Genomic DNA, 72,089 nt, shown 5'->3' on the forward strand with positions numbered 1-72,089 from the left:
AACTCATGGCAGACTCCAATGATGCCGGAGTCTCATACATCAGGAGGGCTTGTTTCACCCTCCCTGATACCCCATGAATAAACTGGCTCCGCAGTGCTGGGTCATTCCACTGTGTGTCTACAGCCCAGCGGCGAAATTCCGAACAATAGTCCTCTGCCAAGCGCTCCCCCTGGCGGAGGGCGCGGATTTTAGATTCCGCTAGAGCCAGTCGGTCAGGGTCATCGTAAATGAGCCCGAGAGCAGAAAAAACATTATCGACCGAATGAAATGTAGCAGAGTCAGCTGGTAAGGAAAATGCCCATGCTTGGGGGTCACCACTCAGTAATGACAACACCAGTCCTACTCGCTGGGCCTCATTACCTGAGGAGATTGGCCGCATGCGGAAGTATAATTTGCAGGCCTCCCGAAATACGACAAATTTGCTGCGATCGCCTGAAAATCGTTCTGGCAGCGGAAACTTCGGCTCTGCACCGATACCTGCAGATGCCGTTTGCACCTTTGCTACTACCAGGCCCTGCTGCTGAACTGCCCCTTTCAACTCGGAGACCTGTAAGGACAGCGCCGCCAACTGGCGGGTTATGGAATCCATGGGATCCATGGACTCCTGAAAAAATGTGGGCCGATTATAATGTCACGCGGGGCTTAGGACAACTAAGGCAGAAATACCCGGGGCCCCTGTGGTGTCCCTTTCACTAGGGGAAACCCTGTCTGACCCTCAACCCAGGGTTTTTGCTGAAGGTGCAAATGCCTGAGCCTCCACCCTTTCCTTATCTCCTGCTCAGCCCTGCACTTAACCCTCCACCCTCCACCCAGTGAGGAGACACACCACCAAAGCTCCCACACAAATAAGACAGACAGGGAGAACTTAAACTGCACTGCGCCGCACACACACAGGAATATACAGTAATGTGAACAGGGCACAACTAAACACAAATATGGGAAGGAGAAAGGATAACGACGGATCATACGACACCAGATACGAATCTCTCTCTCTCTGCAACACCTCCACTCCAGACCGGAACCACTTGGTATGAAAACACAAGCTATAATCGGCGACGCCCATATGCCAGTATGACTATTTAAAGACCGTGGGCGTGACTAACCTTCCAACCTGGTCTCCAGAAGGATTAACCCCCGAGAGCCTGAAGATCAAGCCGGCGCCACTGAGGCTATAGTGGCTGGAGGTGGAACTACCTCTGCCTGCCGGACGCTGTAGTGTGAACAGCGTCCGACATGACAGAACAAGAGCCAATGGCACTACCGAGGACCAACTGACGGTGCTGGACCACGGTTACTAAGCAGAAGGTACCTGTGCTAAAAAGCACTACCAAGGACCAGCTGACGGTGCTGGACTTCGGATACCGAGATGGAGGCACCTAGGCCAAAGGCTCTGGCGAGAACCAGCTGACAGTGCTGGCACCCGGATGGGTAGCAGAAGGAACAAGAGTCAATGGCACTACCGAGGACCAACTGACGGTGCTGGACCACGGTTACTAAGCAGAAGGTACCTGTGCTAAAAAGCACTACCAAGGACCAGCTGACGGTGCTGGACCTCGTATACCGAGATGGAGGCACCTAGGCCAAAGGCTCTGGCGAGAACCAGCTGACAGTGCTGGCACCCGGATGGGTAGCAGAAGGAACAAGAGCCAATGGCACTACCGAGGACCAACTGACGGTGCTGGACCACGGTTACTAAGCAAAGTACCTGTGCTAAAAAGCACTACCAAGGACCAGCTGATGGTGCTGGACTTCGGATACCGAGATGGAGGCACCTAGGCCAAAGGCTCTGGCGAGAACCAGCTGACAGTGCTGGCACCCGGATGGGTAGCAGAAGGAACAAGAGCCAATGGCACTACCGAGGACCAACTGACGGTGCTGGACCACGGTTACTAAGCAGAAGGTACCTGTGCTAAAAAGCACTAGCAAGGAGCAGCTGACGTTGCTGGACCTCGGATACCGAGATGGAGGCACCTAGGCCAAAGGCTCTGGCGAGAACCAGCTGACAGTGCTGGCACCTGGATGGGTAGCAGAAGGTACCCATCCAAAGCAAAGTAGCCAGGCCGCAAGCCGGCCGCAGTTACTGAAACCCACAGTCCTACAGGGGGTCCATGTCCCATTGGCACTACGGATCCAGCCTTCAGTGCCAGATCCCGCAGTCCACATGGGAGTCACCTAAACTGCAGGCACCGTAGAGTCGGCTAACCTGGCCGCAAGACGACAGGACAACGGATTGGTGGCAAAGTGACCTTGACACTACCCGGAAACAGCTGGCGTGCTGGAACCAGGCTGGGCAGGAGGGAGTACCCGTGCCAACGAAACTTCTGAGCAGCAACTGGTGATGTTGGAGCCCATGGACAATCATGGTGTAGGCCGAGGCCTACTTGGTGGCAGTATTATATAGGTTGTAGACTACAACAGACTGTCAACGTGCTCCAATTAGGCGTCTGTCTCCACTCTGTTTCCAGGATTTCACCTGACCACCAACACCGCCAGTTTATGCGTACAGTAGCTGTCTGCCCAATCCACACGTGTTCCTGTGTTACTGGGGTTCTGTAATGTCAGCAGATCCCCTGATGTGTGTCTGGCAATGTCTCCTGCTCTGTCCACATTCCCACCACTTGTAATGGGAAGGTGGACAGCGCAGGAGACAGTGCTGGACACACATTGGGGGATCAGCTCACGTAACAGAACACCAGGAACACAGGAACAAGTGTGGAATGCGTGGACGGCAACTGTGAGCAGGAACTGGCAGTGTTGGAGGTCAGGGGAAATACTAGAGACAGAGTGGAGACAGAGTCCAAATCAGAGAATGTTTAAATCAGAAGTAGTTACTATTTGGAGCCAGCAGCAGTTTGCCCTCCACACAACAGGGGATCAGCTGACGTTACTGACCCCCACTTTCACATGAACGAGTGTTTTTTTCTGTGTGGACAGCACTTCCGAGCAACAACTGACGATGTTGGAGCCCAGGGATAGTCATTTTGTAGGCTGAGGCCTACTGGGAGGCAGTTTAAGATAAGATGTTGTTAGAATTTTGAGGCAGCAGGAAAGTTTGCCGTACACACAGCAGGGGATCAGCTGACGTTACCAAACCCCAATTACGCATGAGCGAGTGTTTTGTCTGTGCATACAGCACTTCTGAGCACCAACTGGCGGTGTCGGAGCCCAGGTAAAATCAGGGAGTAGGCCGAGGCTTACTTGTAGCCAGGTGTAAATCTGAGGTACTTTGAGTTTGGAGGGAGCAGGACACTTTCCCATACACACAGCAGGGGATCAGCTGACGTTACCAAACCCAACTTACACATGAACAAGTATTTTGTCTGTGCGTACAGCACTTCTGAGCACCAACTGGCGGTGTTGGATCCCAGGGAAAATCAGGTAGTAGGCTGAGGCCTACTTGGTGGCAGTTTTAGATTGTTTCTACACTACTACTAACTGTCAGCGTACTCCAATTAGGCCTCTGTCTTCACTCTGTTTCGAGTATTTCCTCTGGCTTCCAACCACGCCAGTTTCTGCTCTGAAATGCTGTCTGCACAACCAACACTTGTTCCTGTGTTACTGGGGTTCTGTAACAGCAGCTTCTCCCTAGAGGTGAGTCAGGCAATGTCTCCTGCTCTGTCCACTTTTCCACTACAAGTAGTGGGAATGTAGACAAAGCAGGAGACATTGTCGGACTCACCTCTGGAGATGAGCAGATGTTACAGGACCCAGGTAACACAGGAACAAGTGTTGATTGTGCAGACGGCACTTGAGAGCAGAAACAGGCGGTGTTGTAGGCCGGAGGAAATACTCAAAACAGAGTGGAGACAGAGGGCAAATCAGAGAACATATTAAATCAGAGGTAGTCAGAAGTTGTAGGCAGCAGGAGAGTTTGCCGTACACACAGCAGGGGATCAGTTGACGTTACCAAACCCCACTTACACGTGAGCGAGTGTTTTGTCTGTTCGTACAGCTTCCGAGCACCAACTGGCAGTGTTGGAACCCAGGGAAAATCAGGTAGTAGGCCAGGGCCAACTTGGAGCCAGGTGTAAATCTGAGGTTGTTTGACTGTGGAGGGAGCAGGACACTTTGCCATACACACAGCAGGGGATCAGCTGACGTTACCAAACCCCACTTACACATGAGCGAGTGTTTTGTCTGTGTGGACAGCACTTCTGAGCAACAACAGGAGTTGCTGTAGCCCAGGAAATAAAGTTCAGGTCATAGAAACATGAACACAACAGGAGACCTGGATCCTGTTGCCAGGCAATTATTTATTCTGGAAGAGGACTGGCAAATTCAGGTGAGATCCAGGCCTTGTTCATTTTCACAAAAGTAAGCCGGTCAACATTATCGGCGGATAGTCGCGTGCGACGGTCTGTTACCACACCACCTGCAACACTAAAGACACGTTCCGATAATACACTGGCAGCAGGGCAAGCCAGCACCTCCAATGCATACTGGCTAAGCTCTGGCCATGTATCCAGCTTAGAGACCCAAAACTTGAACGGGGAAGAGCCGTCCGGGAGTACACTAACAGGGCAAGACAAGTAGTCTGTCACCATCTGACGGAAACGTTGTCTCCTGCTGACTGGAGCCGTCTGTGATGGTGTAGCCGTTTGTGGCGGTCCCACAAAACTTTTCCACATTTGGGCCATACTGGCCTTGCCTTGTCCTGCGGCACTGCCTCTGCTACCTCTTTGTGCAGAGCTTCCTCCACTGCCTCTACCCACATGGCTGCTTTGAAAAGCACTACCAGCAACACTTGCGGGGGGAATGGAGAACATGATGGCCTGCACAAGTGTTTTTTGATACTCCCGCATTTTACGCTCCCGGTTCAACTGTGGTATGAGGCTTTGTAAGTTGTCCCGGTAGCGAGGATCTAGGAGGGTGTACACCCAATAATCAGCCGTGTGGAGAATGTTGGAGATGCGGCGGTCATTTAACAAGCACTGCAGCATGAAATCAACCATGTGCTGCAGACTGCCAACTGGACCGGAAACGCTGTCCCCAGCTTGAGGCAGCATCTCAGCCTGCTCAGCATCACCCCACCCTCGCTGTACACACTGACTACTAGAGCCTTGTGTACCTCCCTCCTCTGGAGAGATGTGTTCCTCCTCCTCCATTGACTCCTCGTCATCCTCCTCACTAAGTGTCCCCTGCCTGGGCCTTTGTGTGGAAGCACGTTGCGCAGACTTGCCAGAAGCAGATGGCATTTCTGACTCCTCATCCTCGACCTCTTCAAAAACCTCCTCACTTAGTGTTTGTAAGGTTTTCTGAAGCAGACAGATAAGGGGGACAGTCATGCTGACTAGTGCATCATCTGCACTGGCCATCCGCGTGGTCATCGAAGGCACGCAAAACTTGGCAGATGTCCCTCATAGTGGCCCACTCAGTGGTGGTGAAGTGTGTCCAGCGCACAGTGCGACTTGTTTGCGCCTGATGCAGCTGGTACTCCATTACTGCTGCCTGCTGCTCACACAACCGCTCCAACATATGTAATGTTGAATTCCACCTGGTGGGGAGGTCACATATGATGCGATGTTCTGGCAGGCAGAATCGGCGTTGCAGAGATGCAATGCGCGATCTTGCCATGCTGGAACGCCGCAAGTGAGCACACTCTAGGCGAACCTTGTGCAGCAGTGCATCAAGATCCGGATAGTCCCTCAGAAAGCTCTACACGACCAAATTGAGCACGTGTGCTAGACATGGTATGTGAGTGATGTTGCCTAGGCCCAGAGCTGCAACTAGATTTCGGCCATTGTCACTCACTACCAAACCTGGCTGGAGATTCGCTGGCACAAACCACACATCGCTCTCCTGCTTGATGGTATTCCAGAGCTCCTGTGCTGTGTGGCTCCGATTCCCCAAAGAAATTAATTTAAGGACGGCCTGCTGACGTTTGGCCACACCTGTGCTCATATCTGGCCTAACAGGCTCATGCACTGCTGATTCCGAGGAACTAGAGTAGGAGAAGGACTCAATATGTACAGACTGCATTCCTGCAATCCTTGGAGTTGGCAGAATACGTACAGAGCCACTCTCCAGATCTGTACCCGGCTCCACAACTTTGACCCAATGGGCAGTGAGGGAAAGCTATCGTCCCTGTCCATGGCTACTGGTCCACGCATCGGTGGTCAGGTGGACCTTGCTACTGACGGCGTTTATTAGCGCATTTTTAATTTTTCCCTCCACATGCTTTTGCAAGGCAGGGACGGCTTGCCTGCTGAAATAAAAGCGGCTGGGCACATTGTATTGTGCAACTGCCAATGACATCATGTTCTGGAAGGTGTCAGTCTCCACCAGCCTGAATGACAGCATCTCAAGGACAAATAGTTTGGCAATGCCGGCATTCAGAGCCAGTGCTCGGGGATGGTTTGCCGAGTATGGCCGCTTTTTCTCCCATGTCACCTTGGCAGGTGGTGAAGAGACAGATAGTTGCTCTTCAGTGCTCTGGCCCTGAGAGGATGAGGAAGTCATTGAAGTGGATGCGTTAGCTGCCATCCATTTGACAACGGCTTCAATTTGTTTGTCACGCAGCAGTGGGGTACGGCGAGGTCCTACAAAGCTGCGCATGAAGGACTGTTGCCTGGTAAAAGTGGGGGATGCCGGGTCACTGGTGACCGCAGCAGACACCGAATCCCCACGTCCACTCCCTGCTGAAACTCCACGGCCACGACCACGTGCCTTACTCCCTGCCTTCTTCTTCTTGGTAGACTGATAAAGATAGGCAGAAAAGTAAAAAAGGGGGGGCTTAGTGTTCTTATTCCTGAACACCTGCTAACCAGTATAAGAAACACTAATTTTGCTAAGAGTGTGTGTACTACACTTTAATATGATCTAATGTGGCCTACACAACTCTAAAGTGCAGTGTTTGGTGAACTTTATTTCCTTTTTTTTTTTTGGGGGGGGGGGAAATAAAAGGATGTGACCAAAGTTTGAAAGTTATAGTATCACAAACTTTTTGGAGCGATTACAATGCAGGAAGCTAACCTACAATGCAATTGATGAGGCTCCAAAAAATAGGGTGATAGTAGTCTGGCTGGCCCTGAAGGGCACAAGCCAGCAAAAAGGCTCCTCTATCTAATCCTATATAGTGTTTGCAACCAACCAATGACAATGGATGCGGATGGAAGCACACTAATATAGGAGCAAAAATCTGGACAAATTAGCTGCAAAAAAGGACTATGTATGAGGCAGTGACGCACGCTGAGCGGACTACAACCAGTGGTGGCTGTAGAACACACTGCAACGTGAGCTGCACTCACATACAGAGAGACCTATCAGACAGCCAAAAACAGTGCAGAGAAATGGGCTATAGCACTGAAAGGCTGCTGAAAGGCTCCACTGTCCACTCCTTTAGTGTTTGCAACCAACGTATATGGATACGTATGGAAGCACACTATACAGGAGAAAAAAAAAGCAGCAATAAAAGAAAAATGTGTATGAGGCAGAGACACACACTGGGCGGCCTAAAAGCAGACGTGCCTGCAGGACACACTACACAGCGTGGGTCTGCACTCACACAGCCCTTGCAGACAGCTATTAAAACAGCGCTGCTGGGCTACAAAAATGCTACAGTGGTGGATTATGTAGCCTGGGTAGAGCAATAGATATGTTTGATGATCGCTATTTCTAACGGTCCCTCACAGTCTTCAACAGCAGCCTGTCCCTAACTGAATTCACAGCAGAGTGAACCCGAAATGGCGGCTGCTGCGGTTTTTATAGTGCATCATGACATCATTTCAGCAGCCAATCACAGCCATGCCAGTACTTAACATGCCTACATGCCTAACAGGATGTGCCCACACTTCTGAGGATCCCCATTGGCTGAATCAAATCGAGCGGGCTCCTAGCATTATGGGAACTTCCGATTCCGGTATTCGATATGAAAAAAGTATTGGAACTAAGTATCGGAATTCCGATACAGCTAATATCGGCTGATACCCGATACTTGCGGTATCGGAATGCTCAACACTATTCATAAACTTTCCCGTTTACAATGGGCGCCCAGGGCCACGGACGGGTCCCAGCTGCCGTGACATCTCCCATTGAAGCACATCGGGTCCGGTACCGAGTACCCCACAGCCCTGGGAGGGCGACCCATATCCAGCTAGGGAAGAAAAACAATTTGAAAAAGGCGCCTGCTGCACCTGCACAGTAGCAACTATCAGTGTCTAGCTGTGATCCGATAGCTGCTACTCAGCATGCCCCGGCGGCGCGATCTTACTGGAGAAGAAAAAAAAAATCCTCCTCCAAGATGATGCCGCCCATGTATTATTGCCACACTAAAAATGCGATTATGCTGCAGAGCAGGTGCCAGCCTGCAGAAGCATTTTTTGTCTATTTCTTCAGTATGTTATTTATTTATTATGTAAACTAGGGGTCAGGTCAGTGAGGGATCAGTGACCTGTCAGCATTCTGCATTATGAATATCTAATCAGAGCACCACATACATGAACCCTGCCTTAAGCGGGAGTCACACATAGTGATCTCGCTAGCGAGATCGCTGCTGAGTCACTACTTTTGTGACACAACAGCGATCTCACCAGCGAGATCGCTGTGTGTGACAGCGATCAGCGACCGGCCCCCCTGCCGGTATCGCTGATCGCTGCAAGAAACCTCTGGACATATTTTCGTCGCTGGTCTCCCGCTGGCCAGCACGCATCGCTGCGTGTGACAGGCGGGAGACCAGCGATCAGCTGTAAAAAATAGAATTAAAATAAAAAATATTGTTATTCTCACCTTCCGACGTCCCGTGCAGCGTTCCCGCCTCTTTCCACGCTCCGGTCCCAGTAATCCTTTGCGAGAATGACCGCGAGATGCCGCGATGTCTCGCGGTCATTCTCACAAAGGAGCACTGGGACCGGAGCGTGGAAAGAGGCGGGAACGCTGCACGGGACGTCGGAAGGTGAGAATAACAATATTTTTTATTTTAATTCTATTTTTTACAGGGATGGCATCAGCGAACACAGCAATGCCGGGCGCTCGGCATCGCTGTGCTGATCGCTGGTAAAGCTGTCTGTGTGACAGCTCACCAGCGATCACACAGCGACTTACCAGCGATCCTGACTCCTTGATATCGGTGTCGGTATAGCTGGTAAGTCGCTATATGTGACTCCAGCTTTAGGGCACGAAAATTTCATTAACTACAAACTGAAAATAAAGATTAAAGAACAACCACAAGACAGATTTCATCTACCAAGGTATCATTTTAATCAAATAACGGCACCGACCTGACACTGTGTGTAGGTTACTCAGCACAATCCTGCTGACAGGCTCCCTTTAAATAGTGATAAGAAAAGAGTATGGGAAGAAATTGAAGGGGCACTGTCCACAAATGTCTGACAAATACACCATGTTACAAATTATTATGCAAATGATATTTTTCTCTGATTTTCCTAAATGGTCAGTGCAAATGACAGTCAGCCTAATAAAAGTCATCACCCGTAAGAGCAGTGGTCCCCAACGTTTCTGACCTTGAGAGCCACATTCAGCTTAGAGAGAGGGTCGCGAGCCACATTCAGCACTGAGAGAGGGTCGCAAGCCACATCTAGCTCCCACCCCCTTCAAAGAAGTGTCAACCAAAGCCCCCATTACAGGTATAAATAACCAAAGCTTTTCCGCAGAAATCACTCCAAAGCAGTGCACTGAGATCCATGGGTTCCCACAATACCCCCATTCAGTATTCTCCCATCAAGGACTCCCAACACAATGTCACATCCAGCTTTGAGCTCCTCCTCTAACAGGTAGTACTATCCTCCAGCATACCATACCTAAAACATCTCTAAACCCCTAAAGGACCTGTCACACTAAGCGATATCGCTAACAATATCGCTATAACTTGTGACGTTATAGCGATATTGCTAGCGATATCGCTGTGTCTGATACTTACCTACAATCCGCTCCCAAGCTGGTTATCGCTGATCGCGCAAGAACGTCCTGGACCGTTTCTCGCCGTCAGCTTCCTGCGGCGCTTCCTGTGGAGAGACGAGCGGCGAGCGTGGAGCCGGGCGGGAGGACGTCAGGATCGCCTAGTGTGACAGGTAAGTAGCGACCCCCGACCCCTGCGATGTCGCTGGAGAGATTTGACTGTGTGGCAGCTCACTAGCGACCAATTAGCGATGTACCAGCGATCCTGACCGCGTCATATCGCTGGTCGGGATCGCTGGCGCATCGCTAAGTGTGACATTACCTTTAGACCAATAAATGTGCATCCAGATCTGCTCTTCTGTGCAGGGCTACTCACAAAAGTCACCATTTTGAGATGTGCTCTTCATACCTGTTTGCTAGACCTAATGCACCAAGCTGGCAGAGAGTCGCGAGCCACAATTCATGGGAACGCGAGCCACATGTGGCTCCCGAGCTACAGGTTGGGGATCCCTGCATTAGAGTATACATCAATTTTATTGAAGAAACCTCCCAATGATAACAGTATAATCTCCAAAATGAATAAAAACTCAAAATGCACTGTTCCAAATTATTAGGCACAGTAGAATTTCTAAACATTTGATATGTTTTAAAGAACTGAAAATGCTCATTTGTGGAATTTGCAGCATTAGGAGGTCACATTCACTGAACAAAAAAGCTATTTAACTCCAAAACATCCTAACAGGCCGAGTTACATGTTAACATTGGAACCCTTCTTTGATATCACCTTCACAATCCTTGCATCCATTTAACTTGTGAGTTTTTGGAGAGTTTCTGCTTGTATTTCTTTGTATGAAGTCAGTATAGCCTCCCAGAGCTGCTGTTTTGATGTGAACTGCCTCCCACCCTCATAGATCTGTTGCTTGAGGATACTCCAAAGGTTCTCTATAGGGTTGAGGTCATGGGAAGATTGTGGCCACACCATGAGTATAAATCCTTTTATGCCCATGGCAGCCAATGACTCAGAGGTATCCTTTGCAGCATGAGATGGTGCATTGTCATGCATGAAGATGATTTTGCTCCTGAAGGCACGTTTCTACTTTTTATAGAATGGAAGAAAGTTGTCAGACAGAAACTCTATATACTTTGCAGAGGTCATTTTCACACATTCAGGAACCTTAAAGGGCCCTACCAGCTGTTTTCCCATGATTCCAGCCCAAAACATGACTCCTCCACCTCAGTGGCGTAGCAACTGTTTGTGGCGCCCGGGGCGGTCGAAAAATTTGCCGCCCCTTTGGTCGTTGATAATCCGGAAGCATCCGAAGAGCCCACACTACACTCAAAGATCTAATTTTTAGTCTGCTACTAACTCTTCTGTTATTATTTCTAAATTTCTAGACTTATATATGGGTATATAGCATATATAGGTGTTCCCAGGGGTGTATACTTGTATATAGCTTCGATAGGTGGCTTCCAGAGGTGTATACAGGTGTACATAGCTTCTATAAAAGGCTCACTGGTGCCGTACATGACTGGCGTAAATGACTGCCCTCCATGACTTGCATACATGACTTGCGTACATGACTGGGTTACATAACTGGCTTACAAGACTGACATAAATGATTGGCATACATGACTTGCGTAAATGACTGGCTTACCTTACCTGACTGGCTTACATGACTGGCGTATATGACTGGCGTACATACATTGTGCACATGACTGGCATAAATGACTGGCATTCATGACTGTCTTTCATGATGGGCCTACATGACTGGCATACTTGACTGGCGTACATGACTGGCGAATATGACAGGCGTGCCGCGTACGTGACCGGTGGAGTCCAGAGCAGTTGAAAAGTTGTGGCATTTTTTTAGGACGCTGATATCTGCTCTCGAGGCGTTTGTATCCAGCGCTGACTACATTACAGCTGGAGTAGAATACGCCAATCTCCAGGACTTAGTGTCAGCATTGGAGCAACCAGAAAAAGGAAAATGAGTAACTGATCCGACCACACAAAGCAGAACATTTGGGGTTGATGGACCCCGGTGTATAATACAGCCGGTGTGGCAGGTGTCACAGTCTGAGTGTCTCCCCTCAGGGCCCCCACAGCAGGTGTCACAGTCTGAGTGTCTCCCCTCAGGGCCCCCACAGCAGGTGTCACAGTCTGAGTGTCTCCCCTCAGGGCCCTCACAGCAGGTGTCACAGTCTGAGTGTCTCCCCTCAGGGCCCTCACAGCAGGTGTCACAGTCTGTCTCCCCTCAGGGCCCTCACAGCAGGTGTCACAGTCTGAGTGTCTCCCCTCAGGGCCCTCACAGCAGGTGTCACAGTCTGAGTGTCTCCCCTCAGGGCCCTCACAGCAGGTGTCACAGTCTGAGTGTCTCCCCTCAGGGCCCTCACAGCAGGTGTCACAGTCTGAGTGTCTCCCCTCAGGGCCCCCACAGCAGGTGTCACAGTCTGAGTGTCTCCCCTCAGGGCCCTCACAGCAGGTGTCACAGTCTGAGTGTCTCCCCTCAGGGCCCCCACAGCAGGTGTTACAGACAGTCTGAGTGTCTCCCCTCAGGGCCCTCACAGCAGGTGTCACAGTCTGAGTGTCTCCCCTCAGGGCCCTCACAGCAGGTGTCACAGTCTGAGTGTCTCCCCTCAGGGCCCCCACAGCAGGTGTTACAGACAGTCTGAGTGTCTCCCCTCAGGGCCCCCACAGCAGGTGTCACAGTCTGAGTGTCTCCCCTCAGGGCCCCCACAGCAGGTGTCACAGTCTGAGTGTCTCCCCTCAGGGCCCTCACAGCAGGTGTCACAGTCTGAGTGTCTCCCCTCAGGGCCCCCACAGCAGGTGTTACAGACAGTCTGAGTGTCTCCCCTCAGGGCCCTCACAGCAGGTGTCACAGTCTGAGTGTCTCCCCTCAGGGCCCTCACAGCAGGTGTCACAGTCTGAGTGTCTCCCCTCAGGGCCCCCACAGCAGGTGTTACAGACAGTCTGAGTGTCTCCCCTCAGGGCCCCCACAGCAGGTGCCACAGTCTGAGTGTCTCCCCTCAGGGCCCTAACAGCAGGTGTCACAGTCTGAGTGTCTCCCCTCAGGGCCCTCACAGCAGGTGTCACAGTCTGAGTGTCTCCCCTCAGGGCCCTCACAGCAGGTGTCACAGTCTGAGTGTCTCCCCTCAGGGCCCCCACAGCAGGTGTTACAGACAGTCTCTGTGTCTCCCCTCAGGGCCCTCACAGCAGGTGTCACAGTCTGAGTGTCTCCCCTCAGGGCCCTCACAGCAGGTGTCACAGTCTGAGTGTCTCCCCTCAGGGCCCCCACAGCAGGTGTTACAGACAGTCTGAGTGTCTCCCCTCAGGGCCCCCACAGCAGGTGTCACAGTCTGAGTGTCTCCCCTCAGGGCCCTCACAGCAGGTGTCACAGTCTGAGTGTCTCCCCTCAGGGCCCTCACAGCAGGTGTCACAGTCTGAGTGTCTCCCCTCAGGGCCCTCACAGATATCCCGGGCAGGCTGGGCAGCGCTTCCCGCTGTCCCCCTCACTCACCGGCTCCTGTGTCCCGGGATCTGCTCCTGCGTCACCTCAGCTCAGCAGCCACGTGTTCTTCGGGCAGCTCCGACCCGCGGCCAACACCTCCTCCGACGTCCAGGCTCCAGGAGCGGATGGGCGTTCACCTGAGTGCGCCCAGCACCGGCTCAGGAGCGAACAGCAGCCGGGGCTCCGAGTCCGAGTTCAGCAGAGCAAGGTAGAAAGCGCCTGAGGCTGAGCTGCGCCTGCACTGTGCCTCCGCGGAGTCCGCGCTTCTTCCACGGCAGAGGAGAGAAGAGGAACTGCTGCTGCCACGCGGCGCCGCCCCCACATACTTGCCGCCTAGGGCGGACCGCCCCCCCCCGCCCCCCCACGCTATGCCACTGCTCCACCTCCTTGCTGACATCACAGCCTTGTTGGGACGTGGTGACCATCCACCAACCATCCATTGGTCCATCCATCTGGACTATCCAGGGTTGCTCGACACTCATCAGTAAACAAGGCTGAAAATTAGTCTTCATGTATGTCTGGGCCCACTGCAACCATTTCTGCTTGTGAATACTGTTTAGGGGTGGCAGAATATTAGGCTTTTGCACCACAGCAAGCCTTTGAAGCAGTAGCGTAGCTACCGTGGGGGGCAGGGGACAGTGGCCCCGGGCCCCGTGCTCTGAGGGGGCCCACCAGAGCTACAATACACCACTATTCTGTGGCAGAGCAGGGAGAATCGATCTCCCTACTCTGCTGCCCGGCCGCTATGGGCCCCTGAGAAGGTGGTGGTGGGGCCTCGGTGCCAGCAGAGGGCCCCCCACCTCTCAGCCAGCAATGTCGTCCTGGGCTATTCTGTGCGCACAGGACCTGTGATGAGGTCACACGAGGGGCAGACTCAGGGGTCACATGATCAGGGGCTTCAGTGACTGCAGGACTCTGCTGTGCTGGTTGTCATGGTGCTGGCTGGATGAGGTGACGTTTTTGTGTGGGGTCAGGAGGGGTTTACAGGGTGGATGTAGCAGAGCTGTGTGTATGAGGTGTTGAGGTGTACTGTCACGTCCGCCATGTCTGCCATGTCTGTTTGTCTCAAGAACTCCTGGAGCGATGTGCATGCGCATGTTTTGTCTGCTGTCCTGCATGTTCGCTAGAGCTGTGTGCAGACTCACCTCATGTCTGAGCTGCAGGATCCCTGCGTTTCTGCTCTGCCTTCTGTGATCTTCTCGTCATGTCTGGAGTCCTTGATCATGTGATGTTTCTTAAGATCCTGCACTGTCTGGTTCTGCAATCATCTCGTCATGTCTAGAATCCCGGATCACGTGTTCTTCCTAGGATCCTGCACTGGTTGGTTCGGTGATCATCTCGTCATGTCTGAAACCCTGATCATGTGACGTTTCCTAAGATCCTGCACTGTCTGGTTCTGCTATCATCTCGTCATGTCTAGAATCCCGGAAGTGCTCCCCTGGTCCTGACCTGGAGGAGGAGGTGCTATGCCCTATATCAGGCCGCCTCTTCCTATGCTCAGGGCCTGATTATTGTGTTGCTTCCCTGCAAGGCTCTGGGTCTGTGGGGTTGCTCCCTCTATTCTGTGCCCTTGCACTTTGCTCTGTAGTGCGTCTCTGCACACGCTCCGTGCTCGTATTCCGCCTCTTGTCTTGTGCCATGTCTTGTGTTGTCTCTCGTGCCATGTTTGTCTTTGCCTTGCTTTGCCTTGTAGTCCTTCTGCTGTTCTTTGTCTTAGTCTGTTTTGCTATGTCTCGCCTTAGCTATGCTTTGACTTGTAGTCCTTCCTTTGTTCTCTGCCTCGCCTGTTTTGCCATGTCTTGCTTTTGCTATGCTTTGACTTGTAGTCCTCCCTGTGTTCTCTGCCTTGCTATTCCTTGCTTTGTGTTCCTCCCTATGGTCTCAGTCTTTGCTTGCTCTGCCTCGCTCTCTCCTATGGTGCTCTGTAGTGCTCCCTGGCGCACGCACCATTTCTCCTCTCCTTAGTGCTTGTTTCTTTGTCTAGTCCCAAGGTCTTCCCTTGGCCCGGCTCTGGGCTTCTGCCTACGCTCCGCTGCTAGACTCTGTCCTCTCTCTGACCTGGCTCTGTTTCTGCCTGTATTCCTTGCCTTGTTCCCTGCCTTGTCCTTGCATTGAACCCCAGCGTGGGTTCCCCTTGGCCGTCTCCTGTGCCGTGGTAAGTGCCACGTGTTTGTGTACAGCCGTGTGTACTGGCCAGTGTGGCGTGCCCCCTGGCGTGGCTCCTAGCATGCAGCCCTTCCTTGTGCCCTGGCGTGGCTCCTAGCACGCACCCTGCCTTGAACCCTGGCGTGGCTACTAGCACGCACCCTGCCCTGAACCTGGCGTGGCTCCTAGCACGAAGGTTCCTTTGCCCCCTCCTGTGCCTTAGTCGTGCCTCGTGCTGGCGTTACAGCCGTGTGCATTGGCCAGTGAGGTGTGCGTCCCTGCGTGGCTCCTAGCACGCAGCCCTTCCTTGTGCCCTGGCGTGGCTCCTAGCACGCACCCTGCTCTGAACCCTGGCGTGTCTCTACACGCACTCTGTCTTGTGCCTTGGCGTGTCTCTACACGCACTCTGTCTTGTGCCTTGGCGTGTCTCTACACGCACTCTGTCTTGTGCCTTGGCGTGTCTCTACACGCACTCTGTCTTGTGCCTTGGCGTGTCTCTACACGCACTCTGTCTTGTGCCTTGGCGTGTCTCTACACGCACTCTGTCTTGTGCCTTGGCGTGTCTCTACACGCACTCTGTCTTGTGCCTTGGCGTGTCTCTACACGCACTCTGTCTTGTGCCTTGGCGTGTCTCTACACGCACTCTGTCTTGTGCCTTGGCGTGTCTCTACACGCACTCTGTCTTGTGCCTTGGCGTGTCTCTACACGCACTCTGTCTTGTGCCTTGGCGTGTCTCTACACGCACTCTGTCTTGTGCCTTGGCGTGTCTCTACACGCACTCTGTCTTGTGCCTTGGCGTGTCTCTACACGCACTCTGTCTTGTGCCTTGGCGTGTCTCTACACGCACTCTGTCTTGTGCCTTGGCGTGTCTCTACACGCACTCTGTCTTGTGCCTTGGCGTGTCTCTACACGCACTCTGTCTTGTGCCTTGGCGTGTCTCTACACGCACTCTGTCTTGTGCCTTGGCGTGTCTCTACACGCACTCTGTCTTGTGCCTTGGCGTGTCTCTACACGCACTCTGTCTTGTGCCTTGGCGTGGCTACACACGCACTCTGTCTTGTGCCTTGGCGTGGCTACACACGCACTCTGTCTTGTGCCTTGGCGTGGCTACACACGCACTCTGTCTTGTGCCTTGGCGTGGCTACACACGCACTCTGTCTTATTCTATGCTTTGGCGTGGCTACACACGCACCCTGTCTCGTTTGCGAACCTTGGCGTGTCCCCTACACACGCACCTTGCACCTAGTCTTGAACCCTGGTGTGTCCCCTACACACGCACCTAGTCTTGGACCTTGGCGTGTTCCCTAAACACGCACCCTGCTTGGATATCTGTCGTGCCTCCTTGCCTGAACCCTGGTTTGCCTGCCGGATGCCCGGAACCTGCCTACCGTTGCCAGAGGTCCGGAACCAGATGACTACGGCCTGATGTCCGGAGCTGACGTCCGCATCCTGATCCCTGGACCCTGTCAGTTTGCCAGCAGTCCGGAGTCCGATGCCATCTTGCCATTACCTCTGCCTAGGCGTGCCATCTGGCACGTACCATGTTATGGACCTTGGCGTGCCCACGCGCGCACCTTGCACGTTTTGCTTGTTTTCTCTGTATGTGATCTTGTGTTATTCTAATGAAGATACTTTGCACCTACGTCTAGTCTCGTCTTGCTTCCTGCTTGTCCTTGTCGTCAGACACTCGTCTAGTGTCCCCTGAGCCGGCCGTCTGGTCCCAGCAGTCGTGGTGGCTCACCCCCTTGGTCTTGCCCCTGACACTCCCTGTATAGGGGGTGGATTCTCACAAGGTCAGCTCGCCCTCGGTGGGTGGGTGCCACGACCCAGAGGGTCCACTCAAAAAATGGGCTCAGCAGGAGCTGAGTCCGTCACATGTACAGAGCGGAGCAGTGTGTGTAGATGGTGTACGGAGCAGAGATATGCATATATGAGGTGTACGGAGGAGCGGAGTCGTGTGTGTAGATGGTGTACAGAGCAGAGATATGCATGTATGAGGTGTACAAGTTGTATGGAGCCGTGTGTGTATGGGGTGAGCGGAGCCGTTTGTGTACAAGTTGTACGGAGCGGAGCTGCATGTGTGCAGCGTGTACGGAGCGGAGCCGTGTGTGTACAGCGTGTACGGAGCGGAGCCGCATGTGTACAGGATGTACGGAGTGGAGCCGCGTGTGTACAGCGTGTACGGAGCAGAGCCATGTGTGTACAGCGTGTACGGAGCAGAGCCGCGTGTGCATAAGGGGTGCGGAGCTGAGCCGTGTGTGTATAGGGAGTATCAGGTGCAGCAATAGGGACACATGCAGCAGCAGTGGCTCAGCATTAGGGTATCAGGTGCAGTAATAGGGACACATACGGTATCAGTGGCTCAGTATTGGGGTATCAGGTGCAGTAATAGGGATACATACGGCAGCAGCGGCTCAGCATTTGGGTATCAGGTGCTGTAATATGGTCACATACGGCAGCAGAGGCTCAGTATTGGGGTATCAGGTGCAGTAATAGGGACACATACGGCAGCAGTGCCTCAGCATTGGGGTATCAGGTGCAGTAATAGGGTCACATATGGCAGCAGTGGCTCAGTATTGGGGTATCAGGTGCAGTAATAGGGACACATGCAGCGGCTCAGTATTGGGGTATCAGGTGTAGTAATAGGGACACATAAGGCAGCAGCGGCTCAGCATTGGGGTATCAGGTGCAGTAATAGGGACACATATGGCAGCAGTGGCTCAGCGTTGGGGTATCAGGTGCAGTAATAGGGACACATGCAGCAGCAGCTCAGCATTGGGGTATCAGCAGGATGAGGGGTTTGTGCAGGTTGGGGATACATGGTGATGGAGCTGGAATATGAGAAGTGGAACATGCCGTTGTTGTATTCTCTGTAGCCGAGTCCTGGCTGGAGGAGTAGTCATGTCAGTCTGGGCCAGATAGAAAAGACGTGAAAAGAGAACAATTCCATCAGAAAGATCGTCAGCGGTAAGACACCAACTATAATTGTCCAGGAATCACATATGTTTTGTAGGACTGGTATTTAGCACTGACCATATGGTGGTAATATCCATGTTGGTCTTTATATAGAGATTATTTTCAGTAACAGCGCGGTCATCTCCTACATCCACTATTAGGGTGCGTCGCCGAGTTGTAATGAACGTTACCTAGTTAGGGGCCCACTCAGAAGTTTCGCCCCCCCTGAACCAAAACCCTAGCTACGCCTCTGCTTTGAAGGATCCTACACCTTGAGGTTTGAGGGACTCCAGAGGCACCAGCAGCTTCAACTATCTGTTTGCTGGTTTGTAATGGCTTTTTAGCCGCTGCTATCTTGATCCAATGAACTTGCCTGGCAGAAACCTTCCTCATTCTGCCTTTATCAGCACTATCACGTCTCTGCTCAGAATCAGCCACAAATCTCTTAACAGTACGATGATCACGCTTAAGTTTTCAGGAAATATCTAATGTTTTCATCCCTTGACCAAGGCATTGTACTATTTGATGCATTTCCGCAGCAGAGAGATCCTTTTTCTTTTCCATGTTACTTGAAAACTGTGTCCTGCTCAGTAGTGTGGAACATCCAGTTTTCCTTTTATTGGGCTCACATAGCAAACTAATTTCCACAGGTATCTGAGATTGATTTCAGTGATCCAAAGAACCCTGAGACACAATACCATCAATGGGTTTCTTTAAAACAAACAAAAAAACCGCTGACACTTAAAAACAATTTGCATAATAATTTGGAACATGGTGTATACCTGTCGGAGTATTGGATGTATACTTGCCGGACAATTGGATGTATACCTGCCAGAGTATTGGATGTATATGTATCAGAGTATTGGATGTATACCTGCAGGAGATTTGGACATATAAATGCTGGAGTATTGGACAGATATGTGTCAGAGTATTGGATATATACCTGCCAGAGTATTGGATGTTTACCTGCCAGAGAATTGGATGTACACCATCATGAGTATTGGATGCATACTTGCAGGAAAATTAGATGTATAACTGCCAGAGTATTGGACGCATACGTGTCAGAGTATTAGATGTGTAACTGCAGGAGTATTGGATGTATATGTGTCAGAGTATAGGATGTATACCTGCTGGAGTATTGAACGTATACCTGCTGGAATATTGGACGTATACCTGCTGGAGTAATGGAAGTTTACGCGTCAGAGTGTTGAATGTATACCTACAGGAGAATTGGACTTATATCTGCTGGAGTATTGGATGTGGGCGTATCAGAGTATGGGATGTATACATGACGGAGTATTGGATGTTTACCTGCTAGAGAATTGGACATATACCTGAGGGAGTATAGGGTATTGAACATGTACCTGCCGGAGTATTGGAAGTATACCTTCTAAACTATGGGATGTATACCTGCGGGAGTATTGACCGTATATGTGCTAGAGTATAGAAAGTACACCTGCCGGAGTATTCAATGTATTCCTACCGGAATATAGGACAAGTACAGGCCTGGATTGGCCACTTACCCAACCGGGCATTTTCCCGCTGGGCCGCCATTTTCATGAGGTTATGGGCCTCTTTTTCCTGCCGCCGACCCTTTAAATTTTCTGGCAAGGTGGCAAGCAGCGGGGGTTAAAAGCGTGCCACGACGTGGTGACGCTGCACGTCGTCGGTCAACAAGGCCCCGCCCCCGGACCGCAGCAGGAGCAGGAGGAAACCTTGCGGCCGCGGCCATTTTTAATTTGAGCGCATGGCGTGGGTAAGTCAGCGACGGTGCGGCCCTGGTGATGCTGCAGACATGGCCCTGGTTACGCTGCAGCCGTGGCCAAGCCAGAGCGGCAGGGAACAAGGTGAGTGTCTTTTTTTATTCTTTTTTTATAAATCAAACAGTATTATGTAGGGGACCACATGTGGGGCTAGTGTACTGTATGGGGGATAACATGTGGGGCCAGTGTACTGTATGGGGGATGACATGTGGCGCCAGTGTTCTGTATGGGGCATAACATGTGGGGCCAGTGTACTGTATAGGGGATGACGTGTGGGGCCAGTGTATTGTATGGGGGATGACATGCGGGGCCAGAGTTCTGTATGGGGCATGACATTTGGGGCCAGTGTACTGTATGGGGGATGACATGTGGGGCCAGTGTACTGTATGGGGGATGACATGTGTGGGGCCAGTGTATTGTATGGTGGATGACATGCAGGGCCAGTGTTCTGTATGGGGCATGACATGTGGGGCCAGTGTACTGTATGGGGGATGACATGTGGGGCCAGTGTACTGTATGAGGCATAACATGTGGGGCCAGTGTACTGTATGGGGGATGACATGTGTGGGGCCAGTGTATTGTATGAGGGATGACATGCGGGGTCAGTGTACTGTATGGGGCATGACATGTGGGGCCAATGTACTGTATGGGGATGACATGTGGAGCCAGTGTACTGTATGGGGGACTACATCAGGGTCCAGCATACTATATGGGCAATGACACAGGTTGGGCCAGTGTACTATATGGGGTACAACACAGGTGGGGCCAGTGTACTATATGGGGGATGACACAGGTAGGGACAGTGTACTATATTGGGGATGGCACAGGTGGGGCCAGTGTACTATATGGGGAATGACACAGGTGGGGCCAGTGTACTATATGGGGGATTACACAGGTGGGGCCAGTGTACTTTTGGGGGATGACAGGTGGGACCATCATACTATATTGGGGACTACAGGTGGGGCCAGCGTACTATATGGTGGATGACATAGGTGAGGCCAATGTACTATATGGGGGATGACACAGGTGGGGCCAGTGTACTTTATGAGGGATCACAGGTGGCTCCAGCGTACTATATGGGTGACTACAGGTGGGGCCAGCTTACTATATGGGGGATTACAGGTGGGGCCAGCTTACTATATGGGGGATTACAGGTGGGGTCAGTATACTATTTGGGAGAATACAGGTGGGGCCTGTGTACTGTATGTGATGCCATTATATGTGGGGCTATCGTACTGTATGTGATGCCATTATACTTGGGGCTATCACAGTATTTGCAGGGCTATTAGGACTTTTGCTCTGGGACCCCATGTGGCTCCAGACCATCAGTCAGCCGCAGTATGTTGTTGTTCCTGCCCCAATTTGCAGCAATCTGGGTCACTGGATGAGTTAGGATTCTATGCCATCCCAGAGACAAATTTAGTAAATTTAAAGAGAATGTCCACTATTTTAACATTGATGACCTATCCTTATCTCATCAATGTCTGATCTTTGTGGGTGTGACTCCTGGCATCCCTGCCAATTGGCTGTTCTCGGTGATGGCTGGAACTGCTCAGTTACGGCACAGCTGTCTACTGTATACTGGCCACGGCCGCGTACTGCACATTCGTGACCTATTCAAATCAATAAGGGGCGGATGTGCAAAACCCGGTTGGGGCCACTTTACAGTAGATTGAGTTTTGCTGTGCAGTTATGTAACAGCAGTTTCCACCGGCACTGAGAACAGCTGATCTGCCAATGGTGCCAAGTGTCGCCGCAACGCCGGTCAGACATTGATCACCTGTCCTAAGGATAGGTCATCAGTGTTAAAGTAGTGGGCAACCCCTTTAAATACTCATGTTTCCCTCCTCTGGTACAAACCTGGCTCGTCGCTAACTTTTGATGCTGATGATAATTAAGTTTTCTCCCTACTAAAATTGCCAATCCTCCAACCGGTTTTGCACCAGGAGCTTATTTGGCCAAGAACATATGATTTCTATCAGTTCTGGACAATCAGTCCCTATATAAATCAGATCTTTTAGGCTAAATAAGCTCCTGGTGGAGGTTTGGCTGGAGGACTGTCCGTTTTTAGTAGGGCGACAACTGCTTTAATTTTCTTTGTGGTGATCATATTAAGGGCTTGTTCACATGATTGCTGATTACCAGAGAATCAGATGGATTATGGTAATGACTTTGGTCACACTCTGATCCCCGTCTGATCAGTGTCAGTTTACTGTGATCTGCTTCTCTCGCATGAGATTATGGTATCACAGGTGTGAAGGAGACGGAGAACTTAATGTCGCCACCTTCTCCATTGTCTACGTCAGCTAAAATCAGACTGTAGTTGAATGACGTCAGAGTGAAGTCCAATGTGTCACACGCACCCATAGACTTGTACGGGTGATCCAAATTCCAAAGTCACTCGCCGCATGCTGCAAATTTCAGACCTATTTGGACTGAACAAAATAACGCAGATCTGCTCTGCCCCATAGTATAACATTGGTCTGAGTTCTATCTGATAAAACATCACACAGCACTCTGCCGTATTATACGCCAGTGTGAGCGAGCCCTCGCTGCGCCAAACAAGTTCTCGTCTGCCTCCATCAATAGAAAAGTTAGAGAATTGGAGGAGAAGTAATGAGAATGTGTTTGGCAAATCACAAAGTTATGGTTACGTAACAACTGTCTGCACCACCACGAATCCCAACATTACACTCTGTTAGTGTTCAGCAATGGGTGGAAAACCCCTTTAACAATGTTGGAGTATGGGCTGAGTGTATAAATAAGATGTAGTGACGTTAGGTCCTCCTGCACCTAGGGAAGGCATTGAAGACGTCTTAATTATGATTCCCCCTTCGAAAACCAAAAAATTCCAGCAGGGTCACGGGGCATAGGCGCGGTCACAGAATGCTGTATCTCCCAACTTTTAAAGAAAAAGTCATTTTTCACCTATTGAACTCCCTTGGGCCTGTTTCACACTTCAGTTGTTTGACGTCAGTTGCAAACCCCCAAAGTGTGAAAAAACGGATCCGTTTCCGCTATGCAAAAAAAGAATGCACCAGAAGAGAGAAGAGAGAGATTCACCACTGCCAGAACGGCATTTGGGGTTAAAATGCATGACTGAATAAATGTTCCGGGCATGCGCAGTTTAAAATGTTGGGTTCACCCCTGAAAAATACGTTCCCTAGTCTGTCTACTCCAGATGGCAGATGCTAAAAAACAAACAAATCCGTCAAAAAACAGATGCAACGGACGACCATCAGACATAATCCGCCGCTAATGCAAGTCTATGGGAAAAAAAAAACGGATCCACCAAAAAAAGGCGGATCCGTTGTTTTATAAACCTGGTGGATTTTGACTGACGTCAAACAACTGAAGTGTGAAAGAGGCCTTACTGTTCTCACCTACAAGCTGTCCAGAAAAGGTTGCATGGAAGATACATTTATTTACTATTTAACCCCTTTACCCCCAAGGTGGTTTGCACGTTCATGACCGGGCCAATTTTTACAATTCTGACCACTGTCCAGTTATGAGGTAATAACTCTGAAACGCTTCCATGGATCCCGGTGATTCTGACAATGTTTTCTCATCACATATTGTACTTCAAGTTAGTGGTAAAATTTCATTCATATAACTTATGTTTATTTGTGAAAAAAACGGAAATTTGGCGAAAATTTGGAAAATTTTGCAATTTTTTATGTTTTTTTGTTTTATGTTTTTTGCAGTTTTTATGCCCTTAAATCATAGAGATACGGCACACAAAAAACTTAATAAGTAACATTTCCCACATGTTTACTTTACATCAGCACAATTTTGGAACCAAAATTTTTTTTTTAGGAAGTTATAAGGGTTAAAAGTTGACCAGCAATTTCTCATTTTTACAACACCATTTTATTTTTACGGACCACATCACATTTGAAGCCACTTTGAGGGGTCTATATGATAGAAAATACCCAAAAGTGACACCATTCTAAAAACTGCACCCCTCAAGGTGCTCAAAACCATATTCAAGAAGTTTATTAACCCTTCAGGTGCTTCACAGGAATTTTTTGAATTTTAAAAAAAAATGAACATTTAACTTTTTTTCACAAAAAAAATATTTCAGGATCAATTTTTTTTATTTTACCAATGGTAAAAGGAGAAATTGGACTGGAAAAGTTATTGTGCAATTTGTCCTGAGTATGCTGATATCTGATATGTGGGGGGAACCACTGTTTCGGTGCATGGCAGAGCTCAGAAGGGAAGGAGCGCCGTTTGACTTTTTCAATGCAAAATTGGCTGGAATTCTGATCGGGCGCCATGTCACGTTTGGAGAGCCCCTGATGTACCTAAACAGAGGAATCCCCCCACAAGTGACCCCATTTTGGAAACTAGACCCTCCAAGGAACTTATCTAGATATGTGGTGAGAACTTTGAACCCACAAGGGCTTCACAGAAGTTTATAACGTGCAGCGGTATAATTAAAAAATCATATTTTTTCCACAAAAATGATCTTTTCACCCCCAATTTTTATTTTCCCAAGGGTAACAGGGTGCTAAAATTTGTGCTGAGTACGCTGATACCCCATATGTGGGGGTAAACCACTATTTGGGCGCATGGCAGAGCTCGGAAGGGAAGCAGCACCATTTGACTTTTTTGGCTGGAATTGAGATCGACACCATGTCGCGTTTGGAAATCCCCTGATGTACCTAAACAGTGGAAACCCCCACAAATGACACCATTTTGGAAACTAGACCCCCTAAGGAACTTATCTAGATGTGTGGTGAGCACTTTGAACCCCCAAGGGCTTCACAGAAGTTTATAATGCCCGGGTGTGAAAGTAAAAAAATCATATATTTTCCTCAAACATGATCATTTAGTCCCCAATTTTTTTATTTTCCCAAGGGTACCAGGAGAAAATGGACCTAAAAGTTGTTGTCCAATTTGTCCTGAATATGCTGATACCCCATATGTGGGAGAAAACTACTGTATGGGCACACGTCGGGGCTTGGAAGGGAAGTAGTGACGTTTTGGAATGCAGACTTTGATGGAATGGTCTGCGGGTGTCATGTTGCCTTTGGAGAGCCCCTAAGGTACCTAAAGAGTGGAAATTCCCCACAAAAGACACCATTTTGGAAACTAGACCGCCTAAGGAACTTATCCAGGTGTGTGGTGAGCACTTTGAACTCCCCCAGTGCTTCACAGAAGTTTATAACGCCTGGGCGTAAAAGTTAAAAATTAATATTTTTTCCACAAACATGATCATTTAGTCCCCAATTTTTTTATTTTCCCAAGGGTACCAGGAGAAAGTGGACACCAAAAGTTGTTGTACAATTTGTCCTGAGTACATTGATACCCCATATGTGGGAGAAAACTACTGTGTAGGCACACGTCAGGCCTCGGAAGGGAAGTAGTGACGTTTTGGAATTCAGACTTTGATGGAATGTTCTGCGGGTGTCATGTTGCCTTTGGAGAGCCCCTAATGTACCTAAAGAGTGGAAACCCCCCACAAATGACACCATTTTGAAAACTAGACCCCCTAAGGAACTTATCTAGGTGTGTGGTGAGCACTTTGAACTCCCCCAGTGCTTCACAGAACTTTATAACGCCCTGGCGTAAAAGTAAAATAATCGTATTTTTTCCACAAACATGATCATTTAGTCCCCAATTTTTTTATTTTCTTAAGGCTACCAGGAGAAAATGGACCTCAAAAGTTGTTGTCCAATTCGTCCTGAGTATGCTGATAACCCATATGTGGGTGAAAACTACTGTATGGGCCCACGTCGGGGCTTGGAAGGGAAGTAGTGACGTTTTGCAATACAGACTTTGATGGAATGGTCTGCGGGTGTCATGTTGCCTTTGTAGAGCCCCTAATGTACCTAAACAGTTGAAACCCCCAACAAATGACACCATTTTGGAAACTAGACCCCCTAAGGAACTTATCTAGGTGTGTGGTGAGCACTTTGAACTCCCCCAGTGCTTCACAGAAGTTTATAACGCCCGGGCGTAAAAGTAAAAAAATCGTATTTTTTCCACAAACATGATCATGTAGTCCCCAATTTTTTTATTTTTCCAAGGGTACCAGGAGAAAATGGACCCCAAAAGTTGTTGTCCAATTTGTCCTCAGTACACTGATACCCCATATGTGGGAGAAAACTACTGTATAGGCACACGTCGGGCCTCGGAAGGGAAGTAGTGACATTTTGGAATTTAGACTTTGATGGAATGATCTGCGGGTGTCATGTTGCCTTTGGAGAGCCCCTAATGTACCTAAAGAGTGGAAACCCCCCACAAATGACACCATTTTGGAAACTAGACCCCCTAAGTAACTTATCCAGGTGTGTGGTGAGCACTTTCAACTCCCCCAGTGCTTCACAGAAGTTTATAACGCCCGGGCGTAAAAGTTAAAAATTAATATTTTTTCCACAAACATGATCATTTAGTCCCCAATTTTTTTATTTTCCCAAGAGTACCAGAAGAAAATGGACCCCAAAAGTTGTTGTCCAATTTGTCCTCAGTACACTGATACCCCATATGTGGGAGAAAACTACTGTATAGGCACACGACGGGACTCGGAAGGGAAGTTGTGACGTTTTGGAATGCAGACTTTGATGGAATGGTCTGCGGGTGTCATGTTGCCTTTGGAGAGCCTCTGATGTACTGTACCTAAACAGTGGAAACCCCCCACAAGTGGCACCATTTTGGAAACTAGACCCCCTAAGGAACTTATCTACATGTATGGTGAGCACTTTGAACCCCCAAGGGCTTCACAGAAGTTTATAATGCCCGGGCATGAAAATAAAAAAATTGTATTTTTTCCACAAACATGATCATTTAGTCCCCAATTTTTTTTTATTTTCCCAAGGGTACCAGGAGAAAATGGACCCCAAAAGTTGTTGTGCAATTTGTCCTGAGTACCCTAATACCCCATATGTGGGAGAAAACTACTGTATATGCCCACATCGGGGCTTGGAACGGAAGTAGTGACGTTTTGGAATGAAGACTTTGATGGAATGCTCTGCGGGTGTCATGTTGCCTTTGGAGAGCCCCTGATGTACCTAAACAGTGGAAACCCCCCACAAATGACACCATTTTGGAAACTAGACCCCCTAAGGAACTTATCTAGATGTGTGGTGAGCACTTTGAACCCCAAAGGGCTTCACAGTAGTTTATAACGCTCGGGCGTGAAAATAAAAAAATCATATTTTTTTCCCACAAAAATGATATTTTTTCCCCCAATTTTTCATTTTCCTAAGGGCAACAGAAGAAATAGGACCCAAAAGTTGATTTGCAATTTTTCCTGAGTTGGCTGATACCCCATATGTGGGGGTAAAACACTGTTTGGGCGCATGGCAGAGCTTGGAAGGGAAGGAGCACCATTTGACTTTTTCAACGCAGAATTGGCTGGAATTGAGATCAGACGCCATGTTGCGTTTGGAGAGCACCTGATGTGCCCAAACAGTGGAAACCCCCCAATTCTTACTCCAACCCTAACCCCAACACACCCCTTACCCTAATCTCAGCCCTAACCCTAGCCCTAGCCCTAACCCTAGACCTAACCCTAATGGGAAAATGGAAAAAAATACATTTTTTTAATTGTATTATTTTTCCCTAACTAAGGGGGTGATAACAGGGGGTTTGATTCACTATTTATGGCCGGGGGGTTTTTGGCAGCTGTCACACGCTAAAAGACGCTTTTTATTGTGAAAATAGTTTTTGCATCACCACATATCGAGAGCTATAATATTTCCGTATTTTGACCCACTGAGTCATGTGAGGTCTTATTTTTTTGCGGGACGAGTTGATATTTTTATTGGTATCATGTTTGGGCACGTGACTTTTTTGATAGCTTTTTATTCCGATTTTTGGGATGCAGAATGAACAAAAACCAGCGTTTCATGAATTTCTTTTGAGGGGTGCGTTTACACCGTTCCACGTGCGGTAAAATTGATAAAGTGGTTTTATTCTTCTGGTCAGTATGGTTACAGCGATACCTCATTTATGTCATTTTTTTATGTTTTGGCGCTTTTATGCAATAAAAACAATTTTATATAAAAAATAATTATTTTTGCATCGCTTTATTCTGCGAGCTATAACTTTTTTATTTTTTCTCTGATGATGCTGTGTGGTGGCTCGTTTTTTGCGGGACAAGATGACGTTTTCAGTTGTACCATGGATATTTATATGAATCTTTTTGATTACGCGTTATTGCTCTTTTTGTTCAGCGGTATGATAATAAATCATTATTTTTTTTATTCTTTTTTTATTTTTATTTTTTAAGGGGTTCGTTAAAGGGGTTAACTAATGGGACAGTTTTATAGTGCAGGTTGTTACAGACGTGGCGATACCAAATATGTGTACTTTTATATTTTTTTATTTTTTTTTTTATTTCCAAAAAATGAATTTATTACGGAATATATTTTTTTTTTTATTTATTTAGCGATTTTTTTTTAAATTATTTTTACACTTTTTTTTTACTTTATTTGGATGTCCCAGGGGGGACATCACTGTCCTGTCACATCACAGATCACTGTGACAGATGAGCAATCTGTCACAGGCACAGCACAAGGCTTCCTCGTGCCTGCTGTCACGTCGCCGTCAGACTCGGGGCCTGCTGTTCCGCCCTCAGCCACTAGGAGACGACGGACTGTCTCGCCGCCCTCGGGCTCAGGGCCTGCTGTCCAGACCTTGGCCACTGGGAGGCGCCGTGGCTCGCGCCCGAGTGATGGCGGCAACAGTGAAAGGGCTTCTGCGCAGGCGTCTAGTGGACGCAGACTCCGCTTCTCTGTCAGTCATGAAGGGGTTGGTGCATCATCATCAGGTCTGGTCCTGGGGCGGTCCTGATGACATCATCAGCCCGGGAGCCTGTAAGGGATGACCTGATCCCTCAAATACCTTGGGACTGGGCTTGCAAGCCGCCGGATATATTCTTGGTTCCCCTGCGTGCTACTTTGTGATTTACTATAGTTTACTCTGACCTCAGCCTGGATTTCTGACTATTCTATTGCCAACCGTTTTTGTACTTTGCCTGTTGTGAGTTCATTTTTCCCTTCACCGTTGATGTCTGATGAACTCTCTCTGCTGGTGAAGAGAGGTAGTGAAATTGTTTGGGATGGGAAGAACCTGTCATCTGAACAGGCGGAGTGTGATTGGACACCCGGAATCTCTGAGTGGATATAAGGCAGCCGACGCCCTGCAGGGTTGCTGGTGATTCTTTCTGCTCTGAGCTCTGGCATCCTGTTTAGTTCCTGTCTACGAAAAGCTAAGTTTTTGCTCTGCTATTTTTCCATGAGATTTTGTCTGTTTACTTAGTGTTTGTGTTCAGCCTGCCCTGGTTGGGACGGGCTGAACTCCATTTTTGTCTCTGATCAGTTGATCTCTTTGCTCTGTCTTCAGAATATACCGGAGTGCTGATTTAGTGATTTTGAAGCCTAGTGACTTCAGGACCTTTTCTATCAGACGTGTTGGACATTATTTTCGGCAGGATTTTTGCGGATTGCAGCCAGCATCTTTTCTGTCCTTTCCTATTTAGTTAGTTGGGCCCCATCGTTTGCTCATTCCTATCTTTCTGTCTGTGTTTGTGTTTTCATCTGTTTTTCACCGACAATACATGTTGGGGGCTGTCTATTGCTTTGGGGTCTGCTCTGGGGCAGTTTAGATTTCCCCTTTCTTTCTTTAGGCTTATTTAGTTCTCCGGCTGTGAACGAGGGGTCTAGGGCACCGTAGAAACCCCCCACGGCTACTGTTAGTTGTGGTGAATAGGATCAGGGGTCTGCAATCCGATAGCTACCAACCTCTCCAGGTTTCTGGACTTAGCTTGTATTTTTGTTTTTTCCTCCTTCGGTGACTCATTCATAACATTGCCTTTCTCCCGACTACTGACGCTGACCTTGGCTTGGACCCCTGACCTCCCTTCTGCCTGCTGATTCTGTACCTCTGCTATTCTCCCAGTTTGTGACCTTGGCCTGGATATTCGACTATGCTACCGCCTGCCGTTTTTGCACCTCTACCGCCCTCCTGTTTTGTGACCTTGGCCTGGACTCTCGACTCTGCCTCTGCCTGCCGTTTCTGTACCTCCACTGCTCGCCTGGTTCTGACTACATTTTTGGCTCCTTCCTGCTTTTCTATTGGCGACCGTCCTGCTCTGGGGCACTGCCCCTATTATGACAGCGCCTCCTGGGCTCTGTTGTAAATCTAGATCCCTGTATAGGGGTAAAGGGTATCGGGGTTACTCGGGGCGCTGTCTTTCTGCAGCCCAGATTTGCAGACGGACGTTACACCTGCGCTTTGCAGGCACTGAGGAAGCCAGCTCCCTGCAGGCCCCCGAAGGTCCCCATCGCCATCTTGGATCCAGTGACCTGCAGGGAAAGAGCCCCCCGCAGCAGCGCTGCATATTGCGCTGCTGTGGGGGGCTCAGGGAAGCACGGAGGGAGCCCCCTCCTTGCCGATGCTTTCCTTTAACCCCCTGTACACCGCGATCGTGTTTGATCACGGTGTGCAAGGGGTTAACGTGTCGGGGCTGTCCGTGACCGCCCCTGACACATAGTGCCGGGTGTCAGCTGTGATAATCAGCTGACACCCGGCCGCGATCAGCTACTATCCCGTCCATAGGCATAGGGGCCCGGGTCCCATGGATGGGATAGTACGTCTGATGTCAGAAAGGGGTTAAGCATAGAGATTTGTATGTGGGCTGCTTTGGTTTGTGTGCCAGGGCTGATTTTCAGTCCCAGTCCGGCCCTGGACAAGTACCTACCGGAGTATAGGACGTTTACCTGCAGGAGTATTGGATGTATACCTGCCGGAATATTGGATGTATACCTGCTGGAGTATTGGAAGTATACCTGCAGTATAGGACATATACCTGCCGGAGTACTGGATGTACGACTGCTGGAGTATTCACCTGCCTTATGTACTATGCTTTCCTGCGGTTTTTACCTTTTGGTTGGAGCATGGCTGTTTTGTGTCCTACCTGGGATTCTGGAGCTAATAAACCCTTCTTTGCTAAACTAACTTGTTGCCTGTGTGAACACGGCCTAATGCCGACCTCAAGCACTACCTGAGAGATTCCCTACAATGCCTTTATAGATGGTTTAGGAGGGTTGATCCTCCTGACAGATTCCCTTATAAGGAGACTAATAGGGGAACTATTAATATTATAAGGAGACCCAGAGGGGTAGTATTAATATTATAAAGAGACCTTAGTGAGAATGCTCATATATTTGTATTATTGATAGTAATACATTTTGATTTGCTCCAATGGTAGGCAGGGTCATCTTTGTAATAGTAGTGGGTGTGGGAGAGCAGCATGGGTCTGTGTGCTTCATATGCCAGGGCTGGATGCAGTCCCAGTCTGTCCCTGTTCCCACAATAAAGATACATAATTTATCACTGCAATCTGAATTTATTATTCACACAAATTGTTAGAATATTTATTCTGTTTAACAAATATAAATAATTTCTTACAACATGAAAATAGACTAACTGATCAGAAAAGTAAAGCACCCATTGCCCTTTCCTCCACGCCTGCATCTGATACTGATGCTGAGCCTATATTTTTGCCTCCTTAAGAGATACTAGGCAACTTCCTTATAAGGCAAGAGGCCCCTTTAGAATCAGAACACAAGATTCCATTATGACATCATTATGACATCACAATTGACCATCACTACTTACACAAGTGTTTACACTCCGATCATCACTTTGACAACCTGTTGTCATTGCTGTTTGTGATAAGCTGCATAGCGAGTCATACACTATTGCGATTGGATTTATTTTCAATGTCTGGAATTTCTTCAGACAAACTTCAGGTGTTAGCACTACTCCAGGGGATTCTTACCATCTATGACCCTGACATTGTGCTACCACTACCCGATGGCGTCCTCAGCTTCACTTACCGGCTGGTTATGGAGCTAGTGAGAGACTGCCTGACCAAATACCACCAAGGTCGCATAAGCCTAGAATACCTAGAGCATTTACAGCAGAACATCTGGACATTGGTCCAACAGGTAAGTAGCAGATAATCTGCACAAATCATATAAATATGATAATAATGGAATACAAGATTAAGATTAACCTAAATGCAATACCCAGAATAACCGGGGAGATGAAATAGGGCCTACAAGCTACATGACAAGGGAAAAGGTGGGATATAAAGGGTTAATAGAAGTAGGGTGAGAAGGTTGTGGATTATGGACATGGGGGATTGGATAGATAACACTTTAAGGATCAGGATTATTTTTGGCTTTTCTGCTCTCATCTTTTCATAACTTTCTTTCAAGAGCCATAACTGTTATTTTCCCATTGACATAGACATGGAAGGACTTGTATTAAAGTGACGGGGATCTTCAGCAGACCCCCAGGTGTCACAGTAAGTGGTCCCCTGTGATCACATCATAGAGGGTGGATGAGAGCTAGACAGCGGTGTGCCCACTGACGGCTGCCGTTATGTAATATACCTGTATATTCCGTGTGATTAGGAAGCTCAGCTCCGGACCCCCCTCCACATGGGAGGACTCCATTTGCGGGAAGGAGTTAGGGAGGACAATAAATGGAAGAAGGTTGGGGAGATTCCTCCTTTTTGCAGTTTCATGTTCCAGCATCTAACCAACCAGCCCTTATACATATATATAAGAAGAGATGGGGAGGAAAGGAAGCAGGATGTAAAAGATGGTACTTGATAAGTAGGGGTCTTGGGGAGGTAGGATTGTGTTCCTATCATCACAGAAGCGGGGGATGGGTCTGGGTATGAGGCTGCTAAATGTGAGGTCCTTTGGACGGAGGTTACTGCTGGGGAAATAGTGACTTCGGATACATCCCAATATAATGAGTGGACTTATGTCCTGGGAAGATAGAGGTATTATTATGGGATATTAACACCTTACTCCTTGTGCCTGTGTGGTGCGTGTAGGGGCTAATTCTGAATTAGGTTTTGTTTTTTTCTGGTCTGGTGTTGCAGTCACCCCGTGTTTGGAGTGTGAGGCTGCTGTGGCCATTTTCCACAAGTCCCAGTCAGCCATATGCGTTATTTCCATACACTGGGTGCGGAGGAAGGACATGGAAATGTAAAGGTTCTCAGGCGACCGGTTCCATCGGCAGCGGTCATGTAGTACTTGTAGTGCCGATAGCAGGGGTAACATGGTGACATAAATGGCCTCCTCCATTCTGCACTTTATCTGATGATTTTCTTTTCTTGTTTCTTCTCATTTCTATAGGCCGAAGAAAAATCCCACAGTGGAGAATTGGCCTTTATTAAACAATTGGCCCAAAATGTCCTGCTAGTACTGGAGAATCCGGCCTACTCACCGGAGCGTCTGGTAAGGATCCGTTATCTTCTTCATCTCACGCCCATGTTGTCTGATCGTCTCCAGATTAATAATAAACAATGGTGCTAAAAACTGCCGACTGCACAAGCAGCGAATAATGCGGTAAATCAGAGTAACCCCAAATATGAGTACTTGTACTAATTGACATAGGCGGGTTATTAGCCTTATAATAAAGTATAGTGACAGGATTGCAGGTGTAATGTAGATAAATGCCGTGTATGAGGACAGAGGCAAACAGTTATATACCGTAGATAAGATTCTATATTTCCAGCAGCCATCAGTACAGCAGGAGAATATACCTGCAGTGATTGTCACACTCCACATCCCGGATTCATCGCTATATGTGCAGTTTACCCCTTACCTGACACATATTGAATTGTGGCTCAATCTCCGACGACTATAGGCGGCAACTCTTCCTATCAGCGGCATCTGATTTTCATGCTTATTAATAATTGTTTGCTCCTGTCCTCATACATGTGCACCATATTTTTGAAAAAGTGCGCCTTATAATCCGAAAAATATGGTATTTTATCTATATTATACCTGCAATCCTGTCATTATTCTGTTTTATGTGGTTAATAACCCGTCTACATCAGTTAGCACAAGCACACATTCTTGGTTTTATTCTTCCCCAGATTACCAGTCATATAGCAGAAGGTCAGATGTGTGATATCAGACGCCTCTCTGTCCGCTCCAGGCAGACACAGGACACTTTATGGCAGCCTGTCTCTGCGGCTCCATCATCTGTGATGACAGTCTGTACTCAGCAGTGCAGAGTTTGTATTTCCGCCTCTGTCTCACGCGATTATCACAATCTTCCTTCTTGTAAATGCTGCAGTTCTGATAGACGTTATTAGAGAACAGTGGTATATACAAATCCCTTATATATTAATATGGACTTACTGGAGAGATTCGCCGTGTATAGTCCGACCTATACCGAAATTATCATGTAAATCCAGTTTTACTCCTTCCTGCCTTATATATACGGTCATTTAGTGTCTGTGAAATGTTATATAAATTGTATATATTATATCCATCAGGAAATATCAGAAGATGACTCCAAAGAGACACAAAACCTCCATATTGCTGACCCTGATACCCGTCAGCCGGGGCTAAACCCTGATCTGATGGAAGGTAAGCCGATCATCTAATATTTTACATTCAATGTCAAGTTATAGAGAACGGTAGAGAATATGGAGATTTACTCATTATCCTCTGTATGAGGCCGGTGACGGCTCATGAACCCCCTATAGACTATAATGGAGGGGGCTGATGTAATTTGGCTTCTCCCCTCTGGGCTTTTCTCAGCCCCCAATCATGTCATTGATGTGACTCGATCAGACCCTGAAGAAGCACACATTTATGGTACAGTATACAGTATATACATATGCCATAACTATACACAGTGTGTGCAGAATATCCATACACCTCGTATTACTCCATGTACAGGGGTCTTGGCATTTCCTTCACTATATGGATGTTATATAATAAGTGCTGATATCGACTAATACATGACGTCTCTTCATTATTTCATCATTACTTTAGGAATAACTGTGCCGGCAAATACTGATGGAGGAATATGTGAGACACCAGAGATCATCCAGGAATCTGACAGTGTAAGTATCAGAGGGACGTCTGTGTATCATCTGATGACGGGTGTGAATTACACATCCCATATTATACCCCACATGATAATGGGATATCGCTGTTTTTCATATAGATCAGACCTATTGTGTGTGATGATGACGTTATTATTCTACCTCCTCTGTGTGATGTCCCCTATCCTCCCTTGCAGTACAATGACATATGTGTATGGGGGATATCCCCCTATAATATAACAGTGTCTGTGGAGGGTCCAGCTTGTATCACCTCCTCTACATCTGCTGTAGTGTAATCAGCAGGGACGTAATGTAGAAGTGAGACCTTCCTGCATCTGGAGCTGACATGTTTCTCCAGCTTCTGTGTCTTACTGTCATTTCTTATTCCTTTATAGGCCTTGATCGGATCATATAACCCGTGGAGGTTACCTTGTAAGAACGACTATAAGCCGATCAAACTGATCAGCTCTGGATCTTTTGGGTGAGCTTTATTTTGGTATAATAATTTATTTCCCAGGGCTCCTTATGACGATGCCTATTTCTCTGTGCTTTACCCCTGCAATGCTCCCATAGAGAAATTTTATGAGTCCACATCACTATCCACATCAGTTAATATTCAGGTCAGGTAGAATGTGACGGGGATGAGGACCCCCACTAGTGTTCATTTATGGAGTGTTATTTTATGTAATTCTATACATGGATTTCTAGTGATGGCCTCACATCTAGTATTAACCATTAGGTCAGGAGATCATTAGATGAGGTCTATAGACACATTGTTAGTAAGAATTCATAATAAATCTTGGATTTTACTTTTCTCCAGGGCCGTCCACCTAGTGCGCCATAAAGACTCAAACCAAGTATGTGCTATGAAGAAAATAGACATACAGAACCTTAAAGAGCCAAGGAGACTTGAACGAGCCTTTCTGGAGAGGGACATCTCAATCTTCGCTGATTGTCCCTTTGTGGCCTCCATGTTCTGCTCCTTTCCTACTAAAATTCATCTGTGTATGGTCATGGAGTATTTACCAGGTAGGACACATCCATTGTATCTATATCCAGCCTCAATGGCTTAATCCTAGCACCTATATATAACCGGAATGTGCCCACTAGGACGGGTACATGTCCACACTGCAATTACTATAATGTATCTGTTACCAAGATGCCAGAAAAACCATTGATCTCTGTAAACGTCTCCCCTGTAAGCCTTCACTGAGCATTGCAGCAATTTCCACTATGGATAAACGGAAGATTTCTCTTTACTTGAACAATTTTTATAAATAGGAACTTTCACAGAGAAATAATTTAGAGAATAGTAGATGAGGTCCGGCTAGGCCTCTTTGTAAGGGTCACTGTGTAGTATACAGTTGTGGGTTAAGGCCCCGTTACATTTAGTGATGCACCAGCGATCCCGACCACGATACGACCAGGTCAGGATCGCTTGTGCATCACTAAATGGTTGCTAGTTAGCTGCCAAATAGGCAGATCTCACAAGCGACGCAGTAGTGCTTGGTGGTCAATACTCACCTGTCAGACGCAGCGATGATGACAGTCTTCCGCCCGCGTCCATGGCTCGCTCATCAGTGGAATACTCCTAGTAGGCGAGTTAGGGAAGGGAACTCTGGTTCAGCAACTTGTGAGAGATCCTATGAGACTCCGGGAATGCAAAGTGTTAGCCAAGGCTTGAGAGCTGTGGGTCTAAGAAGAGACAAGTCGGCGAGGCTGGGGGCACATACAGTAAAGAAGTTAACCATAGACGCTTTTTCTAAGTGGTTCATGAAAGTGGGCTAATGCTAGAGAAAGTAGGAAGATGCAGCTGAAGATTTATAGCTATCTAAGAAATTTAAAAGCCCCTAACTCTGATAGTGAAAAGTTTCACCACTTGTGCCGGTGAAAAATGTTTGTTGAAGACATGCCACTGTATTGTAACCTAAAGAAGGATGTCTGTGTCTCCAGCTGTGCTTTTTTATGAACAGTAAAGTCAAACTTGTTTTTATACACCGTTGTGATCTCTCATTCGTGGGGTCACGGGGAACCCCAGCCACGCTGTGTGGCAGACCAGAGAAGCCGAGAGGTGTCAACAGCCACAACAGCATCACGCACACTGGAAACAGGCCCCAGTTTTCGGTAATGTGCTAAGGTGTCTGACTCATGACACTCGCCTACGGCTACCACCCTGGGCACTGTTTCACAGTATACACACTATATTATTCAGTCCATCTCTATGTATGAGATCCTGCCCCAATGTGTCCGCCTATTTCTTTTTCACCTTAATCATGTGTAATTTGCATTGTAACAAACCCTCACCTGTCATATTTGCTTTCTACTGTAGGAGGAGGCTGTGACAATCTTTTAAAGGACATAGGTCGTTTTCCTGTCCCCCTGGCCCGTATGTACATTGCGGAAACGATTTTTGCTGTGGAATACCTGCACAGCTATGGTGTGGTCCACCGAGACCTGAAGCCCGAGAAGTAAGTGACCCTTATAGTATAATAATGGGGAAGAAGGTTAAAGTTTCTCTTACAGTATATGGGTTATTACTCGGGGCTAACTTCATTATTTTCTTTCACAGCCTCCTGATAACATCAACAGGACATATTAAAGTCACGGATTTTGGACTTTCAACACTCGGCATCATGAGACCAACATCAGACATCTACAGAGCTCCAATTGAGGACATCACCAGCGAGTTCGATGATAATGAGGTCAGCTTTACTTACCGGACCTTCTCCTTCACAAATCTCATCTCTTTCTCCTTCTCTGATAATTTCTCATCTAGAAAATGTTTCCATTGATGTTATGTATCACATTTATATTTATTGATCATCATCTAATTATTCTGTTGTATTCCAGACTGGTGGCACCCCTCATTACATGGCTCCAGAAGTCATCTTAAGGAAAGCATATGGCAGGCCTATTGACTGGTGGTCAGTAGGGATCATCCTATATGAATTTCTTTATGGATTTACACCATTTTATGGAGATTCCCAAAGGGAGATTTTACTCAGTGTCGTCAGGGGTAAGTAAAATATTCTGAATGCTGTGTGATGTCACAGTTATTTGGTTTAATTGGTTTTGTGATATAGTTTCTAGCTTTGTTAAGGAAAATGGTTTATATGAAAATAAATGTAAAGGTTGAATTTCCTGTAATATTTGCTTTTTATATAACAGATGACATAACTTGGAGATATAATGAATACATTGCTCCACATGATGCTCGGAACCTGATAACTGGGCTGCTCCAAAAAAATCCAGCACAGAGACTTGGGACAGGTAATATTATAATAGTATTATTAATGGCTTATTATACCTCTCTGACCAGACAAATGGTTGTGTCTGTGAGGATCAGCACTGAGGTTTTCTTCCTAATTTCAGTACAATTCCTTCATGTCGGCTACATTACATCTTCAGTTTTTAATATAAACAATAGAGATATGGACCAGCTTCTTTGACAATGACTGTATTGCTTTCTTTCTTGTCTTCCTTTTCCAGGAGGAGCAAATGAGATAATAATTCATCCATTTCTATGTTGCTTAAGTTTTCTCAACCTTCCAAGTCAGAAGCCCCTGTTATGTCTTGATCTAGCATCAGATGAGGACACCTGCTACTTTAATAGTAAGTAAAATGAGACGTCATCTGCCTGAAACTGCAGTGTGTCTTGTCTTTCATGTTATGTGTCAATTATTTCCCATTATTATTAGTGATAGCATGGTGACTGTCTGACCATGGTCTTATATTAATAATCTTTTATAACTTTTGTACTTTGCAGCTAGCTTTAAGAAACACCAACATATGGATTCAGATGAGGAGAACACAAGTGAGGACAATGACTGTCCAGAAGTCCAAAATTTTGTGTCATCTTCTCAAAGGTTTTCTAAAGTAAGTATGTGGACAATAAAATGTATAAAACCTATAATTAGAAAAAAGTTTAAATATAAGATATCTTATAAAAATAAATAATAATAATCTTTATTTTTATATAGCGCTAACATATTCCGCAGCGCTTTACAAATTGCACACATTATCAACACTGTCCCCGATGGGGCTCACAATCTAAATTCCCTTTCAATATGTCTTTGTAATGTGGGAGGAAACTGGAGTACACGGAGGAAACCCACACAAACAAGGGGAGAACATACAAACTCCATACAAATTTTATATTTCTCTGCTTGTTTCAGCTATATACAAAAAGTACCGGGATGATGAACAATGTAGAAGAGCGTATGTTGTCTTCAAAGTGTTTCCCAGAGAATAGCGAACAAAGCTCAGACATGTGAGTAGATTATTATCATGAGATTTAGGTCTGATATATGTTCAGATCCAAATATAAGACACGAGAACACAAATATAGGTCCAGCATCCAGCTCTTAATGATTTCTGATTTCTGTGGGTCTGGCTTGTGATATCACTGTAGTAATAACTGATCAATGTGACCAGCCATTCATTTCCAGTTCACTACAGTCCAATATTACTAGTTACACTCTATTCCTGCTGGTAGAATTGGGATTACAGACAGATGTTCTTCCATTTTTCTATTGTTTTTACTCTCAATTTACTTGTCTTTCTTCTACCAAACAGGCAGAGAGAGTCTTCTTCCAAACTTGATGGTGACAAAATCAGCGAGTCATCCTCGCTCTCATTGTCAGGTATGTACAGATTTATAGGCCATACTATTATAAGCTATAATAAAAAAGTAAAATGTGGATCAGCTCTTAAAGACTCAGAAAATTACTTTCTTTATTTCCATTGTCCTCCTTAGTATTCCGTTTTTTGTTTTGTTAAAATTCCCCATATGGTTCCAGAGATATGGGACTTTTTATATAGTGCTAACACTTACGGTCTTTACCAATGGGGCGTGGCTCACAGGATTCTCTGGAGGCATGTTTACAGGCAAAAATTACCTGTGAGTCACGCCTCCATGGTAAAGATAATTACAATTAGCACTAAATAAAAAGGCCCAAATCTTCAGAACCCTATGGGGGATTTTAACAAATCTAAAAGAAACAGAATAGTCAAGGGATCAGTGGAAATAAAGTAGAGTGAATCCTGGACACTTTTGACCTAGTGACCGGTCCCCTTAGAAGTTACTCTGACATTTTATCTAAATGATTACATAATAACATTGTGGCTAGCTGCAAGTAATGTCATGTTAATAAGGGGACATATTTCCTTTGGGAGACCCCACATGGCGACACACAGAGAAGCTGCAGGTGTATATTAAGGCCTATTTCATACCTCCGTCGTCGGCAGTCAGCTGAAATCCGCCAAAGGTGGAAAAAAACTGATCCGTCTCCGTTTAGCGATGTCGGATGACATTGGACCACGTAGGAGAACGGAACCGTGGAAAAAGCAATGCAGCTTGATTTAAAGTGCCCGCGGTCGTCTCCATGGCCGCGATCTCGCGGGAGGTCGTCCCCATGGCCGCGATCTCGCGGAAGGCCGGTCGTCTCCATGGCCGCAATCTCGTGGGAGGCCGGGCGTCCCTATCGATCTCGCTGGAGGCCAGGCGACCCCAACCATGGGAGCGATCGCTTGCGGGAGGCCGGTCCGGTATTCAAGATCGGGAGGTTGGTGCCGGTGAGGAGAGAGAGAGATTTTAGCGGGTCCCGAGATGGTAGTTAAGGGTTAAAATGCTTCCCGGAGAGAAAATAGCTGACGGTCACTGCAAAAAAACGTTGCAGGGTCCGTCTCATCCGCCCGGGAGCCACTAAAATCTTGGCTGATCCGTAAAGTAACGGGTGTGACGGACGACCGTCAGTCAAGATCCGCCAATAATGTAAGTCTATGGGTGTAAAAAACGGATCCGCCCCTTTTTTGGCTGACGGGAAAAAAATGATGTGTGAAACAGGCCTTAATCAGTTTGCATAATCTATAAACGTACAAAGCTAATCTTATAGAAGTTTATCATCAACATCTGTCTCTGAATTTTTGATTAGATTCTCCTGCTCAGAAGAGAAGAAAATCTGCACGAAAATTGAAAAAACAACAAAAAACAGAGATAGTAGAAGAGGGGGAAAGGAGGCGAGGTAAGTGTGACAATAGGGTCCATGTTTTATTATGTCAATGAGAAGAATTCATGTGGAGCAGATGTCATCTGTCAGTGGTGGGATTGTCACATGTATGATGACTGACAATGATCCCCTTACCCATGTATGGAGAGCATCCCTCTACCGTCCTCTCTCAGTGACACCACAGTGGTATCCTCTAAAATGGAGTCCCATTACTTACATGAGTTTTACATCTTTTCTCATAGGTTCGATCTTCCGCCGGATGATATCATCGTGTCGGCGTGGATTCTCCAGGGCTGCTCGCGCTGTCAGAGAAAGCTGCATTTTTGCCTGCTATCCCCAGAGCACCAGAGACATCGCATGGACAGAAGACCCCCACATCTAGAGCCCTGAAGAAAGTGCGGCACGTCCACCATCAGTGCTGTACCTATATGGAAGGACTTGTACATCTACTTGTGGCTTTCTGACCAGCACAAAACATCTTCAAAAGACGAAGGCATCTTCAAGAACATCGCTTGATCCTTTCCTTCAATGCTTAATTTAAAAATATCAATAAATAAAAATCTAAAATTGATTAATGTCATTTTGAATCTAATTATAATGGTGATAGTAATGGCATATCAATACGATACACGTCATAAATGTCTCAAGGGTAGGACACCAAACATGAGAAGATTGGTTCTATATTTCCCATTAACCCTCTAAACTCAGGCCAATAGTGGAGGAGAGTAACACATATTCCGTATATTCCGTTATTCCTAAGCGTACATGTACATAGCACTTTACAGATGCCAGCATGCCCACATAGTTTTTTTTAGGTAGACACTGTAGGAAAACGTAAGCAGTGTTTTTCCTCAGGTGTCTTTTGTGTAGTTTTTGCAGTTGGTGTTTTTTTAACTATATACAGTAGGGAACGTCTTCTAAAAAGAAGCAACCAGCAGAATGAGCAATCATTTCCGTTATCCTTGTGCACAGACCACAAGAGTGGCAACCAATCTAGAGGAAACATGTTCTGATTCACTGGTTTTATAAGAACTGAGACACCTTAACCCCTTTACTGCCAAGGGTGGTTTGCATGTTAATGCCTGGGCCAATTTTTACAATTCTGACCACTGTCCCTTTATGAGGTAATAACTCTGGAATGCTTCCATGGATCCTGGTGATTCTGACATTGTTTTCTCATGACATATTGTACTTCATGTTAGTGGTAAAATTTCATTCATGTAACTTGCGTTTATTTGTGAAAAAAAAACGGAAATTTGGCAAAAATTGTGAAAATTTTGCAATTTTCCAACTTTGAATTTTTATGCCCTTAAATCACAGAGATATGGCACACAAAAAACTTAATAAGTAACATTTCCCACATGTTTACTTTACATCAGCACAATTTTGGAACCAAAATTTTTTTTAGGAAGTTATAAGGGTTAAAAGTTGACCAGTGATTTCTCATTTTTACAACACCATTTTATTTTTAAGGATCGCAGCACATTTGAATTCACTTTGAGGGGTCTATATGATAGAAAATACTCAAAAGTGACACCATTCTAAAAACTGCACCCCTCAAGGTGCTCAAAACCACATTCAAGAAGTTAATTAACCCTTCAGGTGCTTCACAGGAATTTATTGAATGTTTAAAAAAAATGAACATTTAACTTTTTTTCACAAAAATTAATTTAGGTCCAATTTTTTTTTTATTTTACCAAATGTAACAGTAGAAAATGGACTGCAAAAGTTATTGTGCAATTTGTCCTGAGTATGCTGATACCTGATATGTGGGGGGAACCACTGTTTCGGCGCATGGCAGAGCTCGGAAGGGAATGAGCGCCATTAGACTTTTTCAACGCAAAACTGGCTGGAATTGAGATTGGGAGCCATGTCACGTTTGGAGAGCTCCTGATGTGCCTAAACAGTGGAAACTCTTCAAAAGTGACCCCAGTTTGGAAACTAGACTCCTCAAGGAACTTATCTAGATGTGTGGTAAGAACTTTGAACCCCCAAGGGCTTCACAGAAGTTTATAACGTACAGCCGTACAATAAAAAAATCATATTTTTTCCACAAAAATGATCTTTTCACCCCCAATTTTTATTTTCTCAAGGGAAACAGGACCCCAAAAGTTATTGTGCAATTTGTCCTGTGTATGCTGATACCCCATATGTCGGGGTAAACCACTATTTGGGCGAATGGCAGAGCTCAGAAGGAAAGCAGCGTCATTTGACTTTTTTGGCTGGAATTGAGATCTGACGCCATGTTACATTTGGAGAGCCTTTTATGTGCCTAAACACTGGAAACCCCCCACAAATTACACCATTTTGGAAACTAGAGCCCCCAAGGAACTTATCTAGATGTGTGATGAGCACTTTAAACCCCCAAATGCTTCACAGAAGATTATAACGCCTGGGCGTGAAAATAAAAAAATCATATTTTTTCCACAAATATGACCTTTAGTCCCCAATTTTTTTATTTTCCCAAGGGTAACAGGAGAAATTGGACCCCAAAAGTTGTTGTACAATTTGTCCTGAGTACGCTGATATCTTATATGTGGGAGAAAACTACTGTATAGGTACACATCGGGGCTCGGAAGAGAAATAGTGATGTTTGGAATGCAGACTTTGATGGAATGGTCTGCGGGTGTCATGTTGCGTTTGGAGAGCCTCAGATGTGCCTAAACTGTGGAAACCCCCCACAAATGACACCATTTTGGAAACTAGACCCCCTAGGTTCTTCCCATCCCAATCTGAAACTACTGTATGGGCACACGTCGGGACTTGGAAGGGAAGTAGTGATGTTTTGGAATGCAGACTTTGATGGAATGGTCTGCGGGTGTCATGTTGCCTTTGGAGAGCCCCTGATGTACCTAAACAGTGGAAACCCCCCACAAATGACACCATTTTGGAAACTAGACCCCCTAGGTTCTTCCCATCCCAATCAATTTCACTACCTCTCTTCACCAGCAGAGGGAGTTCATCAGACATCAAAGGTGAAGGGGAAAATGAACTCACAAAAGTACCTCCCCCTTGAGGAGGGGTCACCGAACCCTCACCCACGCCACCAGGGCGATCAGGATGGGCCCGATGAAAGGCACGAACCAATGTTTCGGCATGAATATCGGATGCAGGGACCCAAGAATTATCCTCCTGGCCATAACCCTTCCATTTAACCAAATACTGGAGTCTCCGTCTAGCCAGGCGAGAATCCAGTATCTTCTCAACCTCATATTCCACATTACCTTCAACCAATACCGGGTCAGGAGGTGCCACCACAGGAACTACTGGCTCAACAAACCTCTTTAACAGAGACTTATGAAGCACGTTATGGATCTTAAATGTAACAGGAAGAGCCAATCGAAAAGAGACTGGATTAAGAATCTCCAAAATCTTGTAAGGTCCAATAAATCTAGGTTTAAACTTTGGAGAAGCCACCTTCATAGCGATATTCTTTGATGACAACCAAACCATATCACCCACCTTAAACTGGGGAACAATGGTCCTATGCCGGTTGGAAAACCGCTGGGCCTTTAACTGGATGAGAGACAACTTATTCACCACTTGGTCCCAGATCTGGTGCATTCTCTCCACCACAGTGTCAACACCTGGGCAGGCAGAAGGCTTCACCTGCCCTGAAGAGAATCGAGGATGAAACCCAAAGTTACAAAAAAAAGGTGACATCAAAGTGGCAGAACTAGCTCTATTATTTAAAGCAAATTTGGCAAAGGGCAAAAATGAAACCCAATCATCCTGATCAGCAGAAATAAAACATCTCAAATACGACTCCAAAGTCTGGTTTGTTCTCTCCATCTGCCCATTGGTCTGAGGGTGAAACGCAGAGGAGAAGGACAACTGAATTCCCAGCTTGGAACAGAAAGTTCTCCAAAATCTAGACACAAACTGAACTCCTCTGTCAGATACAATGTTCTCAGGAATCCCGTGCAAGCGAACCACCTGTTGCAAAAACAAGGGCACCAACTCTGAGGAAGATGGCAACTTAGAAGGTGGTATAAGATGGACCATCTTAGAGAATCTATCACAAATCACCCAAATAACAGTCATTCTCTGAGAGACAGGCATATCAGAGATAAAATCCATTGAAATATGGGTCCATGGCCTCCTGGGCACCGGCAAAGGCATCAACAACCCACGAGAGCGAGAACAAGGTTTAGACCGAGAGCAAGTCCCACAGGACTGCACAAAATTCCTGACATCACGTGACAAGGCGGGCCACCAAAAAGACCGACTCACCAAATCTCTAGTACCAAAAATACCTGGATGACCAGCCAATGCAGAGCAATGAACTTCAGACATCACTCTCTTCCTCCACTGGTCAGGAACATACAATTTTCCAATGGGACAACGCTCAGGTTTGTCCTCCTGAAACTCTTCCAGAGCACGTCTCAAATCGGGCAAGATGGCAGAAAGAACTACCCCCTCACCTAAGATGGTAGCAGGCTTGGTTACAACAGGAGAATCAGCAAAGAAACTCCTAGAGAGGATGACTGCCTTGACATTCTTAGTGCTCGGAAGAAAAGAGACCACAAAATCAAAACGTGTGAAAAACAAGGCCCACCTAGCCTGTCTAGGATTCAAGCGTTTGGCCGACTCCAGGTAAATCAAATTCTTGTGGTCAGTAAGGACCGCGACTTGATGTTTAGCTCCCTCCAACCAATGTCTCCACTCCTCAAATGCCCATTTCATGGCTAACAGTTCCCGATTCCCCACATCATAGTTACGTTCGGATGGGGAGAACGTTCGGGAAAAGAAAGCACAGGGATTCATTTTAGATGTTACAGGATCTTTTTGGGACAAAACAGCTCCTGCACCAATCTCAGAAGCGTCCACCTCTACCTGAAATGGGAGTGAGACATCAGATTGCCGCAAAACCGGAGCAGAAGTGAACCTTCGCTTCAGCTCCTGAAAGGAAGAAACAGCCTCCGGAGACCAATTCAGCACATCAGCACCCTTCTTAGTCAAATCAGTCAATGGTTTGGCAATACCAGAAAAATTAGCTATAAATTTACGATAAAAATTAGCAAAACCCAAAAACTTCTGGAGGGCCTTCAAAGAAGTGGGCTGAACCCAATCATAAATGGCCTGTACCTTGGCCGGGTCCATTTCAATAGCTGACGGAGACAAAATAAATCCCAAAAATGAAATCCTCTGTACCCCGAAAAGGCATTTCGATCCCTTGACATACAGGGAATTCTCCCTCAAAATCCGGAACACAGTCCGAACATGTTCCACATGAGAGTCCCAATCCTTGGAAAAGATCAAAATATCATCCAGATAGATGATCAAAAATTTATCCACCAAGTCTCGGAAAATATCATTCATGAAGCACTGGAAGACAAAAGGGGCATTAGTGAGCCCAAAAGGCATCACCAGGTACTCAAAATGTCCCTCCGGAGTATTAAACGCCGACTTCCTTTCATCCCCATGCTTAATGCGAATAAGATTATACTCCCCCCTGAGGTCAAGCTTTGTAAACCAGCAAGCACCTTTAACTCTGGAGAATAGATCAGAAATCAGGGGTAACGGATACTGATATTTAACAGTAATTTGGTTGAGGGAACGATAGTCAATACAAGGCCTTAATGACCCATCTTTCTTAGCCACGAAAAAAACCCCAGCACTTAAGGGTGAAGAGGATGGTCTAATATGACCCTTCTCCAACGACTCCTTAATATAGGATCACATAGCCTCGTGCTCGGGTACAGATAAATTGAAAAGTCGACCCTTGGGAAATTTACACCCAGGACTCAGCTCAATTGCATAGTCATAACTCCTATGAGGAGGCAAAAACGCAGACTCATTCTCACTAAATACATCATAAAAATCAGCCAAATAGTCAGGAACTGTCATGGGAAGCCTAGGTAACTTTAGGCTGAAACCCCGGGGCCCCTGCGGTGTCCCTCAGACTAGCGGAAACCCTGTCTGTCCCTCAACCCAGGGTTTACACTGAAGGTGTGCCTGCCTGGGCCTCCACCCTGTCCTTGTCTCCTGTCCAGCCCTAAGCTGAACCCACCACCCTCCACCCAGTGAGGAGACCAAGCACCAGATACCACAAATAAGTATGGACAGGGATAACAGAAATGCACCACACCGCGTACACACAGGGGAATACAGTTATGTGCAAGCGCAACCAAATAATACAACACAGGGAGGCAAAATGGCAACAATGGAATATACTACACCAGCAACCGTATGCTCCTTAGACCACCACTCCAGACCGGTATCGCTTAGCACAAGGCAAGAGCTATAGTCGGCGACGCCCATAGTCACACAGGGCAATTTAAAGACAGAGGGTGTGGCTAAGCCCTCAGCCAGAATGACAGCCTGGTTAACCCAATCCAACCCGGATCAGAAGACCAACCAGTGCCGCTGAGAACCATGTGGTAGGATGGGGTATTACCGCTGTCTGCCAGACACCCTGGTGTGAACAGTGTCTGACATGACAGTACCCCGCCTTCTACGAGGGACCCCAGGAACTTCACAATGTCGAGGACCCGGCTTGTCCGGATGGCGGCGATGAAACACTGTAATCAGTCGGTCCGCATGTATGTCCGAGGCCGGCACCCAAGTCCTCTCCTCAGGACCATAGCCACACCAGTGGACCAGGTACTGTAGAGTGCGACGCACTACCCGAGAGTCAACCACCTTGGACACCTCAAACTCCAACGTGCCATCCACCAAGACGGGAGGTGGTGGCACGGGAGAAACATCAACAGCACCCACAAGTTTCTTAAGTAACGCCTTGTGAAACACATTATGTATCTTGTATACGGCAGGTAACTCTAAACGAAATGCCACAGGGTTGATAATTGGGGAGATCCTAAATGGACCAATGAACCTGGGCCCCAACTTAAGCGATGGTATTTTGAGTTTGATGTTCCTTGTAGACAACCACACCCAATCACCCACACACAGGTCCGGACCAGGCACACGTCTACTGTCAGCCACACGTTTATACCTAGAACCTACATTCAGCAAGCGCTGCTTTACTCTCCTCCAAACAGATGACAATTGTGCTCCCAACTGGTCCTCCTCAGGGACGCCCGCAGAGCTCCCTTGGCGCAAGGTACAGAATTGGGGATGTTGACCATAAACACAAAAGAAAGGAGATTCCCCAGACGATTCCTGATAATGATTGTTTATCGCGAATTCAGCCAGAGGAAGAAACGCCGACCACTCTTCCTGATTGTCAGACACAAAACAGCGTAAGTATTGTTCCAGGTTTTGGTTCATACGCTCAGTCTGCCCATTCGACTGAGGATGGAAAGCCGATGAATGAGACAATTTAATCCCTAGGCGTGAACAAAAAGCTTTCCAAAATTTTGCCACAAATTGTGTACCTCTATCAGATACAATGTCAGACGGGACACCATGAAGTCTGACCACCTCACGAATAAATACCTGAGCAAGGGTCTTCGCATTGGGCAAAGATGGCAAAGCAACGAAATGCGACATTTTAGAGAACCGATCAACTATTACCAGAATGACCGTGTTCCCAGCCGAGGAGGGCAAATCCGTAATGAAATCCATGGAAATCTCAGTCCATGGCTTACTGGGCACACAGAGAGGATGCAATGTGCCAGCAGGACGGGAGCGTGGTGTCTTGGCCCGTGCGCACGTGGTACAGGCTGACACATATGAGGCCACGTCCTGCCGGATATTGGGCCACCAAAAACGACGTGATACAAGTTCCAGAGTGCCCTTAACTCCTGGGTGACCCACCAGGACAGTATCGTGATGTTCTCCTAACACTTTTAAGCGTAGGTGTAGTGGCACAAATGATTTATTAGGAGGCAGATACGGCGGTACCTCCTCCTGAGCATCAGCAATCTCTGCTTCAATCTCTGTCGTGAGAGCCGAGACCACAACTCCCTTTTGGAGGACAGGCACCGGATCCTCACGTGGCTCTCCACCTGGAAAACATCTGGACAAGGCGTCCGCCTTAGTATTCTTAGAACCTGGTCGGTATGTCACAAAAAAATTGAACCGGGTGAAGAATAACGCCCAGCGAGCCTGTCTGGGGGACAGGCGTTTAGCAAACTCTAAATAAAGCAGATTCTTATGGTCTGTTATAACAGTAATCTGATGGACAGCCCCCTCCAAGAAGTGTCGCCATTCCTCAAATGCCAACTTGATGGCCAACAATTCCCTGTTACCAATATCGTAATTACGCTCGGCCGGCGACAGTTTCTTGGAGAAGTAGGCACACAGATGCAATTCGCCCAAGGATGGACCCTGAGACAGTACCGCCCCCACTCCAACCTCAGATGCATCCACCTCCACGGTAAATGGTAGGGAGACATCAGGCTGAACCAGGATGGGAGCTGAAGCAAAACTGTTTTTGAGGAATTCAAACGCGCGCACAGCAGCCTCAGACCAGTCAGAAAAGTTGGTACCTTTTTGAGTCATGTCGGTGAGCGGCTTAGCAATCATAGAAAAATTCGTAATAAATTTCCTATAATAGTTTGAAAAGCCCAGGAATCGCTGAAGCGCCTTGAGATTATCAGGCCGATCCCACTGCAGCACCGCTTGCACCTTAGCGGTGTCCATTTTAAACCCTGAGGCGGAAATGACATAACCCAAAAAAGGTAATTCTTGGACGACAAATACACATTCCTCAAGCTTGGCATAGAGCTTGTTTTCCCTGAGCAACTGCAACACCTGCCTAACATGCTCTATGTGTGCCTCACGGTCGCGTGAGTAAATAAGAATGTCATCAAGGTATATAATAACAAATTTCCCCAAGAGATGAGAAAAGACATCATTTATGAAATGTTGAAATACTGCTGGCGCGCTCGTCAACCCAAATGGCATCACCAAATTCTCAAAATGACCCTCAGGGGTATTAAATGCCGTCTTCCATTCATCCCCTTGACGGACTCTTATGAGATTGTACGCCCCCCTGAGGTCAAGCTTGGACAACCATTTGGCACCAGACACCTGGTTGAACAAATCGGGTATCAGTGGCATCGAGTAGGGGTCACGAACCGTAATCTGGTTGAGTTCCCTGACATCCAGACACGGGCGTAATCCGCCATCTTTCTTCTTGACAAAGAAGAACCCCGGCGCCAATGGAGATGATGAAGGCCTGATGTGCCCTTTGCTTAGACTTTCTGCAATGTATTCTTTGAGAGCTTGCCTCTCAGGACCTGAGATATTAAACATCCTGGCTTTTGGTAACTTGGCCCCCGGTTTTAACCTCATAGCACAGTCATAGGGTCGGTGAGGTGGCAGCTCTGAACAACCTCTTTCAGAAAATACATCAGCAAAGTCCAGCAGTGGCTCCGGGATGCTGGGAGTCACAGCGGAGATACACGTGGCCAGACAACTCTCCTGGCAGTATCTGCTCCACTGAATTATGTCCTGGGTTTTCCAATCAATCACCGGATTGTGCATAGACAACCATGGAAATCCCAGAACTACCTGAGCAGGTAAATTACTGAGCACCTTACATGTTACCCGCTCAGAGTGTAGGACCCCAATGTGGAGTTTTACATCAGCCACAAACTCTTTAATCTCCCCTTGTGAGAGAGGGGAGGCATTGATGGTAACCACCCGGATAGGATTAGGCAGCTTCTCCACCTTAAATCCCGCAGTACGCGCAAACTTTTCATCAATGAGATTAGCGGCTGAACCACTATCTACAAATACAGTAATTGACAGCTCTTGGCCCCCGATAACTACCTTGGCAGGGAGCATACACTGGGAGACCACCACGGAGGATATGCAAAGGCTCAGACTAGACTCCTCCAAACCCTCTAAGCCTAGCAGTTTTCCGCCGGCATGTCTTTCTTAGGTACCAGGGCGCAAGCATTAATAAAATGTCCTTTTTTGCCACAAAAAAAACAGACCCCTTGCTTTCTGGGCAAGGGACATTTATGCTTGTTATTATGTGTATGTGATATACCAGCGATCTGCATAGGTTCCACGGATTCACCCGAGGCAACCTCACCAGAGACTGCCCCCCCCCCACAGGCGATGTCTCCTGCGACCTCTGACGAAAGCGGCGATCAATGCGTACTACAAGCACCATAGCAGCCTCCAGAGCAGCGGGAGTCTCATACATTAGCAGAGCTTGTTTAACCCTTTCAGAAAACCCATGCAAAAGTTGACTCCTTAGTGGAGGGTCATTCCATTGCGTGTCCACAGCCCAGCGACGAAATTCAGTACAGTAATCCTCCGCCAGTCACTCACCCTGGAGTAGAGAGCGTATTTTAGATTCTGCTAACGCCAGTCTGTCAGGATCGTCATAGATTAAACCCAGAGCCGAAAAAAAAAGGTCTACGGACTCAAATGCAGATGAATCAGAAGGTAGTGAAAACGCCCATGCTTGTAGGCCACCACCCAGCAAGGAAACTACCAAGCTCACACGCTGAGCCTCATTTCCTGAGGAGAGAGGACGCATGCAAAAATACAATTTGCAGGATTCACGAAATACAACGAACTTACAGCGATCACCAGAAAATCGTTCAGGGAGAGGTAACTTAGGTTCAGCTGCCCTGACTGCTACCTCAGTTTGCACAGCAGGAACGGAGAGGCCTTGTTGCTGTACCGCCCCCCTCAGTTCAGTGACCTGTATGGACAGAGCCTCCAGCTGCTTGGTTATGGAGACTATAGGATCCATGGTAAAAAATTCCTTTTTTTTTTTTTTTTTTTTTTTTCTCTTTTTGGGCCGACTATAATGTCATGGGAAGCCTAGGTAACTTTAGGCTGAAACCCCGGGGCCCCTGCTGTGTCCCTCAGACTAGGGGAAACCCTGTCTGTCCCTCAACCCAGGGTTTACACTGAAGGTGTGCCTGCCTGGGCCTCCACCCTGTCCTTGTCTCCTGTCCAGCCCTAAGCTGAACCCACCACCCTCCACCCAGTGAGGAGACCAAGCACCAGACCCCACAAATAAGTATGGACAGGGATAACAGAAATGCACCACACCGCGTACACACAGGGGAATACAGTAATGTGCAAGGGCAACCAAATAATACAACACAGGGAGGCAAAATGGCAACAATGGAATATGCTACACCAGCAACCGTATGCTCCTTAGACCACCACTCCAGACCGGTATCTCTTAGCACAAGGCAAGAGCTATAGTCGGTGACGCCCATAGTCACACAGGGCAATTTAAAGACAGAGGGTGTGGCTAAGCCCTCAGCCAGAATGACAGCCTGGTTAAACCAATCCAAGCCAGATCAGAAGACCAACCAGCACCGCTGAGAACCATGTGGTAGGATGGGGTATTACCGCTGTCTGCTGGACACCCTGGTGCGAACAGTGTCCGACATGACAGGAACATCATGCGACTGGGGAGAGGTGGAGAAAACAGGAGCATCACTAAGGGCACACCGACAACCCCAACTCACCACAGACACAGATTTCCAATCCAAAACTGGATTATGGATTTGCAACCAGGGAAACCCCAGAACAATGGTATCATGCAAATTATGCAACACCAAAAATCTACAATTCTCTTGATGGTCTGGGGCGACCCGCATTACCACCTGGGTCCAAAACTGAGGTTTATTCTTCGCCAAAGGAGTAGCATCAATACCCCTCAAAGGGATAGGTGTCCGCAGAGGTGTCATAGGAAATCCACAACGTTTAGCAAAATCCAAGTCCATCAGGTTCAGAGCTGCTCCCGAATCCACAAAAGCCTTAGTGGAAAATGTGGACAGGGAGCAGATCAGAGTAATTGCCAGAAGAAACTTAGGTTGAACACCACCCACAGCAAATGTGTGTGCAAAACGTTTCTCTCGTTTAGGGCAGACAGAAATAATATACGAGGCATCACCACAGAAGAAAAACAGCTTATTACACCTTCTGAACTCCTGACGTTGCGCCCTAGACAAAACTCTATCACATTGCATAGGTTCAGACATTTGTTCAACAGGTGGCAACACCTCTCGTGCGGTTTTGCGTTCACGCAAACGCCGATCAACCTGAATGGCTATTGACATAGAATCGTCAAGATCAGAGGGAACAGGAAATCCCGCCATGGTATCTTTTACGGTTTCTGACAAACCCTTCCGAAAGAGAGCTGCCAAAGCACCATCATTCCAGGTAGTAAGGACCGCCCACTTTTGGAATTTTTGACAGTACAACTCTGCAGAATTCCGACTCTGGCTCAATGCCAGCAGGGCCTTTTCAGCCTGATCAATAGCATTAGGTTCATCATACAACAACCCCAAGGCTTGAAAAAATGCGTTCACATTAGTAAGAATAGGATCATCAGGTTTCAAAGAAAACGCCCAATCCTGGGGATCGCCGCTCAGTAAAGAGATGACAATTTTAACCTGCTGCGCGGAGCTCCCCGACGAGTTAGGCTTCAAGGCAAAAAATAATTTACAATTATTCTTAAAATTCAAAAATTTAGACCGATCCCCAAAAAACACATCAGGAGTAGGGATCTTTGGCTCAGCAGCATGTGAATGAGCAAGATAGGTGGAAATTCCCCGCACTTCAGCAGTGAGCTGCTCCACACGATCAGACAATTGATTCATCTCCATTGAGAAAGAAAAAAAAATTCCCCCTACGGCCTCAGAGACATAGAGGAAAAAATATACACAAAAAAAAAAATTCTGACAAACTTTTTTTTTTTTTTTACAATTCTTTCCTGCTATTGAGTACCCTAGGATCTGTGGTATGGCTGGTGATTCTGCTATGAATGAGTCATCGAAGGAGGAAAAAGAAAAAATACAAGCAAGTCCAGAAAACCGGAGAGGTTGGTAGCTATCGGATTGCAGACCCCTGATCCTATCCACAACAACTAACAGTAGCCGTGGGGGGTTCCTACGATGCCTTAGACCCCTCGATCACAGCCGGAGAACTTAATAGGCCTAAAGAAAGAAAGGGGAAATCTAAACTGCCCCAGAGCAGACCCCAAAGTAATAGGCAGCCCCCAACATATAATGACGGTGAAGCAAGATGAAAACACTAACACAGATAGAAAGATAGGTTGAGCAAACGATGGGGCCCAAGCTAGCTAAAAAGGACAGGATAGAAAAGCAGCTGTCTGCAATCCGTAAAAAATCCTACCAAAAAATGTTCTAACCGTCTGATAGGAAAAACAGGCCCTGAAGTCACTAGGACTTCAAAATGACTATATCAGCACTCAGGTAAATTCTGAAGACAGAGCAAAGAGACAAACTGATCAGAGACAAAAATGGAACTCAGCACACCCCCGACCGGGGATGGCTGAACTCCAAAAAACAAGGTAAACAAAACAAAACTAATAAGTTCAATAGCATAGCAAAAACTTATCTTTGAGAAGCAGGAGTCAGACTGGTCTCCAAGAATCAGCAGAGAAATCACCAGCGACTCAGAAGGGCGTCAGCTGCCTTATATCCAGTCCGAAGTTTCTGTTACCCAGTCATCATCTACCAGATCAGGTGTTTGGTAATCAGCCTCACTACCTTCCTTCACCAGAAGAGGGAGTTCATCAGACATCGATGGTGAAAGGGAAAAAGAACTCACAACATTTAGGCTTGTTTAGTTCTCCTGTCTGTGTTTGTGTTTTCATCTGTTTTTCACCGACAATACATGTTGGGGGCTGTCTATTGCATTGGGGTCTGCTCTGGGGCAGTTTAGATTTCCCCTTTCTTTCTTTAGGCTTGTTTAGTTCTCCGGCTGTGACGAGGGGTCTAGGGCACCATAGGAACCCCCCACGGCTACTGTTAGTTGTGGTGAATAGGATCAGGGGTCTGCAATCCGCTAGCTACCAACCTCTCCGGTTATCTGGACTGAGCTTGTGCTTTTGTTTTTTCCTCCTCCGGTGACTCATTCATAACAGGGGGCTGTCTTTCCTTTGGGGTCTGCTCTGGGGAGATAGTTTTCCTCTCTTCCTGCTTTAGGCTTATGTAGTGCTCCGGTTGTGACGAGGCATCTAGGATCACCATAGGCACGCTCCACGTCTGCTTCTAGTTGTGTGTTAAGATCAGGGCTCTGCAGTCTGCATAGTGACCAACCTCTCTGGTTTTCTGAGACTTAGCGTTTGTTGCTTTTTTCCTCCTCGGTGACCCATTCATAACAGAATTACCAGCCATACCGCAGATTCTAGGGTACTCAAAAGCAGGAAGGAATTGTTTTAAAAAAAAAAAGAAAAAAGGGAAAAGAAAAAAAGTGTCAGAATTTATTTTTTTTTGTAATATTTTTTCCTCTTTTTCTCTGGGGCCGTAGGAGGATTTTTTTTTTCTCCATTAAGATTAAGCATCTGTCTGATCGTGTGGAGCAACTTGCTGCTGAAGTGCAGGGAATTTCTACCTACCTCATTCAGTCACATGTTGCTGAACCCAAGATCCCTACTCCTGATGTCTTTTCTGGGGATCGGTCTAAATTTCTGAATTTTAAGAATAATTGTAAATTATTTCTTGCCTTGAAGCCTAACTCATCAGGGAGCTCTGTGCAGCAGGTTAAAATTATCATCTTGCGCGGCGATCCCCAGGATTGGGAGTTTTCTCTGACACCTGAAAATCCTATTCTGACTAATGTGGATGCATTTTTTCAGGCTTTGGGGTTGTTGTATGATGAACCTAATACCGTTGATCAAGCTGAGAGAACCCTGTTGGCATTAAGCCAGGGTCAGGATCCTGCAGAGTTATACTGTCAAAAATTCTGAAAGTGGGCGGTCCTTACTACATGGAATGATAGGGCACTGGCAGCTCTCTTTTGGAAAGGTTTATCAGAGACCGTAAAGGATGTTATGGTGGGATTTCCTGTTCCCTCTGGTCTGGATGCTCTATGTCATTAGCCATTCAAGTTGATCGGCGTTTACGTGTACATCAGACTACACGGGAGGCGCTGCCACTTTCTGAACAAATGTCTGAACCTATGCAATGTGATGGGGTGTTGTCTAGGGCGCAACGTCAGGAGTTTAGAAGGCGTAATAAGCTGTGTTTTTTCTGTGGAGTCGCCTCTCATACTATTTCTGTCTGCCCTAAACGAGAGAAACATTTTGCACACACATTTGCTGTGGGCAGTGTACAACCTAAGTTTCTTTTGGCAATTACTTTGATCTGCTCCTTGTCCACATTTTCCACAAAGGCTTTTGTGGATTCAGGAGCAGCTCTGAATCTGATGGATTTGGACATTGCTAAACATTGTGGCTTGTCCATGACGCCTCTGCAGACGCCTATTCCTTTGAGGGGTATTGATGCTACTCCTCTGGCAGAGAATAAACCTCAGTTTTGGACCCAGGTGATAATGCGAGTTGCCCCAGACAACCAAGAAAATTGTAAATTTTTGGTTCTGCATAATTTACATGATACTATTGTTCTGGGTTTTCCCTGGTTGCAAACTCATAATCCAGTTTTGGATTGGAAATCTGTGTCTGTGGTGAGTTGGGGTTGTCAGTGTGTTCTTAGGGACGCTCCTGTTTTCTCCACCTCTCCTCAGTCTCATGATATTCCTGATTATCTGGCTGATTTCTCTCATGTATTTAGTGAGAGTAAGTCTGCGTCTTTGCCTCCTCATAGAAGTTATGACTGTGCAATTGAGTTGATGCCTGGGTGTAAATTTCCCAAGGGTCGGCTTTTCAACTTATCTGTACCCGAACATGATGCTATGCGATCCTATATTAAGGAGTCGTTGGAGAAGGGTCATATTAGACCATCCTCGTCACCTTTAGGCGCTGGTTTTTTTTTTGTGGCCAAAAAAGATGGTTCATTAAGACCGTGTATTGATTATCGTTCCCTTAACAAGATGACGGTTAAATATCAGTACCCGATACCTCTGATGTCTGATTTATTCTCCAGAAGTTTTTGGGTTTTGCTAATTTCTATCGTAAATTTATAGGTAATTTTTCTAGTATTGTCAAACCACTGACTGATCTGACCAAGAAGGGAGCTGATGTGCTGAATTGGTCTCCTGAGGCTGTCTCAGCCTTTTAAGAGCTTAAGCGGAGATTTACTTCAGCTCCAGTTCTACGGCAACCTGATGTCTCACTTCCATTTCAAGTGGAGGTAGACGCTTCTGAGATTGGTGCAGGAGCTGTTTTGTCCCAAAAAGATCCTGTAACTTCTAAGATGAATCCCTGTGCCTTCTTTTCTTGAAAGTTCTCCCCATCTGAACGCAACTATGACGTGGGGAATCGGGAATTGTTGGCCATGAAATGGGCATTTGAGGAGTGGAGACATTGGTTGGAGGGAGCTAGACATCAATTTGTGGTCCTCACTGATCACAAGAATCTGATTTATCTGGAGTCGGCTAAACGCTTGAATCCTAGACAGGCTAGATGGGCCTTGTTTTTCACGCGTTTTAATTTTGTGGTCTCTTTTCTTCCGGGCACTAAGAATGTTAAGGCAGACACCCTTTCTAGGAGTTTCTTTGCTGATTCTCTTAATGTGACCGAGCCTACTACTATCCTAGGTGAGGGGGTAGTTCTTTCTGCCATTTTGCCCGATTTGAGATGCGCCCTGGAGAAATTTCAGGAGGATAAACCTGAGCGTTGCCCTATCGGAAGATTGTATGTTCCTGACCAGTGGAGAAAGAGAGTGATGTATGAACTCCATTGCTCCGCATTGGCTGGTCATCCAGGTATTTTTGGTGAGTCGGTTGTTTTGGTGGCCTGCTTGTCTCGTGATGTCAGGAATTTTGTACAGTCCTGTGGGACTTGTTCTCGGTCTAAACCCTGTTCTCATTCTAGTGGGTTGCTGATGCCCCTCCCGATGCCCAGGAGGCCATGGACCTATATCTCAGTGGATTTTATTTCTGATCTTCCTGTCTCTCAGAGACTAACTGTTATCTGGGTGATTTATGATAGATTTTCGAAGATGGTCCATCTTGTACCACTCCCAAAGTTGCCATCTTCCGCTGAGTTGGTATACTTGTTTTTACAACAGGTGGTTCAGTTACACGGGATTCCTGAGAACATTGTGTCCGATAGAGGGGTTCAGTTTGTTTCCAGATTTTGGAAAGCCTTTTGTTCCAATCTGGGAATTCAGTTATCCTTCTCCTCCGCGTTTCATCCCCAGACCAATGGGCAGACTGAGAGAGCAAACCAGACCTTGGAGTCTTATTTAAGATGTTTTATATCTGCTGATCAAGATGATTTGGTCTCATTTTTGCCCTTGGCCGAATTTGTCCTGAACAATAGAGCAAGTTCTGCCACTTTGATGTCACCCTTTTTCTGTAATTTTGGGTTTCATCCTCGATTCTCTTCGGGACAGGTGGAATCTTCGTCCTGCCCAGGTGTGGACACTGTGGTTGTGAGAATGCAGCAGATATGGGACCAAGTGGTGGATAAGTTGTCACTCTCTCAGGAAAAGGCCCAGCGTTTTTCCAACCGGCATAGGACCATTGGTCCCCGGTTTAAAGTGGGTGATATGGTTTGGTTGTCATCTAAGAATATTCCTATGAAAGTTGCATCTCCAAAATTTAAGTCAAGATTTATTGGACCTTATAAGATTTTGGAGATTCTTAATCCAGTTTCTTTTCGGTTGGCTCTTCCAGTTACGTTCAAAATCCATAACGTATTTCACAAATCACTGTTGAAGAGGTTTGTGGAGCCAGTAGTTCCTGTGGCGGCTCCTCCTGACCCTGTTTTGGTTAAAGGCAATGTGGAATATGAGGTAGAGAAAATATTGGATTCTCGCTTGGTCAGACGGGGACTCCAGTATATGGTCAAATGGAAGGGTTATGGCCAGGAGGATAATTCTTGGGTCTCTGCCTCGGATATTCATGCCAATAAATTGGTTCGTGCTTTTCACCGGGCCCATCCTGATCAGCCTGGTGGCGTGGATGAGGGTTCGGTGACCCCTCCTCAAGGTGGGGTACTGTTATGAGCTCATTTTCTGCTCCACCAGCTGGGAGTTCTCCTTCCATTCTCCCTCTGGTAGTGACAGGAGGTAGTGAGGTTAGTTTAATTGGTAATGGTCTGCCACATGATGAGGAGGATAGTGATTGGATCTCTGGAGTATCAGACTGGATATAAGACAGCCGACGCCCTATCCTGTTGCTGGTGATTAGTCTGCTACTCAGGTCTTGGACTTCAGCTCTGCTCCAGTCATCTCAAGTTAAGCTTGTTTTTTGCTAATGTTAACACATGCTCTTGTTGGTCAACTCAGTTTTTGTGTGGTCAGCCAGCCCGGCTAGGCTGTGCTGAATTTCCACTCTTATTTATCTGTATTTGCCTATTTGCCTTTTTGTCCTTTATTAGATTGGCCTCTTTTTTGCTCTGTCTCAGAATATTCCAGAGTGCTGATATAGTGGGAGAAGTCTAGTGACTTCAGGGTTAATTTTGTTATCAGAAGCGTTGGACATTATTTTTGGTAGGGTTTTTGGCAGATTGCAGACAGTATCTTTCCTTTCCTGTCCTTTCAAGTTAGTTTGGCCCCATCATTTGCTCAGCCTATTTTTCTGCCTTTGCTTGTGTTTTCATCTCGCTTCACCGTCAATACATGTGGGGGGCTGTCTTTCCTTTGGTGTCTGCTCTGGGGAGTTAGTTTTCCTCTGTTCCTGCTTTAGGCTTATGTAGCGCACCGGTTGTGACGAGGCGTCTAGGACCACCGTAGGCACGCTCCACGACTGCTTCTAGTTGTGTGTTAAGATCAGTGCTCTTCATTCTGCATAGTGACCAACCTCTCTGGTTTTCTGAGACTTAGCGTTTGCTGCTTTTTTCCTCCTCGGTGACCCATTCATAACAGAGAACCCTTCCCAAGTTCACAGCTCAAGGCCGGGGTCCGGTTCCCGAGGTTCTACGGATACTAATGGTCCTGCAGCAGACACCGGAGGAATAGAAGTCACCATTTTATTCCCACACAAGACTTGGGGGCACAACAGCAATGATAGTGAGCCGGGACTAGGTAGTAAGGAGTCCCTGAAGCAGGCTTCAGCTGTCTGCCGTACAAGTAGAGTTCATAGGAACATCTGACAGGAAGAACTCCAGTGTAACTCAGTATTGTGAGTACTTCACTCAAAGGCACTAAGAGGGGGACATTCAGAAAAGGCACATATGTTGGCGGAGTGTTGGAAGTTGCCTGGAAGTTGGCTGAGCTCCTGACCCGGAGGACACGGTACAGATGCGGGCACCTGTACCTGCAACAGACTGTGAGTAAAGCTTGGAACTACATGCCCTGGTGTCCTCCACTTATTCACGTGCCAACCCGCCCGGCACTGCTACATCCCTTGCACCAGACACTACTCCATCTAAGTGTCACTTCACCTACTCTGCCCTGGGACTACAGCCCTGCCTGTGGAGGGCTATAACATCATTGCTGCACCACACCATCTGTCCCAGAGGATCTGTCTGCAGCGTCGGCTTACATCTTCATTGCCGAACACCACAGGTGGCTTCACGAATCATTCATAAATAGTGTTGAGCGATACCATTCGATACCCAAAAATATCGTATCGGATGGTATCGCCCGATACGAAAAAAATATCGGGTATTGCCGATTCCGATACCGGAAGTCCCATTCAAGTCAATGGGACTTCCGGTATCGGATTTAAAAAATGCCCTTTATTTCCTTGTTGGCTAATTCTACATAATTGAAAACAAATAAGAATCATGTAGAATGTATTGTGGGAGGTGGAGGAGACATTAAAGGCATAGTGGTTTATTCAAATCACATGGCATAGCATTAATTCCAGTTTTTTTTTTCAAGACGTTCGGAGTTAAAAAGATATTGACTATGTTAACTTTTTTATATTTTGTCAGATATGTACGTTTCACAACTTCCATGCTCTTCACCTTCTTTTGTGCTTTCTCCTTCATGATCCGCAGCAGTAGCATTTTTTTCATCAACTTTTTCTTCACCTTATTCATTTTCTTCTTCTTCACCTTCTTCCCATTATTTTTTTTTTCCATTCTTCATATTCTTCTTATTCAGCTATTATTAATTTTCATATGCTATTTCTTAATCTTCTTCCTATTCTTCTTTTTCTTCATTTTCTTATGGTGACAGGCATTCCTGTAGACCTTATCTATAAAAGTTATAAGATTACACCTTACGTTCTGCCTGTCACAAAAGATTTACAACAGGATTTGTCCGTGTTCAGTTTGGCCTGCAGCAGCAGGTATTTTCCAGGGGCACCACGAGGAGGAACGGACTCACCCCCATTTACTGCTTAGTCTTCTTCTGCTTATAATTTTGATATCTTCCATGCTGATTTTTAGTCTTATGCTTAATGTTCTTCTGCTTTCTGTTCTTCTGCTTCTGCTTCTTCTGCTTCTTGTTCTTCTGTCTTTTGTTCTGTATCTTGGTGGTTGTCTTCATGTTCTTTGTCCTCTTGGTCATATTATTTAGGGTCATAGTTCTGGTCTTCTTTGGTGTGGTCTTCAGGGTCGTCGTCATCAGGGTCGTCGTCATGGAGATCAATAAGGATTACCAAAGACAATTTCAAAAAGCTTGATCTTGGAAATGTAGCAGAAGGTACAAGAAGGCTGAGAAACTGTCGAGAACCAGCTGACAGTACTGGAACCCGTAGTGGCAGCAGAAGGAACAAGTGCCAATGGCACTACCGAGGACCCACTGACGGTGCTGGACCACGGTTACTAAGCAGAAGGTACCTGTGCTAAAAAGCACTACCAAGGACCAGCTGACGGTGCTGGACTTCGGATACCGAGATGGAGGCACCTAGGCCAAAGGCTCTGGCGAGATCCAGCTGACAGTGCTGGCACCCGGATGGGTAGCAGAAGGAACATGTCACGCGGGGCTTAGGACAACTAAGGCAGAAATACCCGGGGCCCCTGTGGTGTCCCTTTCACTAGGGGAAACCCTGTCTGACCCTCAACCCAGGGTTTTTGCTGAAGGTGCAAATGCCTGAGCCTCCACCCTTTCCTTATCTCCTGCTCAGCCCAGCACTTAACCCTCCACCCAGTGAGGAGACACACCACCAAAGCTCCCACACAAATAAGACAGACAGGGAGAACTTAAACTGCACTGCGCCGCACACACACAGGAATATACAGTAATGTGAACAGGGCACAACTAAACACAAATATGGGAAGGAGAAAGGATAACGACGGATCATACGACACCAGATACGAATCTCTCTCTCTGCAACACCTCCACTCCAGACCGGAACCACTTGGTATGAAAACACAAGCTATAATCGGCGACGCCCATATGCCAGTATGACTATTTAAAGACCGTGGGCGTGACTAACCTTCCAACCTGGTCTCCAGCAGGATTAACCCCCGAGAGCCTGAAGATCAAGCCGGCGCCACTGAGGCTATAGTGGCTGGAGGTGGAACTACCTCTGCCTGCCGGACGCTGTGGTGTGAACAGTGTCCGACATGACAGTACCCCGTCTTCTACGAGGGACCCCAGGGCCCTCAAGACTCATAGGACCCGGCTTGTCCGGATGACGACGGTGAAAAGAACTGACCAGCCGATCCGCATGTATGTCTGAGGCTGGAACCCAAGACCTCTCCTCCGGACCATACCCCCGCCAGTGCACCAAATACTGAAGAGTACGGCGTACTACTCGAGAGTCCACTACCTTGGCGACCTCGAACTCTAAATCGCCATCCACCATGACTGGAGGTGGCATCGGCGTCGTGTCCACCAAGCCTACCACCTTTTTCAATAAAGCCCTGTGAAAAACGTTATGTATTTTGTACACCGCAGGAAGTTCCAACCGATAAGCCACTGGGTTAATGATGGCAGAAATCCTAAAAGGCCCAATAAACCTTGGACCCAGTTTTAAAGATGGAATTTTGAGTTTTATGTTCTTCGTAGCTAACCACACCCATTCACCCACACACAGGTCCGGACCTGGCACGCGTCTACTGTCAGCCACCCGTTTGTACCTGGCACTCATGCTCAACAAACGCTGTTTCACCCGCCTCCAGACTGATGACAATTGGGCTCCTAGCTGATCCTCCTCTGGGACACCCCCGGAGTCACCCTGACGTAAGGTACAAAACTGAGGATGTTGACCGTACACACAAAAGAATGGAGACTCTCCTGATGACTCTTGGCGGTGATTATTTAACGCGAATTCGGCCAGAGGAAGGAAAGTAGACCACTCCTCCTGGTTGTCGGACACAAAACATCGTAAATACTGTTCTAGATTTTGGTTCATGCGCTCAGTTTGTCCATTAGACTGTGGATGAAACGCCGATGAATGTGACAACTTGATCCCCAACCTTGAGCAAAAAGCTTTCCAAAACCTCGCCACAAATTGCGTACCCCTATCAGATACTATGTCAGATGGTACTCCGTGGAGTCTGACCACCTCCTTCACAAATACCTGAGCCAACATCTTAGCATTGGGCAAAGAAGACAACGCCACAAAATGCGCCATCTTTGAAAAACGGTCAACCACCACCAGGATGACCGTGTTCCCTGCCGAGGCTGGCAAGTCAGTGATAAAATCCATGGAGATTTCTGTCCATGGCCTATTGGGTACCCCCAGAGGCTGTAGCGTGCCAGCAGGACGGGTTCGGGGTGACTTAGCCCTAGCGCACGTGATGCAAGCTGCCACGTACGAGACCACGTCCTGACGGATTTTGGGCCACCAGAAACGACGCGATACCAGCTCTAAGGTGCCCTTCACCCCTGGATGACCAGCCAGTACCGAATCGTGGTGTTCCTTCAACACCTTAAGCCGAAGATGCAGGGGTACAAATGATTTGTTGGCGGGAAGTTCTGGTGGTACCTCCTCTTGGGCCTCGGCAATCTCCGCCTCTACCTCCGTCGTGAGAGCCGAGACCACTACCCCTTTCTGGAGGATGGGTACCGGCTCTTCCCGAGGTTCTCCCCCCGGAAAACACCTAGACAAAGCATCCACCTTGGTGTTTTTAGCCCCGGGACGGTACGTCACAAGAAAATTGAAACGAGTAAAAAACAATGCCCAGCGAGCCTGCCTAGGAGACAGACGCTTGGCCGACTCCAGATAGAGCAGATTCTTATGGTCGGTGATAACTGTGACCTGGTGAGCCGCCCCCTCCAAGAAGTGTCGCCATTCCTCAAAAGCCAGTTTGATGGTCAACAACTCCCTGTAGCCGATATCATAATTCCGTTCGGCCGGCGACAGCTTCTTGGAGAAGTAGGCGCATGGATGCATCTCGCTCAAGGACGAGCCTTGAGACAGTACTGCCCCCACTCCCACCTCCGACGCATCAACCTCTACCACAAAAGGTTTAGACACGTCTGGTTGCACCAGAATGGGGGCTGAAGCAAAACTATTCTTCAGACGCTCAAATGCACGTATAGCCACCTCAGGCCAGTTCGCCAGATCGGCACCCTTTTTTGTCATGTCCATGAGCGGTTTGGCGACAGTCGAAAAGTGTTTTATAAATTTCCTATAATAATTCGCAAACCCAAGGAACCGCTGGAGTGCTTTCAGACTCTCCGGCCTCTCCCATTGCAGCACCGCTTGCACCTTAGCGGTGTCCATTTTAAAACCGGCTGCGGACACAATATATCCCAAAAAGGGCAACTCCTGGACAAAAAATAAACATTTTTCCAGCTTAGCATAGAGCTGGTTCTCCCGGAGCAACTGTAACACCTGCCTAACATGCTCCAAATGAGTGTCCCGATCGCTAGAATAAATGAGGATATCATCCAGGTATACAATCACAAATCTCCCCAGGACATGAGCAAATACATCATTAATAAAATGTTGGAAAACGGCAGGCGCGGTGGTCAACCCAAACGGCATAACCAGACTCTCAAAATGACCCTCAGGAGTGTTAAACGCCGTCTTCCACTCATCCCCCTGACGGACCCTTATGAGGTCATACGCCCCCCTGAGGTCCAGCTTGGAAAACCATTTCGCCCCCGCTACCTGGTTGAACAAATCCGGGATCAACGGCATTGGGTAGGGATCACGGATAGTAATCTGGTTTAACTCTCGGAAATCCAGACACGGGCGTAACCCCCCATCTTTCTTCTTAATGAAGAAAAACCCCGCGGCTACAGGCGAGGACGAAGGCCGGATGTGTCCTTTGCTCAGACTCTCCGCGATGTAGTCTTTCAGAGCTTGCCTCTCAGGACCAGAAATATTAAACATCCTGGCCTTAGGTAATTTGGCCCCGGGTTTTAATCTAATCGCACAGTCATAGGCTCTATGTGGAGGCAGTTCTGAGCAACTCTTCTCAGAGAAAACATCCGCAAAATCCTGCAAAGCCTCCGGCAGGCTGGGCGTCACGGCGGACACACATGTGGCCAAGCAATTGTCTTGGCAGAAACCACTCCATTGCACTATGTCCTGAGTTTTCCAATCAATTACCGGGTTGTGCCTGGACAGCCATGGAAAACCCAGGACCATTTGAGCTGGGAGATTACGGAGGACCCTACATGTAACCGACTCAGAATGTAGGACCCCAATGTGGAGTTTCACCTCTGCCACAAACTCAGTAATCTCCCCTTGAGGGAGGGGAACAGCATTAATGGTCACCACCTGTATGGGGTGAGGAAGTTTTTCGATCTTAAACCCGGCGGTGTGTGCAAACTCCTCATCTATGAGATTGGTAGCGGAACCGCTATCCACAAACACTGATATAGGTAGCTCTCTGCCGGCGATAATAACCTTGGCAGGGAGCATACATTGAGATACCATCATGGAGGATATGCATACGCTCAGTTGGGTCTCCTCCATACCCTCTGAGCTTAACAGTTTTCCGCCGATGTGACCCTCTTAGGTAGTACCGGGCAAACGTTAACATAATGACCTCTTTTACCACAGTAGAAACATGCTCCGGGCTTCCGGAATCCCGGAGCGTGAGGCTGAACCTGTGCCACGCCAGCAATCTGCATAGGTTCAGGGGACTCATCTACTTCAACCACACCTGCACCTCTGCTTTCCCCCAGAGGTAGCGTCTCCTGTGCCCCCTGGCGAAAACGGCGATCAATACGTATCACCAAACTCATGGCAGACTCCAATGATGCCGGAGTCTCATACATCAGGAGGGCTTGTTTCACCCTCCCTGATACCCCATGAATAAACTGGCTCCGCAGTGCTGGGTCATTCCACTGTGTGTCTACAGCCCAGCGGCGAAATTCCGAACAATAGTCCTCTGCCAAGCGCTCCCCCTGGCGGAGGGCGCGGATTTTAGATTCCGCTAGAGCCAGTCGGTCAGGGTCATCGTAAATGAGCCCGAGGGCAGAAAAAACATTATCGACCGAATGAAATGTAGCAGAGTCAGCTGGTAAGGAAAATGCCCATGCTTGGGGGTCACCACTCAGTAATGACAACACCAGCCCTACTCGCTGGGCCTCATTACCTGAGGAGATTGGCCGCATGCGGAAGTATAATTTGCAGGCCTCCCGAAATACGACAAATTTGCTGCGATCGCCTGAAAATCGTTCTGGCAGCGGAAACTTCGGCTCTGCACCGATACCTGCAGATGCCGTTTGCACCTTTGCTACTACCAGGCCCTGCTGCTGAACTGCCCCTTTCAACTCGGAGACCTGTAAGGACAGCGCCGCCAACTGGCGGGTTATGGAATCCATGGGATCCATGGACTCCTGAAAAAATGTGGGCCGATTATAATGTCACGTGGGGCTTAGGACAACTAAGGCAGAAATACCCGGGGCCCCTGTGGTGTCCCTTTCACTAGGGGAAACCCTGTCTGACCCTCAACCCAGGGTTTTTGCTGAAGGTGCAAATGCCTGAGCCTCCACCCTTTCCTTATCTCCTGCTCAGCCCTGCACTTAACCCTCCACCCTCCACCCAGTGAGGAGACACACCACCAAAGCTCCCACACAAATAAGACAGACAGGGAGAACTTAAACTGCACTGCGGAGCACACACACAGGAATATACAGTAATGTGAACAGGGCACAACTAAACACAAATATGGGAAGGAGAAAGGATAACGACGGATCATACGACACCAGATACGAATCTCTCTGTCTGCAACACCTCCACTCCAGACCGGAACCACTTGGTATGAAAACACAAGCTATAATCGGCGACGCCCATATGCCAGTATGACTATTTAAAGACCGTGGGCGTGACTAACCTTCCAACCTGGTCTCCAGCAGGATTAACCCCCGAGAGCCTGAAGATCAAGCCGGCGCCACTGAGGCTATAGTGGCTGGAGGTGGAACTACCTCTGCCTGCCGGACGCTGTAGTGTGAACAGCGTCCAACATGACAGAACAAGAGCCAATGGCACTACCGAGGACCAACTGACGGTGCTGGACCACGGTTACTAAGCAGAAGGTACCTGTGCTAAAAAGCACTACCAAGGACCAGCTGACGGTGCTGGACTTCGGATACCGAGATGGAGGCACCTAGGCCAAAGGCTCTGGCGAGAACCAGCTGACAGTGCTGGCACCCGGATGGGTAGCAGAAGGAACAAGAGTCAATGGCACTACCGAGGACCAACTGACGGTGCTGGACCACGGTTACTAAGCAGAAGGTACCTGTGCTAAAAAGCACTACCAAGGACCAGCTGACGGTGCTGGACCTCGTATACCGAGATGGAGGCACCTAGGCCAAAGGCTCTGGCGAGAACCAGCTGACAGTGCTGGCACCCGGATGGGTAGCAGAAGGAACAAGAGCCAATGGCACTACCGAGGACCAACTGACGGTGCTGGACCACGGTTACTAAGCAAAGTACCTGTGCTAAAAAGCACTACCAAGGACCAGCTGATGGTGCTGGACTTCGGATACCGAGATGGAGGCACCTAGGCCAAAGGCTCTGGCGAGAACCAGCTGACAGTGCTGGCACCCGGATGGGTAGCAGAAGGAACAAGAGCCAATGGCACTACCGAGGACCAACTGACGGTGCTGGACCACGGTTACTAAGCAGAAGGTACCTGTGCTAAAAAGCACTAGCAAGGAGCAGCTGACATTGCTGGACCTCGGATACCGAGATGGAGGCACCTAGGCCAAAGGCTCTGGCGAGAACCAGCTGACAGTGCTGGCACCTGGATGGGTAGCAGAAGGTACCCATCCAAAGCAAAGTAGCCAGGCCGCAAGCCGGCCGCAGTTACTGAAACCCACAGTCCTACAGGGGGTCCATGTCCCATTGGCACTACGGATCCAGCCTTCAGTGCCAGATCCCGCAGTCCACATGGGAGTCACCTAAACTGCAGGCACCGTAGAGTCGGCTAACCTGGCCGCAAGACGACAGGACAACGGATTGGTGGCAAAGTGACCTTGACACTACCCGGAAACAGCTGGCGTGCTGGAACCAGGCTGGGCAGGAGGGAGTACCCGTGCCAACGAAACTTCTGAGCAGCAACTGGTGATGTTGGAGCCCATGGACAATCATGGTGTAGGCCGAGGCCTACTTGGTGGCAGTATTATATAGGTTGTAGACTACAACAGACTGTCAACGTGCTCCAATTAGGCGTCTGTCTCCACTCTGTTTCCAGGATTTCACCTGACCACCAACACCGCCAGTTTATGCGTACAGTAGCTGTCTGCCCAATCCACACGTGTTCCTGTGTTACTGGGGTTCTGTAATGTCAGCAGATCCCCTGATGTGTGTCTGGCAATGTCTCCTGCTCTGTCCACATTCCCACCACTTGTAGTGGGAAGGTGGACAGCGCAGGAGACAGTGCTGGACACACATTGGGGGATCAGCTCACGTAACAGAACACCAGGAACACAGGAACAAGTGTGGAATGCGTGGACGGCAACTGTGAGCAGGAACTGGCAGTGTTGGAGGTCAGGGGAAATACTAGAGACAGAGTGGAGACAGAGTCCAAATCAGAGAATGTTTAAATCAGAAGTAGTTACTATTTGGAGCCAGCAGCAGTTTGCCCTCCACACAACAGGGGATCAGCTGACGTTACTGACCCCCACTTTCACATGAACGAGTGTTTTTTTTCTGTGTGGACAGCACTTCCGAGCAACAACTGACGATGTTGGAGCCCAGGGATAGTCATTTTGTAGGCTGAGGCCTACTGGGAGGCAGTTTAAGATAAGATGTTATTTGAATTTTGAGGCAGCAGGAAAGTTTGCCGTACACACAGCAGGGGATCAGCTGACGTTACCAAACCCCAATTACGCATGAGCGAGTGTTTTGTCTGTGCGTACAGCACTTCTGAGCACCAACTGGCGGTGTCGGAGCCCAGGTAAAATTAGGGAGTAGGCTGAGGCTTACTTGTAGCCAGGTGTAAATCTGAGGTACTTTGAGTTTGGAGGGAGCAGGACACTTTGCCATACACACAGCAGGGGATCAGCTGACGTTACCAAACCCCACTTACACATGAACAAGTATTTTGTCTGTGCGTACAGCACTTCTGAGCACCAACTGGCGGTGTTGGATCCCAGGGAAAATCAGGTAGTAGGCTGAGGCCTACTTGGTGGCAGTTTTAGATTGTTTCTACACTACTACTAACTGTCAGCGTACTCCAATTAGGCCTCTGTCTTCACTCTGTTTCGAGTATTTCCTCTGGCTTCCAACCACGCCAGTTTCTGCTCTGAAATGCCGTCTGCACAACCAACACTTGTTCCTGTGTTACTGGGGTTCTGTAACAGCAGCTTCTCCCTAGAGGTGAGTCAGGCAATGTCTCCTGCTCTGTCCACTTTTCCACTACAAGTAGTGGGAATGTAGACAAAGCAGGAGACATTGTCGGACTCACCTCTGGAGATGAGCAGATGTTACAGGACCCAGGTAACACAGGAACAAGTGTTTATTGTGCAGACGGCACTTGAGAGCAGAAACAGGCGGTGTTGTAGGCCGGAGGAAATACTCAAAACAGAGTGGAGACAGAGGCCAAATCAGAGAACATATTAAATCAGAGGTAGTCAGAAGTTGTAGGCAGCAGGAGAGTTTGCCGTACACACAGCAGGGGATCAGTTGACGTTACCAAACCCCACTTACACGTGAGCGAGTGTTTTGTCTGTTCGTACAGCTTCCGAGCACCAACTGGCGGTGTTGGAACCCAGGGAAAATCAGGTAGTAGGCCAGGGCCAACTTGGAGCCAGGTGTAAATCTGAGGTTGTTTGACTGTGGAGGGAGCAGGACACTTTGCCATACACACAGCAGGGGATCAGCTGACGTTACCAAACCCCACTTACACATGAGCGAGTGTTTTGTCTGTGTGGACAGCACTTCTGAGCAACAACGGGAGTTGCTGTAGCCCAGGAAATAAAGTTCAGGTCATAGAAACATGAACACAACAGGATACCTGGATCCTGTTGCCAGGCAATTATTTATTCTGGAAGAGGACTGGCAAATTCAGGTGAGATCCAGGCCTTGTTCATTTTCACAAAAGTAAGCCGGTCAACATTATCGGCGGATAGTCGCGTGCGACGGTCTGTTACCACACCACCTGCAACACTAAAGACACGTTCCGATAATACACTGGCAGCAGGGCAAGCCAGCACCTCCAATGCATACTGGCTAAGCTCTGGCCATGTATCCAGCTTAGAGACCCAAAACTTGAACGGGGAAGAGCCGTCCGGGAGTACACTAACAGGGCAAGACAAGTAGTCTGTCACCATCTGACGGAAACGTTGCCTCCTGCTGACTGGAGCCGTCTGTGATGGTGTAGCCGTTTGTGGCGGTCCCACAAAACTTTTCCACATTTGGGCCATACTGGCCTTGCCTTGTCCTGCGGCACTGCCTCTGCTACCTCTTTGTGCAGAGCTTCCTCCACTGCCTCTACCCACATGGCTGCTTTGAAAAGCACTACCAGCAACACTTGCGGGGGGAATGGAGAACATGATGGCCTGCACAAGTGTTTTTTGATACTCCCGCATTTTACGCTCCCGGTTCAACTGTGGTATGAGGCTTTGTAAGTTGTCCCGGTAGCGAGGATCTAGGAGGGTGTACACCCAATAATCAGCCGTGTGGAGAATGTTGGCGATGCGGCGGTCATTTAACAAGCACTGCAGCATGAAATCAACCATGTGCTGCAGACTGCCAACTGGACCGGAAACGCTGTCCCCAGCTTGAGGCAGCATCTCAGCCTGCTCAGCATCACCCCACCCTCGCTGTACACACTGACTACTAGAGCCTTGTGTACCTCCCTCCTCTGGAGAGATGTGTTCCTCCTCCTCCATTGACTCCTCGTCATCCTCCTCACTAAGTGTCCCCTGCCTGGGCCTTTGTGTGGAAGCACGTTGCGCAGACTTGCCAGAAGCAGATGGCATTTCTGACTCCTCATCCTCGACCTCTTCAAAAACTTCCTCACTTAGTGTTTGTAAGGTTTTCTGAAGCAGACAGATAAGGGGGACAGTCATGCTGACTAGTGCATCATCTGCACTGGCCATCCGCGTGGTCATCAAAGGCACGCAAAACTTGGCAGATGTCCCTCATAGTGGCCCACTCAGTGGTGGTGAAGTGTGTCCAGCGCACAGTGCGACTTGTTTGCGCCTGATGCAGCTGGTACTCCATTACTGCTGCCTGCTGCTCACACAACCGCTCCAACATATGTAATGTTGAATTCCACCTGGTGGGGAGGTCACATATGATGCGATGTTCTGGCAGGCAGAATCGGCGTTGCAGAGATGCAATGCGCGATCTTGCCATGCTGGAACGCCGCAAGTGAGCACACTCTAGGCGAACCTTGTGCAGCAGTGCATCAAGATCCGGATAGTCCCTCAGAAAGCTCTACACAACCAAATTGAGCAGGTGTGCTAGACATGGTATGTGAGTGATGTTGCCTAGGCCCAGAGCTGCAACTAGATTTCGGCCATTGTCACTCACTACCAAACCTGGCTGGAGATTCGCTGGCACAAACCACACATCGCTCTCCTGCTTGATGGCATTCCAGAGCTCCTGTGCTGTGTGGCTCCGATTCCCCAAAGAAATTAATTTAAGGACGGCCTGTTGACGTTTGGCCACACCTGTGCTCATATCTGGCCTAACAGGCTCATGCACTGCTGATTCCGAGGAACTAGAGTAGGAGGAGGACTCAATATGTACAGACTGCATTCCTGCAATCCTTGGAGTTGGCAGAATACGTACAGAGCCACTCTCCAGATCTGTACCCGGCTCCACAACTTTGACCCAATGGGCAGTGAGGGAAAGCTATCGTCCCTGTCCATGGCTACTGGTCCACGCATCGGTGGTCAGGTGGACCTTGCTACTGACGGCGTTTATTAGCGCATTTTTAATTTTTCCCTCCACATGC

At 47.6% G+C, this 72,089-nt stretch overlaps 1 protein-coding gene and 2 long non-coding RNA genes across 3 annotated transcripts; all 3 read left to right on the top strand.

Moving 5' to 3' along the window:
* Positions 1-20,208: 20,208 nt before the first annotated feature.
* Positions 20,209-38,551, top strand: LOC141084432 (microtubule-associated serine/threonine-protein kinase 3-like). The gene is made up of 11 exons (XM_073569157.1): positions 20,209-20,217; positions 33,394-33,495; positions 34,545-34,638; positions 35,050-35,120; positions 35,498-35,583; positions 35,923-36,131; positions 37,432-37,570; positions 37,672-37,804; positions 37,953-38,118; positions 38,271-38,372; positions 38,475-38,551. Exons 1-11 carry the CDS (start codon positions 20,209-20,211, stop codon positions 38,549-38,551), a joined length of 1,188 nt encoding a protein of 395 aa, XP_073425258.1.
* Positions 38,552-38,626: 75 nt separating this feature from the next.
* On the top strand, positions 38,627-39,455 carry LOC141083983 (uncharacterized). Its single transcript, XR_012230887.1, has 3 exons — positions 38,627-38,714; positions 38,869-38,978; positions 39,278-39,455. It is a non-coding gene; the product is annotated as an uncharacterized lncRNA (long non-coding RNA).
* Positions 39,456-39,676: 221 nt separating this feature from the next.
* Positions 39,677-41,548, top strand: LOC141083984 (uncharacterized). The gene is made up of 3 exons (XR_012230888.1): positions 39,677-39,745; positions 41,036-41,125; positions 41,353-41,548. It is a non-coding gene; the product is annotated as an uncharacterized lncRNA (long non-coding RNA).
* Positions 41,549-72,089: the final 30,541 nt, after the last annotated feature.

This window comes from Dendrobates tinctorius, unplaced genomic scaffold, assembly GCF_039654945.1.
Source record: "Dendrobates tinctorius isolate UK_male_01 unplaced genomic scaffold, ASM3965494v1 ptg000022l, whole genome shotgun sequence".
NCBI lineage: Eukaryota > Metazoa > Chordata > Amphibia > Anura > Dendrobatidae > Dendrobates > Dendrobates tinctorius.

What these genes read in the sequence shown, in the direction of transcription:
- LOC141084432 (XM_073569157.1), top strand. An exon ending in GGTCATGGAGTATTTACCAG is followed by an intron (nt 36,132 to 37,431) that starts GTAGGACACATC and finishes TTTCTACTGTAG; the next exon opens with GAGGAGGCTGTGACAATCTT. An exon ending in GCGAGTTCGATGATAATGAG is followed by an intron (nt 37,805 to 37,952) that starts GTCAGCTTTACT and finishes GTTGTATTCCAG; the next exon opens with ACTGGTGGCACCCCTCATTA.